Consider the following 70,985-nt stretch of genomic DNA (forward strand, 5'->3'; position numbering starts at 1 on the left):
CTGTTTTAATTGGACAATATTTCAAAGTTACAGAAGACTTTTTAACACCATATTGTTCATAGAAAGAAAATAACACATTCTGAACTGAATTAAGTTTTTACTCAAGAGTAGCACAACATATTTTTACTCGAGTAAAAGTGAAAAGTGTCCGTGGCTCTTATGAACCATAAAATGGTCCATAGGAGTAAATCAAGAAATTATGCTAAAAAATGTTTTGGCCAGCAGGTGGCAGCAGCAACCCTGCAGAGAGAAACTGAAGGAAAACAGCAGTTTTGCTTTGCTTTGCCTCAGCAGTGCATGATGGTCGTTGTACCGGTGCTAGCTTGTTCTGTACGAGTGTTTGTCATTTTCCTCGCAGTTCCTCCTGTGTTCCTGTGATGCTGAAGTGGACAGATACCTGCTACTGCGCTTTACTAGACAGGTACGGACATGGCTGAACTTCAGTCATTGAACGTTTTGTTTCGTTTTGTGTGTGTATGTGGTCTGGCTGGTTGCTCTTTTTAAGCCTGTTAGCATTAGCCAGTCTACGTGTAACCGCAGCTGATAGCCTTAGCATTAGCTAGAGGCACAGACAACAGATACTCTGCGCCGTTTCACATTGTGATATTAAAAGTAAAAGTGCTTGCATATGTCGTGTTTTTGGTATTTTGTTTTAGCTTCAGCTCTGATAATAATAATTTAACAAGCACAGGCGAAAAAGAGAGCTTAGCTAAAGCTATCTGGCTAGCTCCCGTCACTGTTGCTTTTTTTGAAGGGAGCCTCAACCATGATCTGACAGTTCAGCCCAGCAACACAAAGTCTCAATAAAAAGTTAATTTTTACCTGGAAACATGTCACTATTGTCCCCTGCCGATCAGCCTTCCTCTGTCTTTGCTGGCTGTAGGTCTCAATATGTTAATGTCTATTTTGTTTCTATTGCACTTTACAAACAAGTTACACTTAATGCTGCACATTGAGAACAGCATATTTGATAAGGGCAAATAAAGCACACAGATATGATTAATGTAATTTAGCTTAAAATAGATTCTACCCAAGATCAAAATGGAACTTAAAATATAACATTTGATTTAATTAAAAGGGAAAAAACGCGATTTTAGGAGCAGCACTTATATGAATTAGTAGATTAATTCAATTCAGTACAAAATACTTTCTCTATCACAAAGAGAAATTTAAATGTAATAGCTCGTATTAACCAAAATTGTTCAGAGTTGTAGATTCTGAAGGCTTTGGGCAGGAAGGATCTCCCATAGCAATCTGTATTACAGCGGTTCTGAAATAGCCTCTGACTGAAGACACTCTGTTTTTCCTTCACTGTTGCGTCTCCAGTTCAGTCTGTTGTTCAGATGAACACTGAGCTGTTTATTCTCCTAAACCTCCACCATGTTTTCTCCCATGATGAAAATAGTTTGACCTAGTCTTCTTTCTTTTAAAATCTACAGTCCTCTTCCTCATTATGTTTGTTATTTAAAATAAGATGATTGTTCCCACAACATGACACAAAGCGCTCCATCAGCAGTCTGCACTTCTTCATGTCTGAATCACCTGACGATTGCAGAGGCATCTCAGTACTTCTGCAGATGACAGGACTCTGATGTGTGAAGTTCTGGTGTTGCAACAGAGAATGGAAGTTCCTCTACTACTTTATGTTTTTTTAATCTTAATATGTACTTGTTTACAGTCTTAGTATTCACATGAAAAACCATAATATCACATCACACTCTGGATTATACCAGTCCTAGTATTTTGATGTCCATCTGGCCCAGAAGACACAGAGATGAATATTTTTGTATTTATATTTTTTCCTTCTATTTTATTTGACCTCTGATAATAATTCTGCCAATTTCTCTTAAATGTCAACATTTAAGGGAAAATGAACTTCTTTGTAGCAGCAGAATCTCTTCTTTTGCCTCCAGAAATTTTTCGATGATTCTTCATGCACCGTGTTCAGACATTTGCCACAGGGACAGATAAAGTTTGGACATCTGAGATGGAATATTTAAAAGAACTAGAGCTGCACAAAATAGTGACTTGCAATCATTCTTCGATATCTATGCTATTGCAAAGGACTTCTTGGATGCTGCCTTTGGTGTATTATCTTCGCTCCTTGTATGCATTTTGCATGCATCTGCAATCTTCATGATAATAAGCGGCACATGAGGCTTCATGTTGCCTGAATGTTGACTGGTGCAGCAGCGACCGTGATTAGTGCAAGCTGTAGCCTGAAGGCAAACATGAGCAGGTGTCACTTCCTTTTACTAACGTTTTCTGTCAACGTGACAAACAAACAAAAAAAAAACACAAGTGGAACCAAGTAAAGTGTCGAGTAGAAGTGAAAATGCATTCTGTGTTGGTTTTGCTTTGCTACATTATGTGGTAGAAAAAAAATTGTTTTACAGTTTAACATCTTAACATTAGTAATGATCGATTACTTCAGTAATTGTCAACTAATTTAGCAATCTTTAGCTACAGTATACAGACTCAAAAATGTAATTTGATGAAAGAACATCAGAGCAGTAATTAAGCCAAAACTTTACAAAACATTTGTACATTTAGCATGTAAGACAAAAACAAAACATTTGCCCAAAACTGCTTCACCAGGTTCAAATTCTGTTTTTTAATCTCCTATTAAGCACATTTTGCTGTCTCGCTGTTATTCAATTAATCAAAAAACTAATAATTTAAAAAACCGGCCCTACACAGTTTTGATGTCAAGTTGAGCAGAAAGAACGGAGCTTTTCCCATGTTGATGATAAAAGTGCTTTTTGAACTGCAGATGCATCTTTTGTTACAAATAATCACTTTTTTTTTACCCCAGTCTATTCAGTTGATTTATTAGTTTCACCAAAAGATTTATTCATATTGCATATAAGATAAAAAACAACAACTGCTTTGGTCTGTACATGCGTTTTATCCATGTACAGACCAAAACATAATCAAACTAAATGAATGCTGTTGCTGCAATTTAGGCAATTTTTTTTATTTTAAAAAATTCTTTAAATGCTTCTTTTAATTTATAAAAATGTATATATGAAAAATATAGAAAAAATCTGTTGGTTTCACCTGGTGCAAATTTGAATTTAACAATTAGTACATTATTTTAAAAATGATGTACTGATATATATATATATATATATATATATATATATATATATATATATATATATATATATATATATATATATATATATATATATATATATATACATGTCATTGTCTATAACTAAATATAGAATTTAATTATTTTATATGTACAATTACATAGATAATACAGTCATAACATAATTCAATTATAAAATTAATCATTTTATAATTCAAAAATGATTAATTAATAATTGACTGATTAATTAAAATTAATAGTTGCAGCCCATCTAAAAATACTACAACAATGCTTAAATGGGTTCAGTTTTCCTCGTATTCACACTTCAGTTTCTCTGTCATCATGAATTCCTTAAAAAATGCTAAATTATTAGAGCCATAAACCTCCAAGTGTTTTTCTTGTTGGGATTTCCATCCAGCCTCCTGGGAGGCGAGTCCCAATGCCATGGCCTCCAGTAGCAGCTCCTCCCCAGTGCCTCGCCGTGCCGGTGGGGGCCGAGACGGGGTCCACCTGAAGGAGCGCGGCCTCTCCTCGCCTCGCAGCCGGGGCGTCCGCTCCCTGCCCGACGTTTGCCCCACAGAGCCAACCGGTGAGCAGAAAAAAACACAACTGTTCATCGTACTGAGCTACTCTTACTGCTTTTTTGCATCTATTTGCACCTGAAGATCTGGGAAAAAGCAAGAAGTCTTCCTCTGACTTGACTTAAAGTCTGTGACCACTTAAAGTTTTGTTTTATGATTCTTGATACATTTTTTCTTAGCAGGTTATTAATATTCTTCTCTAATAAGCTGATCTAATGTCTTTCTTTAATAATCCTTTATGCCCAAATTAGAAAATCGGTGCAGAGTTTCACTTGCCAGAGTTGACCTAGTTACTCTTGTTTTCAGGTGTTTTTCTCTTTTTAAATTTCTGTTCTTTTTGAACGTTTCCCCACTTATAGACATAAAGTTGAAACCAGAAATTTACATACTCAAAATGACCAAACGACTCTTGTTTTAGATCAGTTAGAATTAAGATAGTTTCTACTTGCTAAATGCCACAATAATGAGAATATTTATGTATTGATGTCTAAAGAATCAGAATGATTACAGTCTTTCCATGCAGTGAGGGAAAGCCCAGAGGATGATGATGTCATTGCTTTGGAAACTTCTGGCAGGTTAATTAATACGTTAGTGAATTGGAGGCACACCTGAAACACACTGCTTTCTTTTTTGACACGATGGGAAAGTCGAAACAAATCAGGTGGTACAAAATGTGCAGATTGAGGATCAACAACCTGAAGCTGGTTCTGGTGGAACCTCTGCAGATGTTTTCTCATAAAATCAAGAAAATTGTCGGCAACCCTGGCCACCCTCTTCATAAGACTGTCTTCAGTCAGAGGCTTCTTCAAATTCGCTGGAATACAGACTGCTACAAGAGATCTTTCCTGCTAACAGCGTCACGATCTACAGTAACGCTTTGAAGAGTTTGAGTTAATGAGTTACAATGACATTTAATTCTCAGTAAAGACTGAAAGGCCGCTCAGCGAGGAGGAAGCCATCACACCAAAAGAACCGTGAACACAGAGCTTCATTTATGGTGTCATGTCCTAAAATGACCTGGTGAGCCTAAAGTGGAAATGTTTGGGCATAATCATTACATCAGGGGGGAAAAACAGGAATGCTTTCACCATCCTAACTGTCAAGTGTGGAGGTGGCAGCATCATGCTGTGGGGCTGTTTTTTGCTGCAGGAGGAACTGGTGCTCTTCATAAACTGGATTGAATCTTGAGGAAATAATTTAATGTGGACGACATGTAAAAACTTCAGCCAGGAAATGAAATCTCTGTCCAAATGGACAATGACCCAAAGTTTACAGCCAAACCGGCGACCCACCGGCTTAATAACAAGTTTTATTTTTAATTTTTAAAAAAGGTACATAAAGTGTACAAGGAACAGTACACCATATAAAATGGTAACAGCTGCTGCCTGGAGTTATTGCAACATCAAATACATAAATTGAACTTGAATAGAACATGGAATAGGTCCATTTTTAAAAGTCACAAAACAAGGAATTTTTCTATTGAATTTTAATGAATTAAAAAAATTATTTTCTTCTTGAATAATTGTGGAAACCAATATTATCCCAAATTAAAACTAAATCTTTGTATATGTTACTTAAAAACAACAGAGTTGATGTTTTGGCGCAGCCGTCACAAAGTCCTGAGAGAAAAGGCAAGGCGGCCTGCAAACCCGACCCAGTTACTCCGGTTCTGTCAGGAGGATCACAGGTGTATCTAAACTTCTGGTTTCAACTGTAAATGTGTCAAAAATAAACCTGTCGTTTGTTTTAATATTGATATTTTGCAGTAATCTTTAGTTTTTCTATGGGAAAATTGCTCTTTCCATTTATGGTAGTAAGGATCTTTGAGTTTTAATCCAGCATAAAATCCGGACTGGATTCCCTTTTGTGTGTCCGTTCTGCAGGTGAGGGGAGGGGTCTGCACAATGGCCCATCCGTGGTGGCGGAGCATGACCGGTGGACGGTGTACAGTTCAAAGGTCAACCTCCCCGCCGCGCTGAACGACCCGAGGCTGGCGAAACGAGAGTCGGACTTTTTTACCAAAACATGGGGGCTGGACTTCACAGAGATGGAGGTGATGCCGTCTTTCCACCTGCCCAACATCTCCAGGGAACACTTTGGACCGTACTCGCAGGAAATGACTCAGGTAAACTCAGCTTTGTTCTTCAGAGCTTCATCTGATTGGACACCTGGCTGCCTTTACATCTGATAACAGCAAATTAATCTTTGTGGCCACCAGTAAATTTAAAGAAATTAAGGCTCTCCCATATTTGTAGTCTGTTTGGCTTCAAGTTAATAACAATAATGAGAATGGTAATAATAATAAAGAAAATAACAGTAATACAGAAAATAAAGTTAAAAAAAACAAACAATTATTATCATAATGATAATAACACAGACATATTCAGAGTAGTAATTCAGTCAAAGCTACACAAAAAATACGTTTTTCATTTAAGATGAAAAATAAAAAGACTCTGTCCTTATTTTCTACCTTTAACTCAAGTGGTATAGTTTTAGCTTTACTTGGTTCAGATTTAGTAATAAAAAAAATCTACTATTAAACAAATTGTTTTGTTAAATTATTAATTGGTCAATCCAAAAAATAATCAACAGATCAGCTCTGCACCGCATCAATAAGGCAGGCAGAAAGGCTGAGCTTCTCACATGTTGCTAGAAGTATTTATTGTACTTTTTGCTGTAGATGCATTCTTTGCTACAAGCATACACTAATTTGCCGCACACGTGTCAAACTCGAGGCCCGGGTGCCAAATCTGGCCCGCCATAGCTTTTTATGTGGCCCTCTAGACGCCCAGTTTGTTTTTCACAAATTCTAAAAATTCACACAAAATTAACAGATCTCCGCTTTTTTATGTGTAATTTTACTGCAAATTGTTCTCAAAATTGGTGAAAAACATTGGGCTTAAGTGACTGCTGCCTTCCTTGATGTCAAGTTAGAGTCCGTGATTGATGAGACAAGTATTAAAAAGTCACAGTTAACATCATACATTAACGCAAATATAAAGATTCCTTACAAATATTTTTAAATTAGTGTCACAAAATATGTGATTTTGATTACAAAAAGCCACAAAAATAGTGACAAAATCCTGGAGCTGCAAATATTTACAAATTTTAACGGTTAAATGGGTTTTATCAATATATTCTGGCCCTTTAAGAACATTCAGATTTTTGATTTGACCTAAAATGAGTTTGACATTAAAGGTTGCTCTGTTATTGCGTTTTAGGCAATAAAATCTTTTATTTTGAAAAATAAATATTTTTATTTCTAATATTGTATAAAATAAACTCAGGTAATTAAATGAGAATCTGCAGAGTGTAACTTTTTTCTTTTTAAATCAGGTTAATTTTCTGATTAATTGCTAAAATAATTAATAATAATTTTTAAAGCCCTAAATTTAAACAGCAATTTAAACTTAGTAAATTTTGCTTTTCAGATGCATTTTCTTAAATGACATAAAAATAATAAACTGCTCTTTACCAGTAGCACAAACCTTTCAGACTATTTTAGGAGTGAAAGGAATTTTTTTTTTTGCTCCTCATTCTAGTGGTTTAATTATTTGCAGTCAGCTTCATGTAGCTGTAAAAGGAAATAATTTTGACCTTTTTTGCTTTTAATAGAAATTCTTTTTTAACTTCAACATTTTCTTTCCATTAGTCTCCTAATTTAGAGGGAGTCATGTGACCGACCACCAGCTTGTTCATTAGTTCCTCCCTCTGGTTTCAGAATGATAAACTTTACATCTGCTGACGTTTCTGTTTCCTTCCTCCTGCTGCATGAAGTTTTATTACTCTTAATATGACTGACGGCCTTCGCTCGTTTTTGTTTAGACTGGATCTGAAACGTCTAATCTATTTTCTTTGTATGCGGCTATTTTTAGAGAGAACGAATCCATGAACGCTGCAAGACGATCTGTCCCAATAAAGATGATGTGGATGCAGTTTCCAGTATCACCACCAACCACGGTATGAATTATTCACTCGCTGTTGCAGAAACTCTCCCTGCCTTTGCTTCCTCTATAAACCAATCAATGAAAAATGATGCTGCCTTCATCACAGTGTTGCACAACACAGCGTGAAGAATATAGAGACTAAAGAAGACAAAATAGCTGAGGGTATTTCAGACAAGCAGTATGTAATGTGGGTCTAAATTATCTGCAGGAAAAACTTATTCTTCAGGTTTTAGCAAAATCTGTCACAATAAATCAACTGCTTTCTAATTTCCATTCTGATTGTTTTTTTTGTTTTGATTTTTGAAGGACTGCTTTGTCTACAGTACATTTGTTAACCACCATAGCTTTTTATGAGGCCCACTAGACTCTAAAGTGAGGCATAAATAGAACCGTCAAGATAACAGTGTCCTTAAATATTATTTTATCAATTGATTTTATTCTTTTACTGCCAAATTGCATTAATTGGTCACTGCAGTTTCTTGTGAATTATTGTGGAAATTCTTGCAAAATCAACAAATCCCTGCACTTTTTTTGTGCTAATGCATAATTGTGAATTTATTCCAGATTTTTTGTAAAAATGGTGAAAAACATTGGATCTAAATGATGGTTTACTCCCTCCTGCAGGAGGCAGTATTTATTACTTCTACTAAACGCCTTGCTCATCTTATTAAATGTCAAATTATAATCCATGATTATCAAAATCTTAGAAAAGTGCAAGTGTTTCTAAATTACTACCTGAAGCGCATTTTATTGCAAACAAATCGCAAAAACGAACGTAAAATCATAAAGAGACTGAAAAGATGTTTAATATAATTCAATTTTAACAATTTAAGAAGTTTTATCAATGCATTCTGGCAGAACTGTGCCTTTAAAAACATTTATGATCTTGATTTGACCCAAAAGGAAAATGAGTTTGACATCCCTGGTCAACAGAGACGCTGTTGTCCATTTAATGATTGATATGATTGATAAGATCGATTGAGACCACTCTCTGTAATCTGATTTGCTGGAAATGTTATCCTGTTGCAGTTTTTCCCCGTTATCTGCCATTACAAGCATCTTTGAGTGGTTACAACGATCACTGAGCTTAACAATTTAGTTTTCTTTTTCATGTACAAAAAGTGATTTTATTAGTTTTTCTGCTTCTGTTTAAACACTGTAAATGTTGGAATAAATGAGATTTCTTTTAACTATTTTATATTAAGCTGTTCTTAATTGGAATGTGCAACAGTTTAGTATTTTTGAATTTAAAAAAATTTTTTTTTTAAAGAAAAGTTAATTAAATTTCTTAATTGAAGGCGCTGCGATGGCTTCATCAAAGGTCCAAACCTAAAACTGGTTGGATGAGGTTTTAAGGAGGGCGGCGCATAACAAATATGGTGACAAAATTTACAGAAAAAATGTCAGTTTTGTTTTTTCCTTCTAAAGGTGTTTGATATTTATTAGAAGCTCCTTCACTTTGAGTTATCTGTAAACTCAGTGAACTGTTTCTGCACGTGGTGGAAAAGTAGCGTTGTTCAGATTAATGTAGGATGAGATGTTGTTTATTTTTTTCCCTGATTTATTCTTGGTTATTAAATAACTGAATAACAGACTTTTTTCTTGTTTTGTTTTTGAATTTGTTTTCCTGCAGACAAATCCAGAGCCGAGCTGGAACAGGTTCCAAAGGTAAAACCTCATCTTTATTTTCTGCTGCTTGCACTTTATGCAAGTTTATGACTGATTATAAAAAGTAATGTCTAAAATAAAACATTTAACCAGGTGCCATTTAAGCAGTGGCATAGTTTTAGGAGAATTTTTTAAAATCTTATATTTTTTGCTCAAGTTTTGCTTAGTTACTGGTCTGAATATGTTTTTTTTTTTTACTTGTTTATATATTAATGATGTTTTGTTGTTGCCTAAAACTGTATATATTTACCTTTACTGCCTACAGAAATATATTTTGGAGGATGTTATCATATAAATAATGGTTTAATTTAAGCAAATCAGTGGAAAAAGCTGGATACAATAGGCTTTGTGCAATAACCTGATCTGTTTTTCAGATTTTTTTGAGGCCAGATTTTGCTTTGGAGGATCCAGCTACCTTCAACATGGTCCTGCCTTGGTCACACTTCCACAGCGCGGGAGGGAAAAGCAGAGACGTCGCTTCCTCCAAGCTGCTGCAGGAAAAGGTGAAACACGCAGGCCGTTCAGAAGAGGAAACACGTTCAACATTTCCCGATGCAGTATGGGGCCAGACTTAAGATTATTATTCTTTTTTTTCTTCTTCTATAATTCCGAGAATAAAGTCATGATAATCTGACGATGACATCATATTAGCAGAATAAAGAGACAATATTACCAGAACAAAGTTGCATAAACACTGGAAAATAGTTGCATTAATGAGAGAAAATTTTCAATATCAGCATCTGACATGATCAACTCTGATTCTTTCTTCAACATAAACCACAAATTCCTGCTGCTGGTTTGATGCTGATGTGTTAAAAGATGGATTAATTCATTATTTGTTAAACTGATGCCTTGACATAAGACACTCAACATCTCTTATTTTAATACTTTTTTTTCAGTGTGTGGAAGTTGGCGTAAAATTACTACTTCATTTTACTATTTTGACTTAATTCAACAATTATTTCAACTTTATAAAAATCTTTTTATCGTATTATGATTATTTTTGTCTGATAATACGGTATTTTTCTTTTATAATTATAACTTTACTCATAACACTTTGACTTTTTCTCACCACATTCTTGTAGTATTTTTACTTTTTATTCTTGGAATTTTACACCGTTTTCTCATTACTGTAACTTTACCCTGATAAATTTGTGATTTTAAGAGTTTATTCTTGTATTTTTACGACTTTAATCTTGTTGCCCTGTGACTTTATTCTTGTAATTTTCTTGTTTTTAGTTTTTTTGTTTTGTTTTGTTTTCTTATCCTGGCCCTATTTTTCTATCGTAGGTAACAAATATGAATCTTCCTTAACTTTGGAGTTTTAGACCTTTACAAAAAGTCTCATTTTATGGCACCACAATGTTCAGCTTAAAGGAAGAATACACATTTTCATTGTTTTTTTCCCCCTTTCAGAAAAATTAAAACACATTTTCAGTTTAGCAAAATTTCCATTTGTGCCCTTTTTTCTGGAACTAATCAGCAAGAGAAATCCCTTCAGGTCGAATTTCCTCCAGTATTGATGTTGATTTAACTTCCTCCTCCAGCTGAGCCACTACCTGGACGTAGTGGAGGTCAGCATCGCTCGGCAGATCTCTCTGCGCTCCGAGGCGTTTTTCCACGCCATGTCCTCTCAGCACGAGCTGCAGGACCAGCTGCAGGAGACGCAGCAGGCGGTGGCCGTCCTGCGGGGCCGCACCGACGCCATGGACCGCGTCATGTGCCAGGGGCCGCTCCGGGCCCTCCGCATCGCGCTGACTCGCAACAACTGCGTGAAGCTGCACAACAAGCTGAAGCTGATGGCGGCAGTGCATCAGACGCAGCCCACCGTGCAGCTGCTGCTCTCTACCTCAGAGTTTGTTGGAGCCCTGGAGCTGATCGCCACCACCAAGGAGGTGCTGCAGCAGGAGCTGCAGGGAATCCACAGCTTCAGGTAGGAAGGAGCTTCCTGTGTCCTTCATAGTGCAGCAGCTATAAATAACAGAAGCTTTTTCTTTTTCTAGATCAGTTATTGATGGTTAATTTTGTTGATCAATGGATAAGCGGCCATTTCCTCAAAATGGCAGCTGAGTTTTCTCTTGTATAAAGTGGGCAAAATCTTTCATATGCTAAAAAGAAGTCATTACATTTTAACTCTTTTGTGTTTTTCTGTATTAAATACTGTCTGACTAAACAGACAATTATTATTTTCTCACATTAATAAACTCAAGCATTTATAACAGGAACCTCTTAGGTTACTGAATAAATAAATTAAAAAAATAAAATATATGAAACACCAAGAACTGAGAGATTTTCATACAGACATGGACTGTAGTTGCTCTTGAAGGAAAGTTTAATCTTCGCTCTGTAAAGTGAGTTAACTCATGACCGCTTTCAAGTGTTTATATTTCTAAATTAAACCAAATGAAGTGCATTTTTGTGCATCCCACACCAGACTCTGTTTTTCTTTTCCTTTCCCGGATATCGCCACTATCTTTTTTTCTGTATCAACTGGCTCTGCTTAATGACGACCAGCGACGCCCTCTGCTGGTTGGCGGCCAAACTACAAAACTAAAAGAAGATCCAAGTGGACATTAGAACTAATTTAATCTAATAAACCATTAAATGAGAATTAGTTGTAAATCAATTAATTTTTTTCATCCCTAGTGCAAACTGAACCCACTTCCACTCACTGATGTCATGATTTTTCTGTGTGTGTGTGTGTGTGTGTGTGTGTTCTTCAGACATCTGGGCTCCCAGCTGTGTGAGCTGGAGAAGCTGATCGATAAGATGATGGTGGAGGATTTTAGCATGTACGCCCGCAGCGACCTGAACCGCAACCTAAAGGAGGAACCGCTGGTGTTGGAGAAGGTTTGTTTTCAAAGCCTCTCTTCTTCCTGTCTTTTCCATAAAAAAATGTAAATAAAAAAAAAACTTTCAGAGTCATAGGAGCTTCTGCATACAAGAACTTTTTAGTTTCCACACGTTTCTGTCTAGACTAGTGCTCATATTTTTCTCAAATTTTGTAGCACTTTCTATTTTTACTTCTGTCTGTTTTGTGGTAAAGAGAATAGATTTCAGGTTGATTGAACCGGACCGATTCTCCAGAATCTGCTTTGCAAGAAAAAACTAGTTCAGTTTGTTGTTTTGTGGGGGTTTTTTTTTCCACTATTCAGTTTTTTTTTTAATTTACAAAAGCAGTTTATGCTGTAAACTTTTGGATTTTGTTTAATAGGCCAACTTTTATATCTTTGGAGTTGATTCTGTGTTTAATGGATGCTGTGCTCATCACAGGTTCATAAACCAAATGCTGACTCTCAAAAGGTGGGACACACACACACAGACACACACACAGATTCAGCCAATGCATAAAATCCCATCTACTGCTGAAATCGGGCTCAGATACCAGATTGTGAATCAGGGCTCAAACCTGCATGAAGATAATTTTTGTTTCCTTTTTAGACGAAGATCTAGATTTCCTGATTGTTGCTGTTTAAACACGTTCAGTCTGTTTGACATGATTGCTTCCTGTTTTAATTACTTCTGATCTTTTTCCTCAGCATGTAAAACAAATCTGACGTATAATCAATGTGAAATGGAAACGTTTCTTCAGCTCGGGTTGTGTGGACTCAGCTTCTGCTGCTGTTTCTGTGTTTAAAGGAGCGTCTGGAGTCGCTGGTGTACGGTCTGCTGCGGCAGAGGAAGCTGGACTTCCTGGATATTTACAGCGACGAGATGATCACAGCTGCCAAGGCCATCGTCTCTCAGGTACAGAGTGTCACAGTTTGTTGCAGTCTGTGCATCACGGAGCGATGTGTTGAGATTTCTCTTTTGTTTTTGCAGTGTGTGGCAGAACGTGTTGTTCACATAGAAGAAATCGACACCGAAGTTATCTTTAAGTAAGTTCCTTGATCTATCTGTGAAACCTCAGCTTGTGTTACGCCCCCAAGGTCCAGGGGTTCAGATAAAAATGTCCAGAGAAAAAGGGATTATATATAAAGGTGATTTATTACAAAAAAAGGCAGTTTTGTAGAACCAAGACCCACTAAAATTCAACCCAAATAATACAGGTGAGAAGAAAAAAAAAACAAGGAGAACTAACAAACTAAAGAATGTTAAGTTTAAATGAAATTACAAAGTGTCCAAACAAGTCAAGCCAAAGTAAACTCAAATAACCCAAAAGAAAAGACACAAAAGGAGCACCAAACCTCCCTAGCATAAGCTTCTAGCTTAAAAAAGCAAATAAGGCCAAACTGCTTTAGCAGACCAAACAACAAGAGTTTCAAAATTAGCCAAAGCAGTAGCAAAACACAAAAGGAGGGGAACAAAACCTCTTTCTACTAGCTATCATTATGAATTACATAAATCCCCACTCCTGTAAGTGACATTTAAACAACGAAGATTGACTTTTATAGAGCTGCTGTCTAAGCTATTTGTGGATGTTTTAAAAAATAACTACAGCTACAGAGTAACATAATAACCAGTAAAACTCATATGTTACAGATTTTAAAAAAATACTCTGTCTTTGACCTGCATGCAAAATGCTTTGAGTGGCAGAAAACTGTCACTGTAGAGCACTTTGGCAGTGAAGCTGGTCAGAATCAAGATTCACAAGTTTAAAGTTAACATATCATACTTTTAAACTCTTTCTTTTCACATTTGGATCCTTCAGTTGTGGTTTTGTAAAATAGGACTGTAACACTTAGTCTGGATTCGTGGTTTTTGTAGCCACAGGCCCCAAAAATAATAGATATCAGTGCTGCATCAAGAGAGACTAACTTTAAATTTTCTGCAGTAATAGACTCCAAATGTACAACAAAATGTGTTAGTCCTTTCCACTTCCAAATAGAGCTATTTTTTCTGTGGCATAAAACCCCCCAATTGTTTGTGAATTTAATGATGAAATATGAAAAGGATCACTTGAATATTTTATGAATTTTCAAACTTCCTGTTTGTTTAAGGCTAGCTGACCAGATGCGTCTGATGACGTTTCCTCAGTGGTTTGAGCTTCTGGAAAACATCTTTGAGAGTTTCCTTCTCTTCCTGCAGAGAATCAAGGTGAGGCTTATTACCCTACCCGTCTCAGATAAATAATGAGATGTTTGGGTCAATACACTGATGTGCAAAGTCTTATTTTCTTCCTCTTTCTCTTTCCTAGGATACCTTAAACGTGATCAGGAATGTAGTTCTTCAGGTTCTGTCTTCAAACCATAAGAATCGACTCCTGGCAGAAACCAGTTCAGCGCCGGCGGGGCAGGACGTCTCCCAGGAGCCACTGGGTCTGCAGGGGGAAGCAGAGCTGGCTTATCTCACCCATGAGGGTCTGTTCATCAGTGATGCGTTGAATGAAGCCCAGCAGCAGCGGCAGCAGGAGTCGGGGGTAGTGGGTCAGGATCAGCGCTCCACAGCGGGCTCAAGGTTCCAGCAGAACCGGACTGAAACTGCTGCAGAAGGCGACTCTTCCTCTGGGATCTCTGAGATTTCTGCAGGCAGGGAACACAGCTTCATGTAAGTTTCCCAGTGTCAGCATTTTATTCTTTGTAATTAAGTTTCTTATAAAAAGTCTTAAAACAGTTTAATATATATATATATATATATATATATATATATATATATATATATATATATATAAAGGGGGTGCTTTATTATTATTATTATTTGTATTTTTTGACACTTTTTTTTACCTAAAATGACTTTGGGCATTATTTTATGAAGCATTTAGTTTTCAGTCTGTCGTATGCACACATCTTCACTGCGTTCCGACTCAAGGCGGCTGCGGCTACCGCTAACTAGCTGCTAATTCATCATTGCTAGCTAGCTGGCTTTTTTTGAGTTGGCTAGTAAGAAGTTGCATTTACTTAAGTAAGTTTGGTAACAAGCACAGGCCACTTACCATTTATTTACTTGAGTAAAACTCCTGCCTACTGAGTATCTTCACCAAATAAAGAATACGTTTGTTTTAATCAAAAATTCAACAGACACTGACACACACCTGCAGTTTTTATTTTCATAGGTTTTATTTTGAAAAACTGATTGGAAAATGGTTTCTTCCTGAATTGTTTTTCTTTATGAATTTTCATTTTGGTCTTTAAATTACCAACATTTACACTTACTTTTATATTTTGGTAATTTTTAAAAATAAATGATTGTTTTGATAAGTTACTCTGGGATAAGTACAAATACGTTTTTACTATTGAGTAATTTCTTGGACGGCTGCTTTTTCTTGAGTAAAATTATGTTGAAGTTGTTCTACTTACTAGATTAGGATTTTTTTTTTACTGCTCTGGCCAACTTTTGTCCACGAGTAAACGCAGATTTATTACCAGTTGGCTAGACAATATTAATTTTTGACACTTTCTCACTTCTGTTGCCAACCTTTATGAAGCTACTTGCATTTGTTTAGAAAAGAAACCTTTAAGCTTGGTGCAACAAGGTTTGAGTGGAGAAAGTTATTATGGAGTGAGAGAAGCAATTATCTACAAACAGACGCCAGAAAATTCACAATAACTGCTGTACTTGATTGTAGCAATACACCAGAATCTTCCAACCGCCCCTTATGGTTTTACGTATTTTTTTACGATCTTTAAATTAAGTTCGTTATAAGTTCAGATTGAAATGGCCGCCTAAGGCTCCTCGGCGAAGCTATAAACTGTGAATCTGCTTGTGTTCAGCTCTGGTGAGAACCCGATGCCCACTGAAATGGAGCTGAACCGCGTCATCAACAACCTGCAGGAGCTGCTGTACGTAGCTTCTGACGTTAGCCACGACCGCTGCGTCAAAGTACTGACGGCCAGAGCCAAGGTAGCGTGAGATCGGTGTTTTCAGAGGAAAAAGATCCGGTTTTTAGGGTTTCTGTTCGGTTTCGTGAAACTTTCCTCCCGACAGGACGGGTCCCTGGAGCGGCTGAGCTCGGCGGAGTTCGTGTCGCTGTCTCAGGCGGTGGAGGCCTTCGTCAGGGATACGGAGAATTTGTGCGGCAGGCGCAGTGTCTCCCTGAGGGGGGCGCTGCAGAGCCAGGCCAACCGCTTTGTCAACCGATTCCACGAAGAACGGAAGACAAAACTCAGGTAAATCTGCAACTACTTATTAAATTGATTTTATTATTTTACTGCTGTATATTTTAATTGATTTTATGCACTTTGTATGGCGTCCTTGAAAGGTGTCTATAATTACATTATATTGTTAATAATGGCACACAAGATTAGCCATTGTTTGCATAAGAAATGAAAGTAATAATGACAAAAAGGCAATTCTACTACAGAAAACAAAATTGGACATATTGTGACATACGTGCCAAGAAGCCTCATTTAGAAATAAATCAAAACAATGGATTGTTCCCAAATTGAGTTTGGGAACAATCTCGTTAAGTTGTTTTTGTTTTTTGATTAGACGCAAGCAAATATTAAAACTTAATATTTAAAAAACACAGTGAAATCTGGTTTCTTCTTTAAATCAGCTGCTTGGATGGATAGTTGTGCGCTGATGTGTAATTCTAAATTCAACAATCAATTAGTAAATCGGTTAGAAAAAATCAGTTTTTCCCTCTTCCCGCCCCCCCTTTCAGCTTCACTTTTTTATACAGTATTTTTAAGATGTAAAAGTTTTCAAGTGAGTTTATCCAAAGGAAATATTTTCTTTGGTTTAACCAGTCTGATCAGTTTGTTTTTATTGACAGCACTGGTTGTTATCTTTACTTTGTACCCTGCATGAATAATAATAAAAACAAATCCAGTTTTTCCTCACTGTTACTGTCCAAAAAACTACTTTCCAAGTTTGGATAAATATGAAAAAAGGGAAAAGTGTGAAAAATACTTGTATTTCTATTTATTCATTTTCTCATATGTATCTAAAAGTTCAATCCATTTGTCCATTTATCAATTTATCTGCTTTTCCATCTGTTTATCCAATCTATCCAACGCTTTTTAGTTTTATTCTTTCCTTTTTAATATCTAACAAATTGGAAACACCTGACACGTATTCATATTAAAATTTGGCTATTTTAAAAAATTGGCAAAAAAAGTGTCTTCAGTCAGAGGATTCTTCAAATTCATTGTAATGCAGACTGCTACAGGAGATCTTTCTTGCCCACAGCCATAACCATCCACAATAACTCTTCAATGAAGGGAGTTACATTTAATTCCCATTTGGGACCAATAAAATGTTTTAAATTTGAAAAAAAGGACTAGGAACTGTAGAGGTATTTTACATGTAACGCTGTTCTTTCACAGTGATGAATTTGACTGAATGTTTCCAGCACTAGGCAGGTTTTCTGAGGGTTTGTTTTTATTGTTTCTGTGCAGCCTCCTCCTGGATAACGAGCGCTGGAAGCAAGCAGACGTTCCAGCAGAGTTTCAGAATCTGGTCAACTCCATCGCTGACGGCAAAATATCTCTACCGGAGCGCAAAGTGTCAGGTCGGCCCAGACACCAGTTTATTCTTTACCGTCTTGTCACAGTTGTTGCATTCATCAGTCACAATGACATGCTTTCTGTAACATTCCCCGTTCAGTGAGACACTAACAGTATATAAATGTTAAAAACAAACTACTGGAAAAACAATTTATCCAACAGGCACAGAGGACAGGAAACCTGTAGACTTTCTGCTCATTAACGGACAGAAATACGCCGTTGTCGGGTAAGTTTCCTCACCATGGAAACCTTTAATGTGGTTTAGTGATGTTGGAGACCAACTTCAACTCAATTCTTGGATATAAATGAATTTAATCTATGGCTGTCAACGTTGACACATAATTAATCTAAAAAGTTTAACGTGTTAGTGTAATATAACGAAATTAATCGCTTTATCCTTGCGCTGAAGCACAACCAGTTCATAGTTAACATTTCTAAATTACCTTTGAAATAAAATTACTTCTTTTAATGAAAATGAAAACCTGGAAAACTGAGATTTTTGGTTTGAGACACTAAAATATTTTCTTTAATATTTTTTTCTTAGTTTGCCTAATGAAGTAGTGGCTCTAGTGGGATTAAACCGATTACACTTGTTTATCCATCGACAGCCGTAACACAAGAACTGAATGCAGCAACCAGAGCAGGTTTGTTTTGAAAATCTTCTTTCTGTTTGATCAGAACCGTTTTGCTGCTGATCCGGATCTTTCTGGAATACTGTCAGTGTGTGAACGACATCCCATCCATCACCACAGACATGCTAACGCGCCTGTCAGACCTGCTCAAGGTGAGGAGCTTCCCAACCCAGTCCATCAGAACAGAGTCACCATGACGACTGTGTTCAGTGGGAAGCTAACGGATAAAGTCAGAGATGTCTCAAAAGCAAAGAAGTATCAGGACTGTTGATGCAAATGTGTGGTATAGGTTTTTTCGCTTCTGTTTTTGTGAAATTGACACTTTGAAAGTCAAGATTAACCAAAAATCTTGAGGTTCACTTCCTGTTTTCTTCCTGTTGCAGCACTTTAACTCCCGCAGCTGCCAGCTGGTTCTAGGAGCAGGAGCTCTGCAGGTCGTCGGCCTCAAGACCATCACTACAAAAAACCTGGGTACGCACCAACACGAACCCGTCATTTTTACTTGGTTTTCTTTGATTCTGAATGGCATTGTTGTGTGTGTGTGTGTGTGCGTGTGTGTGTGTGTGTATGTGTATGTGTGTAGCATTAGCATCCCGCTGCCTGCAGCTGGTGGTTCACTACATTCCCATCATCAGAGCACATTTTGAGACCAAGCTACAGCCCAAACAGTTCAGTGTTCTCAGACACTTTGACCACATTATGAAGGTATATAAATTCAAATCATTTTGAATTTACATCCAGATCTCTGGTGTGATCTCTGGAGGTTGTTTTTTGTTTTGCAGGACTACAACGATCACATCGCAGAAATCTCTGCTAAGCTGGTGGCCATCATGGACAGTCTGTTTGAGAAGTTTTTATCAAAGGTAACATGAGAAACTCTTTTTGTATAAATCTCACCTTACCAAATGATTAGCTGGTCATCTCACACCTTCTCTGTTTCATTCTTTGGCCATCTTGGTCTTTCCTCTGGTTCTGAAAGCGACCGGGCTGCCAGTGGTACTTTTACACTAATCACGTTGGTTTGTTCCAGCCTTGGGAACATTTTGTTCTGGTTTTGCTGACTGATTATTTCAAGCTGAGATATATTAGAAAAAATAATTTAGGTTACGTTCACACAGCAAGCAAATGTGACTTTTCCATCGCAGTCTGAACAACTCGATTCTGAACTTTTCACCCCCCAAAAATCTGATTTCTGCCTCTTCCATGTGTGGCACTAAATCAGATACGAATCTGATTGTTTTCAGTGTCTACAGTCTCGACGATAATGCCAAATTTCATCCAACTTTTACGTCATTGTTGAAGCGTGTGTAAACAATGGCTGAAGCGCATCACAGTCACAATCACACCATTGTTGGCTCCGACTAAACATCCAAACAAACTTCTGTGCTTCCTTTCTCTTGGTATGATTGTTCGACGACAGCTTCCTATTGCTGAATAAACTTTAAAATCGGTCCAGAAACGGCTCCGTTCGTTATTACTTCTGTAAACGCTCCGCTGTTGTGTGGCGTCATCATTCCTCGTTTGAGTCGCTTTGGAGTTGGAAACCATTTACACAGAAGTCTGATTGCGTCATTCAGTAGTTGGAATGACTGTCGAAAAAGAAAATCCAATTTCTGTAAAAAAACAAACAAAACATAGAATCTGAATTGAGCATCAAGACCTGCTGTGAGCTCTGCCTTGGTGATTCAGACGGCGTTATTCTAAAAATCCGATGTTTTTTGCTCAGTAAATGCACCATGCTCAAATGCTGCCAGGTCAGAGGAGAGATGACGCTCCTCTGTGACTCTGTGGTGTTTGGGGTAGGAACGTTCTAGAAAGGAAACTTTGTTTTTTTACAGAGAGATGTCGGCTGTTCCTCCGGGCAGCTAAGCGGGGATATACACAACAGGAAACTGAATGTATTAGTAAAGGTTCTCTGAGTTCCCCTTTTCTTCTGTCCATAAAGTTATGTTGTTTTTTTTAAATCTGGAAACTAGACGGATGTCAAAATTAAATTATTATAAGTAGTGGTGTTTTGTTTTTGTTACCTCCTTAGCGATATTTGCACTGCAGCACCTTGAAACAAAATCCCAAATCAATCAAGAGATCATACGTGGAGTATTTTATCAGATGTAGTAGGTGGCCCTGTTGCTGGTTCTGCTGGGTGTGAAGTCCAGGTGGATCTGCAGCAGCTGACTGAGTTAAATGCTCTGATGTTTTTGTTTTTCCCTCAGTATGAAGTGAAAGCCCCGATGCCGTCGGCCTGCTTCAGAAACATCTGTAAACAGATGGCCAAGATGCATGAAGCCATCTTTGATCTGCTGCCTGAAGAACAGACTCAGGTGAGGTTCTGGGTTAAAGGTCACCTTCCAGTAATCTAAAAAGTTTTATTAAATAAAAAAAAATTAAAAAAAGTTGAGCTGGAATGGAAACGTGTTTTTCTGCACAGATGCTGTTTCTGAGGATCAACGCTTGTTTTAAAATGCACCTTAAGAGGCAGTTGGCTCGACTCGGGGTCAGTAATGATGGAGGACCGCAGCATGGGTAACACACACACACACACACACACACACACACACACACGTCACTTATTACCTCTTTCTAATAATAATAATCTTAGTCTTAGTTGTGATTTCATACATTCTTTTAAACTCAAATTTGAAACATAAGCAGCATTGAACAGTTTGTAGAGCTCAACAAGGTCGTCTTCAGAGATTTACATCAATGTTAATGGAATAAAACTTTTTGCAACAAGAACCACAATCCCAAACTTGAAAGTTCTCTGTTGGGCTAAATTGGTTTTCCAACTTAAAATACAAAATCATTTTTTGTTTTAATTTGCACAACGATAAATTAAACATAGAATATTTTAAAGAAACAAAGAGGCAATTTCACGTCTTAATAAAAGGCAATTTCTTAACTTTTGCCGTAATTTTTTAAATTTTATTTTATTTCAATCTACAAAATCTTTGAGTCGATTCCCAGCAACAAAAATAAGATCTTTCTTCAAAAAACCTTCTATTAACACATTTAGTAGAATTAATGTGCTCTAGTTTTCCTGTTTGTTTTTTTTTTATTAAATTTTTTTGTAAAAAGTCGTCAGATAATTACAGCCATATTTACTTTGTGCCCAACGCTGCTGCACCATAAGGACAAAATTACAACATAGAATTCTGTTCTGTTATCAAAAATGGCACATTTCAGTCCAAGGTACGCTGAACTGAGTAGAAATATTTTTATAAAATGTACAAAATGCGGTTGTGTATTTCTGCATTGGAAGACATCAGACTTTTTACAACATGTGAAAAATGAAACTATGCGAACAGGGACAGTTAGATGCTGGGGGAAAATGTTATTTAAAATGAGTAAAACTGGCCAAATACCAGGAGAAATGTTTTTAAGTGAGCAAACTCCTGCTTGGATAAGTTTTTTTGTTTATTTATTTTTTTAAATTAGGAGAATAAAGTCATCGTATTACAAGGATGGCTGAACTTTGGCATGAATTTGACAGGTAATACTTAATAGAATATTTAATTTTTAAACACACAATCAAATTATCAGTAGCAGGACTTTCAAACGATTGTGTAAACAACAGAGTCTATTCCGGAGAAGGAACAACACAAACTGATCTGGTTGCATCAGATCCTGATGACTGTATCAAAGTTTTCTTTTCACATTAAACCAACTTTTTGTCTGTAATTTTAAGATGCTTTTTCTGGCAAAGCTGCATATTTATTCTGCTTATATCACTTCATTCTCATGATTAAACAAAAATGATGATCCTGTATACGCCATCGTACAGGTCACAAGTTAATAAAAGCCACTTTTTGAAAATATTTTCTGTCGTTTGTAATTATTAAAATAATGAAACACTTGCAATAAGTTTCCTGATATCAGTTATTTAGTATAAACTGTGTCTGCAGGCTGGTGGTGGTGGATGTGGCCTTCTACACGGAGAACATCCTGGCTCTGAAGAGCCTGGAGCGACTCGACCTGAACATGGCCGAGATCTGGGAGCAGAAGAGGTGATGGAGTCTGGACGTCCAGATCAGACGATGCCCTAACGCCCAGAAACGACGGGCGATCCTGTGAGCCATGTGAGCCGAGGGGTGGAGGAGGCCCTGCAGGGACCAAAAAACACTAATCTAGGAGAAGAGGAGCAGCGACGGCGAGCTGGAACGTTGACAGCTGCAGAGACTAAAAAAACCACACGGTCTCCTTTAAGCTATGGCCACCTAATCCCACTGTGTGCAATTCAACACAAACGCTAGTAAATTATTGGAGTTGCTTAGTGGGATGAAGGAAAACAAATGGTGGGGTAATTTATTTTTCTGACTTCTTGCAAACATTCGTAATTAGGACGAACTTTTTTCCTTCAGCTGGCTGCAATGTTTAAAGGGTTTTTCTTACTTTTATACTATTAACAAAACAGCTTTTTGGGACTTGCTGTGGGGAAATCGTGATCCTGAAGAATCTAAAGCATCCACGACTGTGAAAGCATCTCAAACCTCAGCTTCATCCTGTTGTTACCAAAGTCAAATTGTTACTAACGTGGGGATTCTGCCGTTTAACCAATCATGCATCACATCTTCTTTAGCTGGTTGCTACTCAGGCTTTTCTGTTTTCTTTTTTACCCACCGTCGATCATCAGAGAATCCCATACACACTGGCTGTTTTGTAATTATCAGAGCATGATGATGATGATGAAGAGGAGAGCGGAGACCAGCTTGTAGCTTTTCACTGGCAGATTATGAAACGGTTGGATTGAGTTCAAATCCCTACAGGTTACGGTTCGGTGCGTTTCGTTCTGTTCAGCTGCCTCTGTTCAATCATAATTTAGGGGGAATCGGGGTGCTACGTTCTCCTACGAAGGAAAACCGATAAAATCCTAATTAACATCGGATGTGAATCAGTTTTAGTTTGAAGTCGGTGAAGTGAACGCTCATCACTGTTTGCATCAGAAGTGCCTCCTTTTGATCTGCTGTTAGACGACACATCTGAGCTCTTCGATACGGTGTGCCTACCATACCACTGTGTCTGTGCAAAGGAGAGAGAGAGAGAGTCTGGAAGCATGTATGAGTCCAAAAGATGTTGATTTCTTCAATCCTGCTGTGAATAAAATGGGATGATGGACTGCATTGTGTTCTGTTTTCTGCTGTCGGTCGGATTTCATTTCAAATAGGGAGTTTATTCAACACTTCATTAGCCTGGCCGTTGCCTTCCTATGCTGTCCAACTGATTCAGTCTCAATTCGCAGCTCAATCCGGGCTAAATTTGTGACATAGTTTATTTTGAAACAGGAAAAAATTTGTACTTTTCAGATTAAAGATTTATTTATGTTTTTTTCAGTTTCAGACTTAAAACACTATGGCCCCAATTTAGCTCCATATTTCTCCCATTGACCTGGATTTCTCTGGTATAATTTCAACCGGGCCAATCAGCAAGCAGAAGTTAACGACGATGTTGATTTTCTTCGCCCTTTTAGATTTGCAGTCTGCTTGTAGTTTTGGCGGCGGTGGAAGTGAACTCAAACCGTTCAGTCCAAAGTGGCCACACTTCCTAATATAAAACAGAAGTTGATTTAATCAGAGCACACATTTTTCTATCGCAATTATTTAGACGAAACATAAATAGTGCTTCCCCTCTGCCCCAAAACGTTGCAACTTTGTGCAACATTTTGGGCAAAATGCATTTGGCACAAATGGCTCTTTGGATGGCAACGGCTGCTGACCGCTGGGTCAGACAAATATTTTACATATGTTTTCACTTACTGTTTCAAATAAAATTCAGAAGATAGAATTTTTAAAACATCACTGTCCCACTTTCATTAAATCAGCCAAATTTAATAAAAGATAAAGCTAATTTCAGTTTAACAGACAACTGAATACTCCAATCATATCATACAGTTTTATTGAGGAAAAATGTTCCACGTCTTGCAGCAACAGCAAGTTCCCTGACGATCCGGTGTCTTCGGAGAACATCAGGAGAACAAATCGGACCTGAACATTCACCTTTTCTGTCTGGGAAACAGCAGAAATCTCTCTAAAGTGCACATGGCGTTGTGTGGCCTCCCTTTCCTCCCAGAAGGCCTCAGTGATCGAGGATCCTCAGGTTTCCTGAGACGATCTTGTTCTCCAGCATCGCTCCAGCCGGAATGTCGATCCTGTCGCCGTGGTTGGCGATGATGATGACGGTTCCCTGGTGAGAATGACGCATTTCATGATTTCACTTTAAACACGAAGCTTTAAAGTGAAATCAAATTTACTGTTGGCTGGACATTAAATCAAAGTTATTTATTTACACCAGGGGTGTCCAAAGTGTGGCCCCCAAATAGAATTGAAGCTGGGCACTTATCCAGATTTTTACTGAAAATGAGTAACAATAGACAGTACTTGTACTTGAATAATCTTCTATTTTTTTACAGTTTTTTCTTGCATATTTATTAGATATTTTGATTATTTATACAGAAAAAGGTAAAAATGACAACCACAGCAGGACAAAAGTTGTACAGCACCGACACAAATCAAATCAGGAGGAATTTACATTAATTGCAGCAATTACTTAATGAAATGTTCCTTTTTGATTTTAATGGTAGACACAGATATCCAGAAAAAAGTTAATGTGAACTGCATGCGTTTCTTTTGATTAGACCAGCCCAGGCGAACCAGAAACATGGCAATACACAGGTTCCACTTAGAACCTTATTACAAAAAAGTGATTAATTGCATTAATTTCTATGTAATTAATTAATTAAAATCAACACCTCGTAAGTAGAAATGTAAATATTAATTCTTCTGAGTTGTGAAAAACCGGGCATATTTTAGTTTTACCTTCAGAGAGACGTTCTTTCCGAAGGTCACGTCTCCGGACACAGTGAGGTGATCCAACTCCAACATATCTGGGATATTTTCAAACCTGGTCAGAAAGTCCTGAACCTGCAGAAACAAACAAACAAACGGCATCCAGCTGCAGAAACTTGAAGCATATTTCGCCCATCATCAGTCTGGTTTCTGTTTGGTATTTGTTTACAGATGAAACGGTAGAAACAGGTTGCGATGGCTGCGGACCTTGGTGAAGGAGCTGCCCAGTTTAACATGCGGCGTTGTGGGAAACTCCCTCTTCTTGCTCATGGTGAGCGAGCCGGCGTCCAGGCTGTACAGGTTGGACATCACCAGCAGGAGGTCGGACGAGGTCTTCACCGGCAGGAAGCGGCTACGGGGGACGTTCACTCCCATGGCGTTCTTAAAGCTCTTAATGGCGGCGCCCACTGCGGTCTCCAGCTGGATGACGTTCAGACCACCGTCTAACGTCTGCAGAGGAGATAAAAGTTCAGGTCAATCCAAAATGTCTTACATTTGATTCAGAGTCAAAGAATACGATTCGTGAATGTTGTTTTCATAACTGATGGTTCAGTAAACGGTGCGGTTGGGGACTGAAGTTGTAACATTTGTTAAATCTTCAGCTGGTGCAGTTCGCTTTCTCACTGCATTGTCTCAAATGACATAGGACCAATAGAGAAACCCGTTCACCAATGTCATTTGTGGTGGCGCTGCATCATTCGCTTTTGTTTTTGGTAAAAGACTATGAGCCATTTCTCCAGGCAGCGTTAAGAGTCATGCTTTTGTTTTGGTTGTATTTACCCAGAATGCTCTATGCGATAGTCTGCCTCTTGCTTTTGAAGCGGTCTGCAGTCCAGTTGGCGTTCATATGTGGATTCATGCTGCACAAGAGTTCACTTCAACCAAACCAAAACCGAGGGTTGTAGGCAAACCAGAGTTCAAATGAACCTCCCCAAATGAACCGGACTATCTAGGCAAACAAGCTGCAGTGTGCGGACTGAACAGGGCTCACACTGCACCCTAAAAAGGTTAGAGTGCATTCATACCAGCCCTGTTTAGTCCGCGTTGGAGATGCAAATTGTAATGCGACCCCCCTAAAAGCCTCGGTCTCTGTTCAAATGCATAAGTGGTCCAAGTGGACTGGAGACCGCTCCAAAAGCAGGAAACGGATTATAGTGCAGGGCATTCTGGGTAAATATAACCAAAACAATTCTGCAAATCTAGCTGTAGAGGGAGAAATTGTTTGTGGTCTTTTACCAAAGACAAAAGAGAAATCCTACAACTATTACAATCTCCATTTTTGTTTACATCTAGTGAAGGAGAAAGTTGAACTTGGTGTCTTCTTCAGAGGTTTTTGTGTCGTTTCCTTTAGTGGTTCTTGGGGCAGTGCAGCCAAAGGTGAGGAGATGAACAGGTTTTCAAAGGGTTTTGGTTCGTTTGACACAGTGTGAAAGCGAACTGCACCAGCAACATTTTAAAATGTTGCAATTTTAATCAAACTGAGTCTACCCTAAAACTGAGATTTTCTGTTCGTCAGAGGACCTCTCAACTTACCTTTGGGTTTACGATGATCTCCAGGTCCATGCTGTTTTTCTCCTGCAGCCTCTTGATGGCCGGCAGGGAGATCCACAGGTTGTTGGTGTTGAAGATCTTGAACTTGGTGACCGACTTGAACTCGTCCACGTGGGCTTTTGGGACCTGAGCGATCTCCAGCAGCCTCAGATGATCCTCATACTGGATCAGAGTCCCACCCTGCAGACACACGGACGAAGGTGGGACTGAGCAGATTCCTCGGATCGGTACAGAAACCGGAAAGCAGGATAAACCGCGCTCACCTTGACGTCAGCTCTGGTTTTGTCCGTGACCTCCATGACGAACTCGTAGCGTTTGTCGGCCGGCTGGCTCATCAGGTGGTGCAGGATGAAGAGGTCCACAGTGGCTCCCAGGTTGTCGATGTTGGACACAAAGATGTACTCTCTTCCCTCAGCCAGGAGTTTGTCCAGCAGTCCAGAGTTGCAGAAGCTAGCGTAGATGTCTCCGTGTCCCGGCGGGTACCAGGCCTCAGTGTTGTCTCCGCTCACGCCCATGCTCTTAGCGATCGGCAGCAGAGACTCCTTGTTGATTCTCGGATACCTGATTGAATGAAAAGTAGCTTATTGAGACTTTTTTACAGTTCAGTTTTCACACAACTGAAATATTTTGTCTGTGATGTGATACAAGAATGAAAAAGAAAATCTGTTTGAGCAGCAATTTTAACACAACATAGTTTTTTGATTCAGTAAGTTTGAAATGTAGCAAATCTTTCTGACTGCCAACATCCTGCACTGCAAAAAACTGAACCTTGGTCTAGTTTCTAGTCCAAATATCTTAGTACACTTAAAATAAAACAAAACTAACTTAAAGGTAACTTATTAATTCCCCAATATTAACTTAAAAAAGTACTATTTCCACTGGAAGATCATTTAATTTACAAGACATTTCTCCTATAAGTGAAATAATCTGCCAGTGGAAATACAGTAGTACATTTTCATCAATATCAAGATTTATTTACGTAAAACAAGCTGCTATATCTTGCTGAAAAGTTACTTTTAAGTTGGTTTCGCCTTATTTCAAGTGTACTAAGATATTTGCTCTAGAAATACTTGGTAGTATTTGTGTTTTTGCAGTGTAAGGGCTAAGACATTTACAACTCGTACGATCCACACTGGAGATCATCTTGAGGAACCTGGAGCTGAAATAATAAACATTACTTGATAAAATTTTAGGAACTAATTTACTCCAAGACTGACATTTACAGTAAAAAAACCAAGCAATCCAAGAAATACTAGCCTTTGCTCAATAGTTTGCTGATCCACATTTGGCAGCTTTTGAAGCCTCAAATCTTTTTGAATACAATACCACCATCTTTACAAAAACAATTTGGAATAAGCCATAAAATAAAATGTGCATATGTTTTCCTTGATACACTGTATGGACAGGATTTGTTTAAAAACTTTCCTGAGGACTCATTTAGCTTCTTAAGCAACGGATTACGGGACAGCAAATGGATGTCAGTGCGCTGTGCACCTGCTCTGGTTGAATGTGTGGATTTTGACCCGGTGGTGTGTGTATTTCTGCAGGATCTTCTTGGTGTCCTCGTCAGTGTTGAAAGAGTTCATGAGAACCAGCGGCACGTCGGCAGTAAAGGTTTTGTTAAGATGCTGCAAACAAAACAAGCAAAGAGAGATTTGAAAACATGAGCAGCTGATCTAAATGCTTCTTCTCACTGCAGAGCTGCTGCTGCACCTCGATCTGCTGCACAGTCAGGTCCAGGAAGGTGTTCTCGTTGCGGACGCTGATCAGACTTTTGGGGCCCTTGCAGCCCATGCTGGTTCCCAGACCTCCGTTCAGCTTGACCACGACCAGCTTGTCGAGGCAGGAAGTGATGTCGTCAGGGAGTCCCTTCGCCTTGATCCTGTCGTAGGGCTGGACCTGAGCAAACAGAAGAGAGATGATAACATTTACACTCAGACAACTTCATTTTTTACAGCTAGAAACCTGGGAGTAGTGATGGACAAAATCATGAACTTTCAGAGTCACAGAAAGACAGTTACAAAGTCGGCCTTCTATCACCTGAAGAACATTTCCAGGATCAGAGGACTAATATCTCAGTGAGATCTAGAGAAACTCATCCATGATTTTGTAGTTGCATTGATTATTGCAACAGTGTCTTCTCAGATATGTCTAAAACAAACCAAAACCGAATCCTCCAGCTGCAGCTGATCAGAACGCTGCTGCTGGAGTTCTAACTAAAACCAGGAAGTTAGAGCACATCACCCAGTTCTAAAATCCTTACACTGGCTTCATGTAGCTCAGAGAAAAGGCTTTAAAATTCTGCTGTTAGTTTATGAATCACTGATCAATTTGACACCACAATACATTAAAGATCTGCTGTTGTCATGGCAACCTTCCAGACCTGTCAGGTCTTCTGGTTCTGCTCTGCATTCCCAGAATCAGAACCATTATTACTGGAGCTCACTGTATCTATATGAAGATGCTGCATTTTTTTCAAATCAAAGGACGTTTCTGTACCCAAATAGAACCTTTTACACATTTATAACCCTAACCCCTAACCCTTCCCTAACACGCCATCTCAGGGTCAGAGACCCATAAATAGCATAACAGGTTGAGCCAGATGCTTTTATTTTCCACGGTCGTGGCCGATTATTTAAAAAACAGCTCTTAAAATAAACATGTAAAGGTTTGCTTTCTTTTGGCTCCTGACAGTCGTAACTGAGCGGAGGCTTACAGTTTCACTTTGAACACACCGCGAGTCTCAGTACCAGCTGTAACTTAATCGGGCAGCAGCAGAGAGGCCTTCATTTGACATACAGATAGTTTATGTAGAGGAATCACACAAGTCAGCGCCAATCTGAAACTGATCTGCAGGTTTAGCAACTGACTGAGAAACGCAACCAATCCTAGACCTTTGTTTCTCAAACTTTCCAGTTTCTGAGGAACAAGATAAAAATGTAAGCGGGTCACAACCCGACTCTTCGTTGAGCATGGAGACATTTTTACAAATGGGAGGGAGGGGGGGATCACACAAATTATTCACGTTTTTTAATTCTTTTGTACTGTTTTTTGTACAATCTCCTCTTCAGTTCAACCTTATCAGTGGAGACACATTGTTGATGTTACCATTATAAAATAGCTTACAATTAGGTATTGGCAAAGATCCATGTGATTTTCACAGGAGGCGGAGCGTTGTTGTTAGCAGCTGCTGAAAGTAACTAAAAAGTTACTTTTAATGTAACTTAGTTACTTTCCAAATCAAGTAGTCAGTAATCTAACTAAGTTACTTTTTCAAGGAGTAATCAGTAGTCTGATTAAAGTTACTTTTTCAAAGTAACTATACCATCACTGCCTGTTGCTATAGACTGCTATCCCTCTGTCTTTGACCAGCTGTCTGTAATCTGAGGACCTCGTGTCCTGGTGAAGTTATTGGGGGGAGGGCAGCTTTAAAGCTAGAGAAAAGCTCTTAAACACCTCCCCCCATTACATCAGACATGTTGATGAAACATGACAAACACACTGACTTATTGAAAAATAACTTTCTGCAGGTGCAGAAAAAGAAACCAGGCTGTGTGTTGCCCCTATTTTTGATTTCTATTTCAAGTCCAAATGAATGCTGTGCAACAGGTCAGAGATTAATCTCGGTGTTGCACCAAACCAGCAACAGCTGCATACCAAAATATAGTTTCATATAAATTAAACTCATTTTCTCGTGCGACCCGGTGATTATCAGCAGTAGTAAGGAGTCAGGAGGGTGGATGTCTTGGGGGTCTAATGTCTTCCAAAGCGAACTTTGTGAATGCTGTGGCGGTCAGTCTAATCTTAGCTGTAACCTTCACTGTCCTGGGTATTCTGGGAGTGTGTGGGTGTGAGAAAAGTCACCATGCTGGTCAGAACCTGGATGTTCTCAACGTCTAGGTCTGGTTACACTTGGTTGTTTCAGGGGGATGACGCGTATTCCCATTCTACTGCTAATAAACCATTTAAAGGAACAGTTCCACATTTTAGTCAATGAACTGGAGTCAAACCAGCAGATTAATTCAAATCAATCTACACTCCAAAACCACAAAATCCTACTAAGTATTTGTTTAGTTTCAGGTGCAAATATCTTAGTACACTGAAAATAAGACAAAACTAACTTACAAATAACTTTTTAGCATGAAACAACAACTTGTTTAAGTGAATAATTATTCGATACTGATAAAAACAAGAGTAAGCTTCATGCAAGTAGATTTTTTCAAAATGTCTTTTTATAAGTGAAATAATCTGCGAGTGGTACTAATACTTTTTATTAATATTAAAAATTTCTTGACTTTAAACAAGGTCCTATTTCTTACTAAAAGGTTCTGTTAATTTTTTGTTTTTTTTCCGAGTTAACTAATAAAATATGTTCTCTGTAGAAACAAAACAACTCGGAAATGTTTTGTGATTCTGCAGCACAGTAACTGGTTTTAAGGTTTACGTAAAAACAAAGATTTAAAATTTAAAGTAAAATAAGATAAGATAGTTTTTTGTTATTTACGTATCAGCCGATTGATGATCTTTCAAAAATAAGAAAATTGGTGTCGATTTATCAGTGAACCACTAACTGCCACATGAAATTCAAACAAAATTCATCAAAGTAAATAAAAAGACAAGTTGTAAAAAGTCTGGAAGACATTTGGAAGGTTCTGTAAAGTTAAACTCTTAATGTTCAGATGTCTCCATTTATTGAAAGATTACAAAAAAAAGTTTAGTTTCACTAAAGTTTTTGTAAGCTAACCAGGATTGTGGCTGCATGCAGACCGACCCTGCAGGGTCAGTGAGTCCCGAGGGAGTCTGAGTTTCAGGAAGTAAACCAAGAGGTGACTAATCATGTGACTGCTGCTCACAGCTCCATGTGAACTCGCCCTTGAGCCTCTGAATGACTTTCACTGTCAACACAGACGTCAAATCAGGCGACTGCAAATTCACTAGGAGCCACATTTAAAAACCCAGAAATACCAGCAACTATTAAAAGCAGCTAAATACAGCTAACATATTCATTTATACTGCAACGTAGGCAACATTTACTTTTCTTCCCAAATGGAACGATGCAGACTGACCAGATCATAGCTGAAAAACAAGCTTTCATTAGGCTGAATCGGTCTGCAGAAAACCTGCTTTTATGGGTAATAAGTGGACATTTCAAGACGCAAACATGCAGTTAAACTGAGATTTAATTGAAGGGATTTGTTTAAAAATAACATGTAGCAAAAGCTTTCAAAAAGTAGAAAACTGCTGATGTTGATATCTGTATGACTGTGTGTGTGCGTGTGTGTGCGTGTGTGTGTGTGTGATAGTTTTATATTTTTTGACTTATTTTATTGTACATTCATTTTTGTGACTTGTCAAAGGACTGCAGATCGGAATAAGCTCTTGCTATAATCTGGTTAATCTCATCAGATTTATGTTTGAGTTGTGTCACTACAAATAAAATCCATTATCCATGCTGCAGTCAAATTTCTGTTGGAAATTATTTTGCAAATTAAATAAAGTTACTAGAAAATTATGGGAACCATTATTTGGATTCAAATGCTAAAGTGAGACTTTTAAATTAAATTTATGTCGCATTTAGTTTAGATATACTTTAAATATATTTGATTTAAGGTAGAACTGTGTGAGAATGTGTTATAAAATAGACACAGTGCAATCCTGCAGCCTGACGTCCGAGTCGAGGTTTGTTGTGAGCACCAGAGCTGGACTGCAGAACCAGAGGGATTGCCACATGGAGCCGAATAAACAGCGTGACTTCAGGTGACGGGTGGCTTACCGATTCCTCTGGTGGCCGCTTGATTTTGGCCCAGTCCACTGAGGGACCTTTGACCTGCAGGAATCTGTGGAAGAGGTTCTTGAAGCCATTGAAGTCTTTTCTGGAGACCTGAAAGAAAACCATCCAAAGATTAGTTGTCTCTGATGGAAAACAGGTTTTTCCTCATGTTTTGTTTAACCTGAGTGAACGGTTAAAGTACCAACGCTGGAGGATGAGCTGCTTTTTGTGGTACCTGGTGTTTAAATTAAACTAATAAATTATCTTTGTTGCAAAGAAAAACTTCTCAAATGAGAAGTTTGGAGCCTGGATGTGGGAATGAAATAAAAAATAACTAGCTGCATTTTGGAGAGCCGGTGAGAATTGCTGATTGATTTGTTCGTTTCTCAATCTAACGGTCATTATTGACACAAGCCAATAAAATCTTTCTCTGCATTTTTAAACACTGTAGCAACGTGGTAACCAAACAAAGCTGCACAGTATTCCGTCTGTAAATAATGTTTAAACTAGAGATGAACCGATACAATATTAGTATCTGTATCGGTACAAAAATTGAAAAACAATCTAGACTGGATATTGTGACAATGTGCTAGATTGTTAAGGGCAACTTCATGTTTTATTTGTTATTTTACATTGTATTTAGAATTCCTAATTGCACTTTCTGAACCATTTGAAAGATTTGTTGCAGTTTATTTGGTAGTCAATCTATTATTTTGATCAGTTTCAGTTTCTTTCATTTACTTTAATTGGCTGTTATTTTCCTAATTGCACTGACTGAACACATTAAAATGTGTGGAGTGATTGGTGTATTTATCTGCTCTAATGGTGCAGTTATAAAATCAATTTGTCTGTGTAAAAAAAAAAAGAAACATTTTAAGTTAATTCAGCACCGTCTTTCTGTATCGGTATTGGCCGATACCAAAACTCACATCTGTATCGGTATCAGAAGTGACAAAAGTGGATTGTTCAGACAATTAGTGCAAAATGTTGATTAAACTGTTTATAGATATCTATCAATAACGTTTAGATGGATGGCAGATTTTTACTGGATCTTGACCTGTGAGGGTTTTTAGAAAATGTTGGACATCCTGACTTTAGCAGAGCTTTCTGTAACTTTTTACAGATTTAGATTTGGATTTGAACTCTCTTTCTGGGTAAAAAGGGAGCTCAAAGTTCAAGTCCTCTTGTAAAATGTCTGTCATATTTCCCATTTTAGTAATTAATGAGGCAGGAGCTGCTATAAAAAGTTTGAGAACTACTTTAAAAAGAAACATTACGCCATTACCAAGAACTGAAAAGAACAAAAGCTTAATACATAAAAATTGTGGAAGAAATATTTTGATGGAAAAATTGACAAAGGTGCAAAAAATGGAAAAACTGACATTTTTACAAGACTTTAAATGAAGAATGAGAACTGGAATAGTAATTGATGAAAATACTAATCTGATAAATTGTCAGAATATTAAGATTTCCATTGTTTAGTTTCTTTGTTTAACTTGTTTGTTGAAAAAAGACAATAATAAATATTTAAGTGACATAAAAATAGCTTTGAGTTGATAATTTCTCATAGATAATGTACAAATATTTGCATTAATAGGATTGTTGCCTCTTCCATCATCAACCTTTAAAATCAATACTGGTATCCCTTTGTGTTGTCTACGGTTTCCTATAAAGATATAACTATTAACATAGAGAACATAATTAAGAAAAAGAATACCTTTTTTTTTTTTTTTTTTACCAAAGAACAGACCCATATTCAGTGTACCAGTGTTGAGGCTGGCCTGGAAAACAGCTAAGACACAACTAATGTGTTAGAAAGTTTCAGAAATATCAAAAAAAATATTTATAATCTGTGAAAAACTTGTCTTTAAAACGGGCAGAAGATGCCACTGCACTGTTTCGTTTTTCTTAAACAGGCCATATCTACATCCTGTGTGTGTTTGGGTCAGAACTTAAAGGTTGTTTGTCTTGATTCCTGCAGAGCCGTGTTTTCAGACAGAAGCTCTGATGGACTTTCGGTTTGCTGGAACACTTGTTCTGCAAACAATTGCTCAATACATGTAAATACAGATAAACCAGTCCGTGACTCTTGTTCCACTCTGCGTGGGCCACAGAGTGGAACAAGAGTCATGGACTATGAAAAATTTGTCATGTTTGAAATATGTAACAATAAAAGACAAGAGTGCACAGAATAAACATGATTAAAGTGCATAAACCTGCAAACAAACAACAAGAGCTTAATATTTCTGCATGGTTTCACCTGCAATCAGAGTTTTAAGGACGTTTCTGCAGAGGTCTACCCACCTCGGCTTCAGCTTTGTTGGCCGTGGCCAGCAGCGCCTCCAGCTCCTGATGCATGGAGGCTTCATGCTGCTGACGGAGCTTCTCCTCAAACTCCGTCATCGGTCCTCTGATGAGAGCTGGAAACACACACAAAGATCTTCCTTTTTACTCCCCTGGAAACAAATGAGCTATTCAGGTTTTGCGATTGTTATTTATTCTAATTAAAAACAATATTAGTAAAAATATGTCACTATCAAACTTTTTTTTTTTTACATGTCTGGTAAGAAAAACCTTCTGAAAAGTCCTGATGACTTTTCTACCAGGCAGTAAACTTACCGTCTACCGTAAGCGACATTTTTACCAGAGTCTGTTTAAAGAACAAAGATTACAGTAACAAGCTGTGGAGACTGTCAGCAGCTCGCAGGTTTTCCTGGCAGGTCAAGCAGCTCACTAAGAGTCCTTAGCATGCATTAAAAAGTCAAAAATGGTCTCTAGTTAAAACCGCAGCGCCAGTCTCTGTCCCACAACAATACTCAGCCTCCTCATCCTCAGCTCAGAGGAAGCTCACACATTCTGGACTGTGATTCTAATCTGAGCGCAGGGCCGGCCCACAGACACACACACACCAATCACACACAACCAGAGAGAGTCTCAAAGTGTGTGTTTGGGTGGGAGTGTCCCTGTCAGACACCCTCCAGGCCGCACTCCAAATCCAGAACACTTTAAAGTTTTGGCTGAAACTTCTGGCGCTTACAGCTGATGTGACATTTGCAACTAAATCATCTGGATAAAATTTAAGCAGCATTACTCTGAAAACATTGTTATGATTATTATTATTATGAACTTGGCTTTTCTTCTTCTTTGCTTAGCATGCCCTGTGGTAATCTCAAATACACTCAAACATTTGGGCAAAATAAAAACAAAATAAGTATCAGAAATAAAAAGGCTCCCATTTTAATAAATGAGCAAAAATTAAAAGTGGATTAGTCTGATTGAAGGTTCTGGTTTGAAAATTTTTAGGTTTTAAGCTATAAAGAAAAGCAGGTTTTAGAGAGTTAAATAAAAATACTCCCAGCAGCCAAATATAATTTTTTTAATTCTTTCAATGTTTGCAACCCCAGTCAGGTTTTTTAAAAAAACATCTATTTTCCGTTAAAGGAGTAAAAATTTATGTTTAAGTCACTGACAAAGGCTTTCACTAAAGTAGACCTTGAACAGGTACAATGTAATATTCAGTATTTTGGCATCAAAAACAAGTAGATTGGAGAGGCTTAAACAGCGACTTTGTTTATGAGGTCAAAAGGTCAAGCTACTATGACTTCAAAATAAAGCAACTACTTGGGTAAAGCCTGCTTGAAATACTCATATTCATCACATTATATGTGTTTTTAACATGGCTATAGCTTCAGTTGGGCTTTTAAATATCATATAAAACACAATTAAATAGGTTGATTTGCAAGACAATACACCTTTCTGGTCTTAAAATGGCCCTAATGATGTTTCAGACTTTAATAATGTGTGCGTGCAAGTTCTGTGACACATAAAACCACAAACACAAATGCACATTGATTTGACAGATTCAGGACAGAAGCGCACGACTCAGTGCATTTAAATCAAACATGTATGTCAGCCCACAGCCGTGAAAAAGGACACCAAACTTGCACTAAGAGCTACATTTCTCTCTAACGAAGCTCTTACCCACCTGCTCAAAAAGTCAAAGCCTAAAAAAAGAAACCCTCTGCGGTTCGGACACACAGTTTCACACGGGGTACCATGGACCACCCGAGGACTTAAAGCTGGGACAGAAAAAAGGCGAGTAACAAGGTGGAAACAGGCAGCAAGCGTCATCACGCCGCCCGAGAAGCTTAGCCTGTTGCTTCTGCAGCGAGAGCCAATCCCTCCCTCTAACGGTAGTGACGTAATGGCAGGAGCTGGAAATCACGGCCACTATTGGTCGAAGGCGTTCGTCAATGTTTGCCCCGCCCCCTGAGGAACCTATAATAGACAAGAATACGACTCGACCACCTGTCAAGTCAAAACAAGTTTCTTCTACTTTTATGTTTTCGTCCGGTCAACAACTAATAAAAGCAAAATATATTTAAGTTATATATATTATTTATTGATTTTATTATTTTCCTGATCGATACTGACAGGTAACTTGATGTTACTATAAAATTAGTACAGTATATGTTAGTAACTTACATTTACTCAGAGGTGGGTAGAATACCCAAAAATTGTACTAGAGTAAGAGTAGCACTACTTCATCACACTTTACTCAAGTAGAAGTAAAAAGTAGCCATTTATGAATTACTCAAGAGCAAAAAAGTATTTGGTAAAGTCTGTTCAAGTACTTAGTAACTGATCATTATTATTGATCATTTAATATTTAAAAATAACTTAAACAGACGGATGAAATTTTTATTTTTGGTATTTTAAGGAAGAAAATAATCCATATAAGCAACTGTAACACAGTAGAGAAGGGTATTGTATATATTTTAGATAAATGGGCCAATAGGTTCGGCTATCGGAGCACAGTGGAGTGTTTAAATGACACACAAAGGCAGTTGGGTGTATTTAAAGAACTGGATTTAGTGACATAGAAAACATACAATTGACAGTTGCACAAAACACACAATTATGAAAATAAAATTACACACAATAAAATGCATAAAATAATAACAATAATACTTGGTCAAGTGCTAATTCTTAGTTTCAAATATTTTGGGTGCACCCTGGTAATCTGCACTCCAAATTGTATTCGTCAACAGATTAATCAAATTAATTCCAATTTGGTTTAGCTCAACATCATTCACATGAGGAGAATTTCCACCACAGCTGTTTGTTATAATGTCTGAAATAAAATAGTCCAAAAGGTATTGTCCAAAAATAAAAAAAAAAACAAAAAAACAATAAGAATGGAGAATGTCACTTGGTGGTCTCACACATAACCGTGTGTGAAGATGTGTGTTACACGCCTACCACACCGCAGGGTGCAGCAGGACTCCAAATGGGACAGACGAAATCTGGTTCTTTCTTTAGGTCCAGGTGGGAAGGCTCGCCATCAAGATCAAAGGAGGGATCCACTTCAGGGACAATCCAGCATAAAATAAAAAACCTGACCTGTCAACAGACAGGACCAGCAGAAATATAGGATTTTACTAAGCTGTTCTAGCTTTAATCCTTTTTTTCCAACACAATAACAAAACATCACCCAATCACTAAAACAAAGGATATTTTTTAACAACAATGTGATAAACAACAAAAACACAAATAAAAGGCTCAGAATATGCTCACCGATCTAATGCGACACGCCTCAGACAACCGTATACTATAGTGGCTCTCAGTCCGGATGCGTGGGGCACTAGATGGTGTAACAAGGCATATTTGACCTAAATAATATAAACTTAATAAAGTAAAAATATGCTATACCCTAAATTTTACCTTTTACTGAACGAAGAACAAGATGAAACAACTACTAGAAAGAGCTAACGGTTCCTAACGGCTCTAACGGCAGAAAACTGAAATTCAGTTTATATTCACTTAATAAATCATTTCCAGCCCAAAAGCTGGACGATCATCATAAAATCTATTTACAAAAGAGTTTGTTTACAGTACAGTTTGTAAATAATACAGTTCGTACGAAATACTTTAACTGTCAGGATACATACTCTGGCGCCGCCCCGCTCAGCAGTGTCACCACGGATCTCCAGGGCAAAACCAACAGTACTGCAGACCCGAGGGAGAAGGGCGGGACCCGCAACGGCAGCCTGCACCCTGATTGGTCCAGACGCTCTGGAAACCAAACTTCCCATTGGCCAGGCAGACCACCCAGCCTCCTTAACCTCTTCTCTTAAAGAGGCATATACACTTTATGTGGGTTCACACAACCAAAAATAAAATCAGGAAAGATTTTTTTCCCCCCAAATCAGTTTCTTTTAATAAACTTTAACAGAAACTGCAGGTATGTGTCTGTGTCTGGTGAATTTTGGCTTAAAACATGTTTGTTCTTCAAGTAAGAGTAGCAATACTTCACAATAAAATTGCTCAAGTAAAAGTTAAAAGTTGCAGTGTGGTAAAAAATACTTTTCCCAAGTTACTCAAGTAAATGTAATTGCGTAAATGTAACTAGTTACTACTCAACTCTGCATTTACTAGAGTACCTTATGGAAATAAAAATGTTACTTGGTGTACTTTTACTTCTACTTGAGTAATATTATTATTGTACCACCTTTACTTGAGTAAACTTTCTAGATACTCCACCCACTAAATAAAGAGCATGTTTTAACCAAAATCAAACACAGTATCTCATGTTTGCACACAAATGCTATTGGTCTTTAGTTATAAAGATAAACAATATTATATTTACTGCCTATTAGTTTCATATTGAAAAACTAATTTAAGATTTTTTTACTGCATACACATACACTTACATGTAATTGAATTTGAAATTATGCCGCCCCCATGTGGTTGCTGTTGTCTACTGTAAGCAAATGATGGACAAAAGGATGTTACAAGTATGTAAAATTGAGTGTGTAAAATGTATACAAAGTATATTATTTGTTTGACATCAAATGCTAAACCTTTGAGCTCTTGCTTCAGCTCAGTTTAAAACAAGCAGAGACGTTTAGGAGCCGGCTGAGGTGTGTAGTAGTGAGAGTGATGAGAATCGATGAGGCTGGAGAGGGTTGGTCAGATTTCTTAGTTTTATTGAAGAGAATATGGTTCGTTACAGTTTCTGCACAGCTAATGTGTGTGTTTTTATCTACCAACAGAGACGTCTTGGTGTCTTGCACAGACACAGGTCAGGCCAGGTTGTGGAGGTTATAACAGGTTTTCTGGAAACCTGAAGAAGGGGCCAAGTTACACACACACACGCACACATCCACACGTACTCTCAGAGGTGACACACAGACTCCAGCTCAGATGGTTTAGCAGTGGAGGACATCTTCAGAGGCGAGAACAGCAAGGATGTAAGAGCTGCTGCTGGTCAGCAGGAGGGGACAGTCACTTGGACAGGAAGTCCAGGGCCGTGTCTCGCTCCTCCACCAGCTCAGCTGCTGTGGCGTCCATCTTGGCTCTAGAGAAGTCATTGATGTCGAGACCATCCACTATTTTCCAGGACTTGTTCTGGGGATTGTAACAGAGAAAACACTTTCAGGGTTTGTACACTTAACCCACAGTAGAGTTCAAGTATTTACAAGGCAAGTTTCCAAACTTTTCCAGCACCACCCCTTGGAGATAAAAATACAAACGAACTAAAGAGAACAGCTTCAGTTTACCATTTTCTAATATGTTTTGTTACTGTTGATAATATCTTGTGATAGTATAGTACATTCTACAGAGAGGACAAGGTAAATTAAAATATAACAAACTTATGTTTTGAATAAAATGCCTCTCTTACTCACACACCATATAGACCTGACTGGTCTAATAAAACTGAAAAATATGGTTATCCAAGTAAAACAAAAATCTCTTAAAAATGTTCTTGGCAAGTTTTCCGGCATTTAGTAAATAGAAATATTTTTGGTAATTCCAACTGCCCTAAAACAACAGAAATGTGGCCTGATGCAACTTCAGACAGTGAGAAAAAAAAATTGTGTTTTATTATAGTTACATATCTGATTTCAATTGTACATAATGCCTTTCAAATTTGAGATTTAAAGAAACATTAGATTGCAATTTATTACAAAATTCAAACATTTTCAAGGATTTCACAAACCCTGTACTTTGTGTGTGATACTTAAAAGTTTTGAAACAAGTGGCTTTCATTTCACTTAGAAGCCTCAGTTTGACAAAAAGAAACATCTCTCATTCAAAGGGTCAGAAAAAAAACCTGAAATGTGTTTAAAATTCAACAGGAAGAGAAATAAACTGAGTGAACCCTTTCAAACTAAGAAACAGCTCACCTTGATCTGGACGGGGAAGGAGTAAATGAGGTCCTCTGGGATGCCATAGGAGTTTCCAGCAGCATAAACACCCATGGAGATGAACTCACCCTGCAGAAAACCAAACAGAGAAACTATTTATAGTAGTTTAAACAACAGAGAGTGATACCAACTATGTTGTATCAAAAACTACTTTAAAAAAGTTTGGCTTCTCATCACAGCCATATTTGACATCTTGAAATTGATCCCTGTCTCTTTAAGAAGCTCCTACTCTACAAAACTCCCCCGCCAGCATTTTAGATTCACAACAACGCTCTTCATTGTCTTTTCTAGCATAATGAGAAGTAGTTTGTATAAGCTCAGCAGATTTGCAGTTCCACCAGGTGTTTGCTAATTGCTATTAGCAAGCTATGGGAGATTCACAGATTCCTCAAACACGCATGAAAGAATCAAAACAACAAACTTAGTGTGTTTTTGATTAGAGACTAACATTGTAACATGACGTAAATCTAAAAAAAGTTGATTTTACATCATACTGCCTCCTTAATGAAACAGTTGGAGCTAAAGTGATTTAAATCAAACATTTTCAAGTGATAGAATGGCCTAGTCGAAGTCCACAGCTAAATGCAATTGAAAATTTGTGTGAAAACTTCAAAACTAATGTTCAGGGAAACTGATTGAGCTTTAAATAATTAGCAAAGATCAGACAAAAATGTCTGATAGACATACTTGTATATGTTAATATTTTTGTACCACAATAATCTTAACATGTTCAAAAAGGAGTGGGAGTAAAAAAAACAAATGAAGTCCAACCCCATAAACTCATCCCATGTTTTCAGATGAATTCCTCGTTATTAAATCTTTACATAGGTTAATTTTCAATTGTATCTGTTTTTATTTGTCTTCTGGAAGTAACGATTTTTGTCAAAGTAACCACTTCCTGTCCTTTCTGCTCATACTGACCTCCTTGGTGCCAAACCAGATATCCCTCATGTGGTCACAGATGGCCTTGGCCGCCGACATGGCGCTGGACAGTTTCCTCGCCTTGATGACGGCCGCACCTCTCTGCTGCACCGTCTTATTCCAAAAACAAAGGTAGTTTTAGATCATTTTACATTTTTATATACCCATCTTTGACAGGAGGCTGAGTACTCACAGAGATGAAGTCTCCTCTGAGCCAGGCATCGTTCTTCACAGCTTCGTATGCGGGCTTTTCACCGCCGGGAACGTTCACCTTGGCATGGTGGACGTCAGGGTACTGAGTGGAGGAGTGGTTCCCCCAGATGATGACGTTCTTGACATGGCCGGAGGACACACCACAACGCATCGCCACCTGCAGGACAGAGTGATGTACTGCAACTAAAATGATCATCTTAAATATTGCAGGACTATAATTAGTCCTAAAAGTTCTTACCATAAAATTGTTGCAGAACACATTCTCAGAGATAAATAAGCTTCAAATTCTAATGAACATTCAATACTGGAACTGGAAGACATTATAAATGTCCAAAATAGATAAAACAACAAATAAAATGAATTATGAAGTCTGTAAACAAAATTGTCCTTCAAATAAAAGAGTTAGTTGAGACCAAAGTATCAGACTGAAGACTTTTGTCATCCAGAAAAAGAAAGAAAAAACAAATCATGCAAATGGAAATTACTGAGCTTGTTTTAATTTATTACGCAATCATACCTTTCCAAATCTTCTTTCAAATTAGAATCAACACTCATCTTCTCTGTTATTTGACACATAACGTTTCTGAATTGATTGTTTCTCAAGAAATTTTATTTTGCTAATTGGATCTCTGTCTCTTTAAGAAGCTTCTACTTTTGGTTTCAACTGTATATTCAAAAAGATGTTCTTACAGAGATAAAGGAAGTCATTTTGTCCTTGTTTTTTCCAGCGTGCTCATAACCGAGGGTCATCTTCATTAAGACCTGGACGTACCTGGGAGCACGCTCTGTTGTGGTCCAGTCGGGTCAGGCAGGAGAAGTTCTCTTTTGGGATAGATGGAGCAGACTTGGAGGCAACCAGACAGTTTGTGTTTGCCGGGTTTCCAACCACCAAAACCTGATGGGAAGAATCAAGAATCTCTCTGTGAGTCGGGCAACACTTGTTACACACAGCTCAGAAACAGAGGAGGATTTACAATCATAATATCAGGATGTTTCTGTCAAAATCACCAGATAGTCATTCTTTTAAAACAAAATCTTATGAAGTATTTTTGGTTTAGTTTCTAGTGCAAATGTCATATTACACTTGAAATAAGACAAGGTAACTTACAAATAACTTTTCAGCAAGAAATATGAGCTTGCTTTAAGTCAGTAATACCTTAATATTGATGAAAAAGTACTTGTTCCATTGGCAGTTTATTTCACTTATAACAAGACATTTTCCCATGTTTTAATGAAACAATCTGCTAGGTGAACTTGAACCTTTTCATCAATAAAAGTTAGGAAGTTAGAACAAACTGTTAAACTTGTACATTTTTATAGATACGGGGCTGTAAAAAGTATTTGCACCATTACAAATTTCTTTTGTTTTTGTCTTTTAAATGTTTTAACCAATATCCGACAGATAACTAGAGTAAGTATAGAGCAATATTCATATTCTAAATTATTGAAATCAACCTGTTTGTGGGTGAGTCTAAATAATTACATGTTTTCCTTTCTGCACAGATTTGCCATTTATCACACCTTGATTTCTGGAGATATTTAACCTGTCTGATGCCACTCAAGAGGTTTGATGACACAAGGCGCTGACTTATTTGTTGCAGACTTACAGATCATAGTCAAGTGTGATTTTGTATCAAGATGAAGATGTGGTTGAACACAGATTTAAAGGACAGCAGAAAAAACTGCTGGCTTTGTGAAAAAAGCCAGCAGTTTTTCTGGTGAAAAGAGTTCACTTCAGCACTTTCATGTCCTGTGTTTTGTTAGTAGCAGCATAAGCATAAGAATAGAAAGGAAAAAAACAAACATTTCTGGGAAATTATTTCCTCAAATTTGGAGTGCAGCACAATGAGGTTAGACACCATTATGTAGCTCAATAACGCCTAATCAAGTCCAAAGGAAGCCGAAGGCGTCACCTTTACGCTCTTCTTGGCATACTTGTCCAAAGCAGATCCCTGAGTCTTAAAGATTGCCACGTTTGCTTTCAGGAGGTCCTTTCTCTCCATTCCCTCCTTCCTGGGCATGGAGCCCACCAAGATGGCGGCATCGATGTCCTTGAAGCCCACCTCCACCTTGTCAGTGGGGATGACCTCTGTAGACAGCAGAGACAAAAGTTTACTTGAGGATTTATGTCATGTATGACATTTTATCTTGCCATGTTGTTTTAATGTTTTTCAATTGTTTTATGTTATTAAAGGCTCATCTAGTTTATAGCCAAACTTCCTAAGGCTATAAATATCATAGAGTTCAGTATTTGTTTATACTTTACACTTATCCATATTCAACGAAACTGTGGGACATGTTAAGTTGCCAGAACATTTTGAAAGAAAAGTAAAGACCTTAATGCATTCTTCTTAATATTCTGATGACTTCCTATGCATACTATGCTACTTTTTCCTTCAGTCTCAAAGCTAAATGATCTGAAGACTTCAGAGAAATATCAGTAGGTCTTGGAGATAAATTCCTGCTGCTTCGACTGATCCTAATGATGACATAGTTTGCCGTTTGCTGGGTTCCATCTGTTATCAGACTGAACTTCAATCTGTGCTCACTGCTGCTCTGTTCATTGTTGTACCACCACAGCTCTGATTAGCTGCTGTGGTGGCTGAACCAGCATCCAATCAGAAGCTTTGTTTTTGACACTCCTTCCTCATGTGTGTAGGAGAAACAGAACTCAAGGACACCACAGAGACTCATTATAACCCACTTGAAAGTAACCTGTGTTTTGTTGTCTGTTTTTCTTTGGGAAAACATCCTGAAACAAAAGGGATCATATGCATCGATTGTGATGAAGCATTTTAGTGCAAAACTCAAGAACAGGTTTAAAAACTTTCATTAAATAAGAAGCTAAAGGAAGTGTTAGTTTCCTTTTGATTAGAAAGAGGAAAACACTCACCCCTCAGCAGCGGGAGGGCGCAGTCCTGCAGCTCCATGACGACTCCGTCCAGCACAGGCAGCATAGGGGGGATGTCCAGCAGGATCAGGATGATTGGCTGATGATAGGATGGAAAACTGATTTTAAGAGGATTTTTCAGACGACAAAGTCAAGAACTAACAGTTCAGGTGTGGGTTAGGGTGATCTTAATGTTGGTTTAAATATGCACGCTATGACATTCCATCTGGTTCAGAAAAATTAAAACCTTTCCTAAAATTTATGCCATCAAATGTCCTTCATGTTTCTCAATGTTTCCTGAAAGACATTTTTACAAAATTCTCCATCTTTAAACACCAAAAGTTTTTTTGTTTTTTTTTATTTAAGAGGAAAAAACTAATACTTTAAATTGCACACATTTTCTCAATATTTTTGCAGCTATGAATTGTTCTTTCAGGTTAAACTCAATATGTTGCAGAATATTTAGTGCAGCCAATAATTAAAGTTTATAGCTGCTCACACAGGATTTTAAATATAGACCAAGATGTTCATTTTTAGTCTCACCTGACCAAAGCATGTACTTCTTGTGTACCCTGTCCTTTACCTATTGTTGCAAACAGGACTATATTTGTTAAGTGCATGACTGACAATTCCTACCAATTAGCTGATTTTTGAAGGGAAAAGGTTGCACTGGGTTTTATTTATCACTATCAGGGTAAAGGTGGTGCCCCAAAAAACAGATAGAAAGGAAAAAAAGCATGCTACACCTTTCAGTTTTGGTAAAAATTTGAAAACCCATTTTCTTTCTACTTCACAACTGTGTACATTTCTATGTTAGTTTATCACCTACAGTTTTATTAAATAGCTCAAGATGTGCTTTTGCAAGTCACTGTAAACATGTTTTTGTGCACGGCTGTATCTTAAAAACTTGTAAAAAAAAAGTTGGTTTTTGTTTTTGCTCAGCTGCAAGGTTACCAACATGATTACATTTTGAACAAACAGTGCATAAATTACATTCTGAGACAATTTTACAAAGTTGAATTCAAATCCTAAAGCTGATACATATTAGACATTTTCACTGGGTCCTGAGTAGATCAGTAAACTCTCTATCTCCAGCTTATACATATATTTCTTGGGATTGTTTCTTAAAGTCTTATTTTTCTTTTCCTCCTCTACATCATCAAGCCATGCTGCAAGTAAATCAAGGGTAGTCTTTCAGTGAACGTACATTATTCATTGTAATTCCATTACATAACAGTAAAGCACTTTGTCCCAGCTGTGCAGTGATCGTGTTCATGCCAAAAGGGGGCCTTCCGCTGCTGCTGAAGGTTATATAATAAAACCTGAATGAATCTTACCTGGTCCTTGCCAAACACATCTCCCTTTGCGATGCTGTACAGCAGGGAGTAGGCAATCTGGCCTGCAGCACCAGTCACCACAACACGAATTGGTTCAGCCTGGAGGAGAAAAAACAAGAGTGGCTCCTTTGAGTAACCAACCTACTCACTTAAGAGACATGTTATGGCACCAGCCTGCATTTCTGTTGTGCGAGTTAGATCATTCGTTGTGTGTGTACATTGTTTTATGAAAAGAGGATATGTCTGTAACCGGTTAAACTCTGCTGTGAGGCAGTTTGTTCACAAGGTCATTAACAGCAACTAGCCCTGCACCAGAGCTCTGTCCTTCACATGAAGGAGACTCGTCAACAAACTCCATTAAGATCACTGAAAACAGCAGAATTACCTTGCATAAACGTTAAGTTGAATCTTAAGTCATTCAGCTTTGTTTTTAATTTGATTTGTTTGCTGGCATCTAAGATTTTTCTTCACATTCTGCTTCAAAAATACTAAACAGCCAACATGTAACCGTTTTTCAACCGTTACGATTTGTTAAGATTCACCCTGATGAAGATCGCCCAGATTGGTTAATCGGGCAAAATAGAAAATCAAAACTCTTTGACGTCATCGTGACGCTTACGCCACGCCACCCGCCCTGTCCGTGTCAAAGCGGATGAAAATGTATGAAAGCACCGCCGAGCAGAAGCAGCAGCTCCTCTCGGTGTTGAACTAACAAGCACCGTTGTGTCTTGATGCTAACGTGTGTTTACATTCAACCGCTGGCCCTCATTACCGTGATGCTAACTGCGCAACATCCCGGCTAAAGCAGCTCACCAAACAGTAAATCATACGAATAATATTAGCATTTTAGCATAATGTGAACAATAAGGTGCGATGTTTCCACCGTCTACAAAACTACATTTGGATTATTTCGAAAGACGTACGTTGGCAAAGTCTTTATAGTATCATAAAGTGATATTCCTAATCATTAATTTGCTCCTCTTACCATTTCTGCTAAAGGATGAAATTGCGTTGGCTCAGCTGCTGCTCTCCCTGCTCAGAGTCGGACTGGTAGACGGAAGGGTCACCTCTATCCGTGTATTCTACAGTCAAACGTTGAAGTGACACTTCCTACGTAAGTACGGGATTTGTAGTCTTTTTACGATGCTTTTTCAATTTTCCTGACTGCAACTACCTCAAGAAGAACGCAACGCCCCAGAATGCATTGCTCTGATCAAACCGCGCCCACTAGTGCCACATTCAAACAGTGAACGATTTTCTGAAAAGACTCCTTTTTTAGAGGTGATTCTTTAAGCCGCACAGCAGTGACATCTTGTGGCCAACTGAGAAATTACATGATTTTCTTTGAGACATCAGTCTTTAACGCTACAAGATTCGAACAAAATAAGAAAAATGAATAAGTCCGTTTCCCTACCATTAATATTTCATTTTTTAAAGAAATTTTCAAGATACAATCCCATCAGATCCCATTGTGATTTAAGAACCTGTAAGATTTTAAACCTTCGGGACAAAAAAAGACCAACTAAAATTACACTAAATATGATCATTTGAGGAATCACCTAAACTTTAAAAAATAATCTACAAAGCCACTGAATAATGTTCTGTAAAGGTTAACTGTAAAAGTATTAAACTCTTTCCTTTTAAAAAAAATTACATCACAAACCTTCATTTATTGTATTCGGATGCATATTCTTGAGGGGTCTTGTTGAAAAATTTATTAAGCAAGACACCAACGTGTTTACAGAAAGCACTCAAGATTTAAACAGAAACACATGTAAAAACTATAAAAGCATAAAAACCATAAGGACAGCTCAAAAACAGACTCTGAAGTAGAGTCAAAGGCCTGAGTGAAAGTGGACCTTTAAAAATTTCTTTAAATGATCAATTTTCTGAACAGATCTAATGACAAAAGGTAGATTATTCCAGAGAATATGATAAGCTAGTGTAAACACATGATCACTATTATTGCTTTTTACTTTGGATTTAGAAAGGATGAGGAGCATTTGGTACTTTGACCTTAGGTTTATTGATGGGATGTAGATATGTTATTATATAAACATAATAATAAGCTCTTGAAATCAATCCTGCATTAGGCTGTGAGCATATATGCACCCATATTTTACCAAATTATAGTAAAATACAGGCCCAAAAGTAAACAGGTCAATTCAAACTCTAAGATTTTTCAGTTCATTTTGTGCTCTCTCTCTGTCACACACAAAAATGCACTTTTAATCATTTTTATAATATTATTAAATGTTATCAGATGTTTTTCTAAATTGTTTTCAGGAATACCTTTCATTTCAGTCCTCACAATATGTAGCAAATAAAATTACTTAACATTCTACATTAGTGATGCTTTAAATTTCTATTTCAATGATTGTGTTGTTGTTATCCACATTGGGACATTTACAGTACATAAGAACATATCGTCACCTAGTGGATGACAATGGAACAAAGTTTTGAAGGGATTTCAATAATTTACTCCATTTAGTTTAAAATGTTTATAAAAGACTCGAAGGAAAAAACAAGTAATTTGTGTAAGCCAAAGATACATAAAACTAAGACTTAAAAAAGACCCAAGGAGGGTTTCAAAAAAACATTTCAAAGATAAGGCACTAATTTTCTATTCTTGTTATTTTCTGATAAATCCTGATCGTTTATTATAACAAAATAAGTACTCATTTGTGCTAAAAATAAATAAAAGTAACTGATTAATCCCAGGTGAATTCACTGGGTTGAATTAGATGATTACTTTCATTTCAAAGTAAAAGTCTCTCCCTCTCTTGCAGGAAGTCTCTTGGGTTAACTGTAAACTTGCCAAGTTGTCAACCTGTTATCTGTAGCTTGGCAGGAGGTAAATCCTTGTAATGAATCCTGTCTGACCTTCTAGAGAATAGGACAACTCTGCTTTTACAAGCAACATTAAAGAGGTTGTAGTCTTAAATTTATTTTGTAGATGTTAAAATCAGAAATATGCTTTTTAGACTTTGAACTTTGAAACTCTTAAATAAATGCTCTAGTGAGCATTTTTAATGGTGCAAAAAGGACCTTAATACAAGGTTCAAGTTAAAAAAGGTTACAAGTTTTCATGTCTTGTACTTATTCACTACTGTGCAAAATCCTCCTCTGAAACCAGACACATTGCATGAAAAACAATAAATGTGGCTGATAAATACTGTTGAATCTTAGAGTACAGCAGGATGCAAGATTTAAATCAATGACCAACTAACAGAAAAACCTGATGACAAGCTGCTGACTTAACTCATTCTTTAAAATCAGGTGTGCTGAGGCTGGCAAACGTCTAAAAAACATGCAGGATCAGGGCTGTGAGGCACTGTGCAGGAGAGATCAGACAGGGAATCAGGTGGTGTTTCCAGGTAAACTGATGCCAGGGTATAAGCAGGTCAAGGGCACAGCAGCCATGTTGGATTTTCAAGTTCTGTTTTTATCAAGCTGCTCAGAGTTGCAGCGAGCTCAGCAGTGTGAGGAACTGACCGTGGTGCTGATAAACTGCAGTTTGTTCAGCTGCAGCAAAGCGCCGGCAAACACAGAGAACACAAGCGGAAGTCTGAAATGTGACTTTCAAAGTAAAATTAGATCAGCTCCTGCTGACGTTAATCCTAGTGGGGTCACTCGAGTCAATTTTCTTTTATTATTAACATTTATTCGTAAATAAAAACAAAAATAAATAAACAATGAGGTGTTTAGTTTAAACCTTCTACCAATTAAAGAATTATATACATAAATTATGTACTTAAATTCAAATGTTCTCACTGGAGGTGTCTGCATAATACACAGCAAATAAAGTGTTAATGGTTAATATTTACATACAATCATAACTTCAAGTGTTATTAATTAACACATTCAGCCTGTTCTAAGAAATCTTACTGTCACTTGATATAAATGACTGTGCCCTGATGCTCTTGGCTGCAAAATAGCAGGAGAAAAAAAAGTGGACTCAACAAGTCATATTATCAGTTTTAACAATATCTCCATTGCATGACTTTATAAAATCGTGTAGCTCATGTTTTCAGTTGAATAAAGATTAGGTTTGACATACAGTACAGACCAAAAGTTTGGACACACCTTCTACTGTACATTCATGTGTCTGTACTGGTCTGTACTGTACATTCATGTATCCTAAAACGTTTTAATGAAACTATATCTCTGAATGCGTAATTTTAAACAATAAATACATACCAATAATTACAATTATTGTTATTACATTTTACAGAAAAATTAACACTTCACGGCTAATTAAGTCAGTTTTGTTTGCAGACTTTTATTCTGAAATCAGTAAGCGGAAGTTGCTTGATATACATTCTCTGACCTACTGGAGTAAATACTTTAACAAAACCGCAGAGTTTGGATTATATTATTGAATAAATCAGAGAGAATTCCCACAAAAGTGTTGGTATGTATAGAGAGACTTTTTAAATAGGCTACTTTCATTTTAATGGCCTACCTAACAAAATATAGGGCTTTATGCTGCATTCCTATATTTACCAATGTAGCAAAAGAAAAAGGGGAAAACAAAGATAAGAGGTAGACACATTTGAGACAGAAACGGTTTTACGTATGAATTCATCTGCCGTGGTGCGTTCAAAGTCAACTCCGCCCCCGGTCTTTCGAGGCAGCTGTGCTGCTTTTAGCTCACCTGCTGGGAAACAGCCCGCACCACCAGATACATGGACGTCAGCAGCGTCAGCATGGTCCCGCCGTGTTTTGTTGCCTTCAAACGATAACAACGGTCCTCTGAAGGAAAAAAAATGGCGGCTTGACCCAACAGAAAGATGGCAGAGTAAAGAGGAAGGTGCGACAGGATACCTCCAAGGCGTCCTTAACCGCGCTGCAGTCCGACTTTCACGCCTTTTTGCGTATCTTACGAGCGGCTCCAACTCACACCTCCGCCCAACCTTTCCTGCAGCCCACAAATACACAAACCCAAAGCGCCGAGCCCAGTCTAGTCGCTTAATAAGATTTTGAGTCCGCAAATAGCCTCTGACCAAGACGCCATGGAGTGTTTCATGCGTGGCACAGGTGTAAATAAAAAGTGTTAATGGTTGTACAGTAAAACTGGTGTATGAAGGAGATGTGTGTGGGAGTCAGTGACGTCAATGCAGGGGAAAAGGGATATGAAGGCTGCTGCAACCCAAAATGTATATTATAGCGTTACGTAAGGCCAGCAGGCTACCGCAGAATTAGCTCATTGATGAACAGCAGCAAGAGACAGTAAAGAAAAGAAGGATCAGTACACAGGGGCGTGCACAGAAAGTTCTGCATGGGAAGACCAGGTCGGCGCAACTGTATCTCGGGCAGGACCAAGCTAAATGATCAGATTATCCAACCAAAGCTCGATTTTCAAACGCCTTCTTTTTTTTCATTATTCTTCCAGTAAATGCCAATAACTGGCCAAACCTGAACTGGGAAATGTTTGGGAATAAGGTGAAAATAGGAAGGTGCTTCTTCCAGTTAGTGGATGATAACATCAACGCTGTCATTACATTTACTGCCTGAGGCTTTTGAGGAGACAAATAGATCAGCATTTTCCACAAAAATCGCCCACTTTCCCACCTTTAAAAAACACTAAACATAAAAACATAAGTAGCTAAATGGGTTTTTAAAGTATTTTCCATGTGATTCAGGAATTTACTATATATATAATATTTAATAAATTAAAATTTGCATTCAAATGAGGCCTTTTTGAAAAATAACCTTATGCAAGTTTTAAATAAACCCACATTTATGTATTAAATATATTTTTAATGGTGCAATATTCTGATTTGGTCATGTTTTTATTTGTCAAAGGAAATCTTTATAATTAACAAAATAAAGGCTTTTTAACATCTACCTATGTGTAATTAGTCTATATAATATAATATAACTTACTGATAAAGTTCCAGTAGTAAATGGGCTTTTGGTAATATTCTAATTGATTGAGTGGATCTGTATTTATCTTATAAAACTAAAACCACAGTTAGTGAAACTACAGCTTGACTTCCTCATCAACATAGTCGACAAGGTCTCTGGTGCAACAGACAAGAAGTTGAAAGAAAATATAAGATTAGACTTTTGCACAAAAACCCAGCTTGCAATATTTCTTTCTTCTGTTTTTTAACAAATAGAAAATAACATGCCAAACTTGAAACACCTAAAAAAAAAAAAAAAGAATAAAAGGACCACAGGAAGTTTAACTCCCCACCCAGGAGTTTAAAAGGAATTATGAAGCTGATTAAAACATAACTTTAATGACCAACCTTGGCAAAATCCTACCTCTTAAATAAAATATTCTGGCGTAAAATTTGAAACACTATTCTCTCGTATATCTATTAACATGTGGATGTTATCAGATATACATATCTGATATGTATATCTGTCATTTATATTTATTTTAATGTCTATGAATGACTGCTATCTGTTTCAAAATGTTTGATTAATAAAATTGTGACTGAAGTTGCCACATAACCAGGTTATTAATTTTGTGTCTGTACTGTTAACAGACTGCAGAAAAAGAGTTAAAAGTTCAATAAGTAGTTTTTTTTAAAAACTTGATAACATGAGTACAATAAAAGAGAAATGTGGCTCTTTAACCAGGTGAGAGCAGTTTTTTTCTTTCATATTGTGAAATAATTATTTGGTTTAAATTGAGGCATTAAGTTAAAACTCAATTCAAGATTAATTATGTTAAAAAACAATGTTTAGACCAGGGGTCTTAAACTCCAGTCCTTGAGGGCTGCAGTCCTGCAGTTTTTAGATGTGCCACAGGTACAAACCACTGGAATGAAATGGCTTAATTATCTCCACCTTGTGTAGACCAGTTCTCCAGAGCCTTAATTATTCTATTCAGGTGCTGCAGCAGAGGCACATCTAAACGTTGCAGGACTGCGGCCCTCGAGGACTGGAGTTTGAGACCCCTGGTTTAGACGACTTGTCTCTTGTTGTTAAATCAACTTTATGAACTTTAATTTTTGAGTTAAAACCAAAACAATTTTCTTGTTGAGTTAAATTGCATTTTCAAGGCAGCAGGTGGACTTTCATTTTCAAGTTAAACCTACTTCAAATGTTTTACAATGTAAATAACAGGACAAAAAAAAAATCTGAACTTGCAGAACCCCCTTATGGAAGATAAGAAAATCCAACCAGAACTTCATAAACGTCATCTAATTGATTGTTTCCAAACCCAAAATCCATCTACTGATTTATCTAATGTGATTAAGCTATTCACAAGGATCAACAAAAACAATTTTAATAAAATATTTTTAACAATATTTTTATCTGTGATTATCCCATCAGTGACACAGTGGATAGGAGCGTTGTGAGTTAGAAACCTTGATCTCCAGTTATGTTATTAAAAGGAAAAAATGACTCAATCATGGTCTAAAATCTAGTCACATTTCCACAACGAATAAGTAGAAACCAAATAAAAACCCAAGAGTCAGTTTGTCGTCAACTGCCAAATCACGACGGTAAACATTTCACCGCCTGGCCCAGTCTTTTACCTTGATATCCGCTTTATCATTCTACAATAAAACACAGTTCAGGCCACACATTGCTCTGCTGCCACACCTCACTTACACACCTTTGTTTTCTCGTTCTGCCTTTGTGAGACTCTCTGCCCTGGATAAGACTAAACCTGGACTTTTGGCTGGAAGACAGGCATCAGTCTGTGAACAATGAGGATCCATTTTCACGTGGAATTTTCCTGCAGCTACACGATAAAGAGCAAACTGGGACACAGCAGCTGGTGCCAAATTAAACCCTGACACCCTGAATAAGACAGAAATATTAATGACAGGGGCAGCAGAAGATTGGGTGGGGAAAAATGAGCATAAGCTGATATGAGGCCAGGTTGGTTCTAAAAAAAAAAAAAAAAAAAAAAAAAAAGCCAAATTATATAATATTTTTTGCATTTAAATATGAAATCATTTTCTAAAAATTCCATTTGACGTGAAGAAAATAAAATATTTTCTGTGACATATAAAATAATGTGATAAGATTTATACAAATATATTTACTACAGTAAAAATGGGGAACTTTAATGGTGTTTTATGGTCAAATATGAGGTTTTATATTTGTAAAGATTTCTATTTGTTTAAGTATGTATAATTTGTTTTATATTTTATTGTTGCCATTGTGCTATTTAGGAATTTTCAGTTGTGGTTTTGTCTTGTCTTTTGTGGGAAAATGAAAAATGAACAATAAAATTGTTCAAAGCAACAAAAAAAGTTTGCAATGAGCTGCATGTGTTTTTGCAGCTAATGAATAAAGATGAAGATTTTTCATAATACAAACATCTTTTCATCATAACCAAAACCTGCAGGTACATTTAAAAAGGCAAAATTTCAACACAAAAACAGTAATTTTACTCAATTAATTTAAAAAGTACATCAGTAAATTAAAGGGAAATTTAAAATATTTCCTCAGATATTTGTTCTACATGCTGCTGGCTGTGACAGCAGGAATGGTTTCCTGTAGCAGTCAGTGTTACAGTGACTCTTGAGAAGCCTCTGACTGAAGAGATTCTGTCAGACAGTTTTATGAAGATGATATCAGGGTTGTGTGTAATTTTCTTGATTTTATGAACAATCCTTGCATGCATCGTCATCTTCAAGGGGTCCAGAACAGAACCAGACAAAACAACCAAAATGGCCGACGTCTGAGCTCTGTCTTTGCTGCTCTTCTGATTATTTGGCATTTTAAAGGAAAATCTCCTCATTTGTGGGACATTTATGAAGACACACAGGCCTGGCTTGCACGCTGTTGTTTCCAGTGTGATTTAATCTGCTCATGGAGAGCTTTTATTTTATTTTCCAGTGTTTTTTTCTTTTCTTTTGTTGTGCAAGCCCGATTTTCTTTTGACTCTGATTCTTCAGTCTCAACAGATTATGGCAGAAGATATTGGATTCTCCAGAACAAACTAATAGAAGATACATAACCATTGTTACTAATCGAATTAAAACACTTAAATGGCAAAAACATTTGTTTTAAATTGCCAAACAACAATAACAATAATAAAAATAATAAGTATTTACTTATTGTTTTGAAGATTTATAAGCTATTTGTAAGATAGTTTATTGTTTTTTTATTTTAAAAAAATTTACAAACAAGTGCAGAATTACTTAACGTGCATGACAGAATCTATCAACTTATTGATAAAGCAGCAGAAAGAGAATTGATGAATCTAGAAAGTTGTTTCTAAGTTTGTGGATGTAAAACATGAATCATAATTGTGTTCAATATGGTTAAGATTGCTCAGTCATTTTGATCTAAAACATTAATCATCCATCTGCTTTGAACTATATTTTAAAATTTCTAATAATTCTTCATGGAGTTATTTCTGCTAATCTCTTTTAGACAATAAAATTGTTCAAAGCAACAAAAAAATGCCACTAAACAGTATCACTGCTTCTTGCGTCTATATGAGATTGAACAGAAGATAAGGAATAATAACTCAGATAGTATCTATTATGAACAATGTTTATTTTCTGCCGCACACGGCCACGCCCCAGCTGCTGACAAAAGCTGGCCTGCGGGGTTTTAGGACCAGACGAAACACAAAAAACATCCAGTGGCCTCTGTAGACTAAATTTTCCAGGGGTGTTTTTTCATGGGGACGCAGAAGAAAATGAAACTAAAATATGGAGAAATGTTTAATTTTTTAAAGATCTCAATGTGATTTAACAGATAAAAACTGTGATTTTTTTTGAATGGTTGAGGATAATGTTCTGTTCACACTAAATGTTTCTGAGCTGAATTCATTGAGATGTTTAATAAAATTCATCATCAGATCAGAAATTTTGTTCATGCAATTTGAAACAAGAATTTAAATAATTTTAAAGTAAAATAAGTTGTTATTTTAAATTGATATTGTGAGTAAAATAACAGAGAAATGTGTCTCTTTAACCAGGTGAGGGCAGTTTTTTTCTTACATATTATGAAATATGTAAGAAAAACACTTAATATGTGAAATAATTATTTGCTTTAAATTGCAGCATTAAGTTAAAACTCACAATTCAAGATTAATGAACTTAAAAAACAATGTTTAAACAACTTGTCTCTTATTTTTAAATCAACTTCATGAACTTTAGTTTCTGAGTTGAAACCAAAACTATTTTCTTGTCGACTTAAATTATATTTTCAAGGCAGCAGGTGGACTTTTATTTTCAAGTTAAACCAACTGTGACTGTTTTACAGTGCAGCTGTAGCTTCTCATATCCTGTTCATTATATTTATTCAAAAATACTATAATTCTAACATATAATTATCATTTTTATACTTATTATATATTAGTGGGATGCACAGTTGGTAACAGAGTTGCCAGGTTCAAATCCAGGTCTGGGACACACAAGAGGATATAGATGGAAAAATATATAAATTATAAGATATATTAACTGAAATATCAGCTTTTCAAATAAAAAAGCTGATAGAATCAATATCATAGCTTTTCAACAAACTCTCAAAGTTCTTTACAGACAATAAATAAAGTTAGTAGGGCTTAAAATATGATACAGATATGAGATAATGATAATTATAATAATAAAACTGTAAAATAGTTGTAATCTGGTGATTCCTCTCTGCTGATTGACTTGCTGATGGTTGTCACTGGGTGATGGTGTGCAACCCAGACTGCTGGTTCACGGGCTTCGTCACGTCTTCCTGAAACAGATCAATAATCAATCATGTGATCAGCTTAATCAGCTTTTCAAATTTTTGATTTCAACTCCGTTTGGACATACATTTCCACTTAAGCTATCAAACTTAATTTAACTCAAAGTATCACACTGCAAGATCATTAAATCTTAGCAAGTATTTTTCGTTTAGTTTCTAATGCAAATATCTTATTGCACATGAAATAAGAGAAAACTAATAACATCTGCTAACTTCTTACTGCAAGAACTATATAAGCAGATTATTTCACTCACAACAAGATATTTTCACATGTTTTTAGTGAAAGTTGATATATCTTGTGAAAAGTTACAAGTATACAAAGATGTCTGAACTAGAAACTAAACCAAAAATACATGGTAATATTTAGTGTTTATACAGTGCAGACTTTATAAAATGTGTTGATCTCCAGGTAGAAATATAATGAAATCATTTACAGTAGATTACAAAACTCCAGCATGTTCGGAGTGTGTGGCTAAACGTCAACACACACCCCGACAGCTTTTATTTGTTCTTTCTTTTGCCTCAGGAGCATTCATCACAGTTAAGCGTTTCAGGTGTCCCTCTGTAATCTCTTGTTAAACTTTGACTCATAAAAACGCACATTAGCAACCTTCAAACTGACCTTGTCCTGACACACCCAGACTAAACACACTGTCTTCAGGAGGCTTGAGATATTCTAAATCCAACTTAAATCTACTGAATCCTGTTCCTGTTCCTGTTCTCTTAGATTTACAATTGAGATATTTTTTTCTCAAATAAATTCATAATAATAATAATAAATATGTTTAGTATTTGTGCCAATCTAGAAAATGTGGCAGATAGTTTTATTTGCTTAGACCATCCTGGAGGGTGAATCCATTGAAACCATTTCATGTGATGATACATTAGAGTTTTGTTCCTTGAGTTTAGGAGTGTTTTCCTGCCTTAAAGGAGACCTTTTATTCAAAAGTCATATTTTGTATGTTTTTATACTTCTATTTGGATCTCAGCTGGTTATTAAAATCCCTCCTAATGTTTTATGACAATAAGTTAATGTTTTTTGGTGTCTGGGAAATTAGACATTTCATAAAACCTCCCAATTGTTAAATCACATTCAACAGGCACTGCAGTTTAAACAACTTGTCTCTTATTTTTAAATCAACTCCAGCACATTTGGTCTTGGTTTTACTGCTGTGTGTTCTGTACAATGGCTGCTGGAAAAGACAAATGTTTTGTTGTTGACTTATCATGCAGAAACTACTTCATGTATTCTTGTTGATTGTGCAGGAGGATCCACTTCTGCTTTTCAAAAATGTAAATTTGTGTATTTGCCCTTCTGTTTGCAGCCATTTTCATGTGCAAGTGTAAATGCTGAGTTGGAGGGCGTGGCATTTAAAGGGACAAGAGACCCTGAAACAGCTCATTATAGGCAGAACTGAGCAGACTAAAACCTCAATATCTAATAATTATTTTTGCAAAAACATGTAGTTGACATGTTTTATATAGCCCATAGATCTACCCTAACCTGTTCAAGGAAGTATAGTTGGTCACCAAAGCTCAGTTACATAATGAATCAAAAGTTCATCTTAAGACCATGAAGCACTCAGATCCAGCAGCAAACTGGATCAGTAGCGATGGCGAATGTTTCACTCACGTGATCTCTGCCGTTGGTGGCATAGAAGCGGCTGTGGGTGGTGTACATTGGGATGTTGTTTGTTTCGATCAGGTTTGAGTAGGGACTGAAGCTTTTTCTGCGCCTGGAGCAGCAGAACCACACCAGCTGCAAACACAATAAACACATTTACAGAGAAGACGTCAATGGAAGGATCAAAGAAATTGAACAAAATGCAGCGTTTGAGGGTGTAGCCAAACTGTGACCTTTGATGGTTTTACTCCGATTGCAAACGTAACTTAGAACAGGGTGGAGACTTTAACGGAGAAGAGAGTTTAAAAGTCTAGATAAAACTTTAATGACATCAAACACTGCCTTTACACATATTAATACCTTTTTAAAAGTGCATTACAATACCTGCGTGCAATAACTGCCCAAGACACATTTACTGCTAAACTGACCTTCCTAAATAAAAAGCCTTTTTGGACTGGAATTGATGAACTGCTGCTTCCCTGCTGACTGTCTTCTGTGTGCACAAAAACAAAATCTTACCAAGAATGTTTATCTAGTTTCTAGTGCAAATACCTTAATACACTTGAGATAAGGCAAAATTAACATACAAGTAACTTTTCAGCAAGACATAGCAGCTTGGTTTAAGTCAGCATTACTCGAATTTTGATAAAAAGTACCAGTTCCATTGGCAGATTTTTTTCACTTTTAACTTGGAAAAACATTTTGATTTCTATATTTTCTAGTTGTTTTGAGAGAAGTGTTTTTTTTGCTGGCGCTGCTGCCTCTTGATTTTTTTGGGTATTATATACTGTGAGGGTTCTAGCCTTCTCCTGGAGAACCAAAATTTAACTTTACACTTTACAAACAGAACAAACTTAGAAAATACTATCTACTTAGAAGCCCAGAACAACTGGAACCAACATCTAGTTTTATACTTACTTATTCAGAACAAACTTAAGATTCAGAGAAACCTTTAGAAGGTCATAAATTGTGGAGTACTTATTGGTAATAAGTAATTATTCTTATTACCAATTGAGAACAAACTCTAAATCTAGAGAAACTCCTTAGTTTTAATTGTGTATAACTTCTGTCCTTTTGTTGTTTCCTTTATCTTTTTGTCTTTCTTTTGGTTTCGTTGTTTTGTTTGTATTTCTTTCTAATGCATCTCAAGCATTTTGAACTGCCTTGTTGCTGAAAATGTGTGCTATGAATAAAATTATCTTACTTTACCTCACCATTCTAATAATTACACATCTCCATGTGACAAATTGGCACACACACCTTCTCCACATGTACACACCTAGTGTACACACAATCCATTCATAAGGTTGAAGGTCATACAAACACAGGTTCATATTTTATTGTGCAGCCTTTCTGCACTGATGTCAGTCACCCTGATTTCATGAAGTCAGTCACGCAATAAAAATATCACATCTATAAATATTATACAGGCAATTGGCTTCTTAAAATGATATTCCTGAAACTTCAGGACAGGTGAAAAATAAAGATATGAATCCCAGTTCACATTGAAATCAACGTGCAGAATGCAACAGAAACTGTTCAGTGTTTTTCCTAATTTAGTGTTTAGAGATTAGGCTCACATGCTGACCCATTATTTCAGAAATAGAATAAGAGTTTATTTACACCACACCACACCTCCTGTTTGTTTGTTAAGAAAATCTGGTGTGAATATGCAATCGAACATCTGCTGCTGACCAAAAAAGCGAAATCTGGCCTACCTACAAACCTCGGGCTGAGGTGAATGATAAGCAGACCAAAAACAGAAAGTAGACTATAGCATAGGGCATTCTGGGTAAATACAAGTACAAAAAGTGCAAGTCTGGTGCTAGCGGATGAAATGAGTTGTGGTCCTTTGCCAAAGACCAAAAGAGAAATCCTGCAACTGCCAAAATCTGACACCACTCGTTTTAATGGACCTTACCAAGCTCCGCCCACAACTGGCCCACGTGACCGCAAGTCTCACAAGCAAAGCCTCGTAGCGCATTGTTTCTATGTAAACATGACTCCATTAGTGCATAATTTCTACCTGATTTTCACAATATATCAGCTACTACAATGGACAGAGGAAATAACAAGTTCATGTCATCATCTGGGAGGAGGTTACTGGTTTTTCAGTCACAAGCTGGTTGCAAACCTGAGGCCAGCAGGTGTCAGTCGGTCAGTTATGGTAGATCTGAAATTTGGTTTGATGACCTCAATATGAGAAGCTACAGACTGATAAGAGGAACCAAAGAGCTCTGTTACGGTAAAGAAGCCATTTGTTTGTTAAAATTTTATGAAATCTATTTGTTCTTTTTGATGTTTGTTATGAATGACGTATAATCACAAACAAACAGGGTAATTGGTGCAACGTTTAGAAACTACAGCGGCTGTAAGGAGCCACAGCAAATGTAAACAAAGGTAAAATAACCCGAACAGGTGATCAACTCAAAACCATTCGTACCTTTTTAGTCTGTCTCTCTTTGTAGTTTAAGCATACTTGTTACCGTATCAATCGCCTGCGCCCCGCAAGACGAGCAAAGATTACGTTAAAAACATAACATCCAGTCCGTTACGATATCAAGTTTCCAGGCTTGATATTTATTTCTGTATTATTAATCAGCGCTTCCCTGAACACAGCGATGGTTGATTGACCAGCTGTACTTTGTGCTAGAGAGGCTAACACGAGTAACAATTTAGTCCAAAGCCTTTTCTGCTAAAATAAAATCTTTAGTGTGTGTCAGATACAGTACACGTTGCATATTGATCTGTTTAGCTAACGTTAGACTGTGTAGCAGACAGGCTTCAAGGTGTAGAAGTTGTATCAGAACTGCTATTATGCTGTACTTAGCTAACGGGAAGCTAGTGTTTGTGAGACTGCCACCCACGTGACCACGTAGAAAGAGCATCAGCCAATGAAAAGCGGCCCCTCTGGTAAGGTCCATTTACATTTTGTGAAGAAGGAAGTTGCACTCAGGGTTGTCTTCTAATCTTTTCTTGTTGATTTCTTTAGTGGTTCTTGGTGCAGCGCCCCCACAGGGCAGAAGGTGAACAGGTTTGGTGGCATTTTCACGTCTTATATTCTGGAAGACTCGGTTCAACTGGGGATAAAAATTGTATCATGCTGTTTGCTTTTATACTGCACTGTGGAAAAACTGTTCTTTCGCTCACCTGTGGTGGCGCTGTACCAAGAACCACTAAAGAAAACAACAAGAAAACATTAGAATAAGAGCCTGAGTGCAAACTTACTTCTTCACAAAATGTGAACAAAAATGGACTAGTGTAAGATTCTAGTGGTTGTAAGATTTCTCCTTTGTATTTGGTAAAAGACCATCAGCCATTTCTCCTGCCAGCACCAATTTTGAGCTTTGTTTTGGTTGTAATTACCCAGAGTACACTGCGCTATAGTCCACTTCCTGCTTTTGGAACGTTCTCTGATCCACTTGGTATTCACATCAACCAACTGAGACTTGGACTTTAAAGTGGACCAGAGTTCACTTTTTTGGTCCGCATCAGAGTTGGATTGCCCATTCACACCTCCCCAAATGAACTGGATTTTCTAGACAAATGAATTAGAGTTCGATTAAAGCGGAGTAAACAGGACTGGTATGAATGCACTGTAAAAAGTACTCTGCTATGGTAACTCATTGAGATACTTAATTTTTGCAACATAATTTGACAGTGTGCTGCTGCTGTGATTTAATCGGCAGCTTTTCCTGCTCTGCATCAAGAGAAATGAGGTTAAAGATCTAAACTGTACTCACAAGAGCAATCAGCAGCAGAAGAAGCAGCAGGAGAACCAGAGCAGCCAGAACCAACAGAGCAATACCCCATCCAGGAACCCCTCCACTGGTCGCAGCAGGACTAGAGCTGGTTTTAGAGCTCGTTGTTGGGTTTGAGGAGAAGTTGGAGTTCTGGGTCGTCGCTGAGTTTGTGTTTGGAGTGCCAGTTGCGTTCACATTTGGGGTAGCCGTCACATTCTCAGATGTTTGGTTTGTGTTGGGAGTTGCGGTCAGGTTTGGAGCACTTGTTGAGTTTGGATTCAAAGTAACAGTTTCATTGTTTGCTGAGACGGTTGTAGTCTGGTTTGTGACCAGTGGTGAGTCGGTGTTGGTGCTGGTGTTCTGGGTCACGTTGCTTCCATCTGGTCCTGGTGTGATGTTTGGAGAAACTGTAGAACTGTTGCTACTTGGGGAAGTGGTGTTGATCGTTGTTGCGCTGCTGTTCACAGTCGTTATGTTGGAGGATCCAGATGTAACTGCTGTGGTGTTACTGGTGACACTCGGACCAGATGTGGAGTTGGTGGGTTGGGGAGATATTGAGCTATTGCTGGTTGTGGTTTCATTTGTTGTAATCGTCACAGGCTTTGCAGTGGTTTGGCTTCTGATGACTGACACTAAACAAAAAATACACAGAAGTAAAGCAGACAAAAATAAACAAGACCCGTTGTTTAAATCACAAGAACATGAACCTGAAACAGAGTAATAATACTACATTAATTTTTTCCTGGTCTGGATAAGTAGGGAAAAAAATAAAAATTAGTTAAAAAAATATATTTTCTGGACATTTTTCCATGTTGCATTTTTCAAAAGGACAAAAACCTAATAAAGCTTATATATTTCCCCAGTAAAGATAATAATGCAATAACCCTCTCTGGACAGCTTTTATGGCTTCAGTTTGCTTCTTCAATGACAACTTTAGAAAATCAGAGATAAGAACTTTTCCTGTTCCAGAATCTTTTCAAAAATTAGCTGTATTGTTGAACCAGTCTGAAAAAAGATCTGTATAAAGATAACATGAACAGGTTATAAAAGGACAAAGCTTTTATGTCCTGACCCAGATGTTTTTGTGTCACGATGTGGTAACAGAGGTATCTATGTAGTTTCCAAAATTTGTCTGTGTGTTTTAGTATTAGCAGATCTATGGTTCATTTTGTCAATCACAGAGAAAGGCTGCAAATCTGGTTTTTCTTATGTCCAAATTAGGACTGCACTATTTGAAAACAATGGATATTATTGTTGAATATCCCAATAACAATAATATATACATATATATATATATATATATATATATATATATATATATATATATATATATATATATATATATATATATATGCTTAAATATTAAATAAAGATCTCCTAAAATATGATTGACTCAGTATTCATTACAGGTTTTATTTTGACCTTTTCTGCCAAACCTGAAGAACAACAGAAACTACAGTAGGAAGTTCTTTCCTACTTCTACGAGCAGAACTGAATATTTTTTTCCACAACATTTTGAAGACCGAGGTTTTGTTAAATAAAACAAAAGGTGTAGGTTTAGATGAGCTGATTTAGTTAATGAAAATTATTAACTACAGAAATTAATCAACATCCATCAGGTTCTGGTAAATGTTACCAGAAAAAGAACAAACTGATGGTTTGAAACGTTTCTCAAAAAAATTTCAGGTTTTTCTTTTTCCAGCCTGTAAATGCATCTCTTTACCTCTGGAGTCAGATCCCAGAAAACTTTTTACACATCAATTTTTCATTTGAGCTGAAGTCATACAAGCTTTAATTTGTAAGTGCATGAAGATGTGAAACTAAGTTTGTTTTAATTACCTGAGGCAAACATGAGAACGATGCAGAGTGCGAGAGGCGTCTCCATCTTCCTGAGGAAATCCGACAGTTTGTGACAAAGATCTCAGTGTGTGGATCTGTTGGAGTCTGTTTGCGCCAGGAGAAAGACTCCTTTATACACCTGGCTCACATGCACACAGGCGGGGGAGGAGCAGAGGAGGGATAGGGGCTCTTTCCTCAGGATGTTAGACTTCCCAGCAGCAGCACAGCGCCCCTCTGTGGTCAAATGGAGAACTTCTGGTTGGCAGGTTTCCTTCAATGCAGAAGTGTCTGGATCTCGGCTGGCTAAATATTTAATAGTCTAAGCCTAAAGGTAATTTAAAATAAAAATCTTCCCATTCCAGTTAACTTGATCAGGATTAATAGTCAGCTAGCACCAGTGCACTGTAAAACATTTGAAAGTGGTTTAACTTGAAAACAAAAGTCCACCTGCTGTCTTTAAAATGCAATTCAAGCCAACAATAAAATTGTTTTGTTTTAACTAGTTCATGAAGTTAATTTAACAAGAGACAAGTTGTTCAAACATTGTTTTTTTAAGTTAATTAATCTTGAACTGTGAGTTTAACTTAATTATTTCACAATATTCAAGAAAAAAAACTGTCCTCACCTGGTTAAAGAGCCACATTTCTCTTTTATTTTACTCACATTATCAATTTAAAATAAATACTTATTTTACTTTAAAATAATTTAAATTCTTGTTTCCAATTGCATGAACAAAATTTCTGATCTGATAATGAATTTTATTAAACATCTCAATGAATTCAGCTCAGAAACATTTAGTGTGAACAGAACATTATCCTCAAGCTTTAAAATAAACATTTTTCTTAATAAAACACAAGAGTCAGATCAATGTAACGCTCTTCCATCACAGGATACAGAAACCTGCCGCTAAGCATTCTGGGAAATAGTTCCCACTCCTGTCTTTTCTTCTTTCAGCTTTTTAAGTGCTGACCTAAAAACTCTAGTTTATTCAACACTGCAGAAATCTGGAGTGCATATAAGTGCAAATCACTGAAAATCATACATTTTCAGTGATTTATATCATACAGAATTCAGCAGCGTTACTCTAGTCAGAGTAGTTTTAAAAATATTTGGTCTCTCAGTTTTGTGACATGTCAAAAAGATAAAAACTCCAGAATGAAAAACAAAGGGTTAATGCTGCATTATTTCCTCTGCCAGACAAATGAAATAATTCATGTTCTAATATTCAAGATTTTGGATTTCTAAGAAAATGTTGGGCTGAAGTTGTGTGATGATACCTGCATATTAAAATTGATTCTAGCAAATTTGAAAATTAAATAGTCTGCAAAACTAGTGGAAATGTTTTCATACTGTAACTAGTAATATATAACCTGAAGATTTTTGATTTTTGTGATTTTTTTAGTTATTTTACTTGAGTCCTAGATCAGATTTTTTTTTAGATTATTTTGAATTTGAAATAATTGACATGACGCCCCAAACAAACAGTGTTATAATGATACCGGTAGTGAAACTAAGTAATAGGTCAGAAAAAAACACATGTAGTTAGGCTGAGGGAATGCAGCTGAATAAACTCATCCAGATTTATTTTTGAGAAAGATTTATGATTTACTTGGCCAGAGAAAAATAAGAGTTCAAGTCAAATTGAACAATTCTCAAAATTCCTTTTTTTTTTTAAGCCTGCTGAAGTTCTCGGGTTTGTCCTGAAGGGGGAGCCACAGGAAAAGTTTCAGACTGCCACCCTTTAGTGAAGCTGGGCTGGCATTTAAAAGCCTGGAGCCAGTTCTAGAAATTGCAGTAATTATGACATTAGATGGCATCAGTTCTTAAAACTTTGTGATAATTTCTTGTGGTGTGAGAAATTTCCAGAATATTCTAAACCCTTGTTCTTCCTGGGAGAATGCATCTCTACATCACACTTGTTATCAGCTTCAGTAAGCTGTGTAAACTCTTGCAGAGAAGTTTTTCTAATGCTGTGAATTCAAACAAAAGATTTCACGGTCAGACGAAAACCTGGTGGATTTATCCAACATGGGTGGTCCTCTAGGAAATGAGACAGCTTCCATCACAGTAACATCCCACTACTGAAGATGATAAAAATTAACTCAAGATGTGTGCAAGCAAATTAAGAAAATAAGTAAAAATGGCTGATGAGTATTAGATTGGAAAAGGTCGGTTGTGCGGTGTTCCTCATTGACCATGTGGCCTGGTTCCTGTCTGAATCCAGGCGTGGCGACTCCTCTGACCGCGAGGTGAATTCTGGCATTCCTTCATGCAGCCGTCACTGGCAAGGAGAAAGCGTGATCAGGCAGCCTTGAGTGATTTGCACAGCAGGTCCTAACCTGCCAAAGAACAGCCAGCCAGTCACTCGGTCAATTATAGTGACAATCCAACACACACTTACAACCTGACACTGTTGCACAAAGTCAACGTTAAGTTGCATGAGAGCAGAGAGATGGTGAGGTACATCACAACAAACTATAGCATTATTAGTATTTTCTTTACAAATGTACACAAATATTTCATTATATTCTGCTAATGTTGAAAAAACACAATTTCTCATTTGCAGAGTTTCCTTTAAACACAAATTGAAATTAAAATCACATGGGAAGAAGCTTGTTTGTTGCCAAAAGTCATTCTGTGAGAGCTTTGGTGGAACCAGGTGCACATTGTCTGAAAACAAAGAACAAATGATTATCCCTCTACTACTTCCTGTTGTCTTCTTTGTGGTTTTTTTCAGTAGTAACAACCGGCTGTTGATCCCATGACTCCTGTGACGTGAAAAAAGTGTTTCCATTGCAGTTTTGCGAAATACATTTATTTTGATGTGGCTGAAAACCAACTCATCCTAATGCAGCAACATTTTATAAAAATTGGCTTGTTTCCATTATCTTTTATTCATTCATTTTTGTAATTTCAATTTGCGGAACTATATGATTAGTGGAAATGCACATATTACACTACAAACAAACAGTGTTATAATGGCAATGTTGGTGGAACTCAATGTGTTATTTTTTGCACTATTTTTGCCTTATCAGCCGACACTGAGGCAAAGATGACAGGCAAGAAAAGTGTCCAACGAGTCGTTCATCACGTTTATAATATTATTTGTGGGGAACAACAGAGAAATCAGCTAAAGCACAAGTTTTTCATAGCCAGAGGAAGAATAAGGGGCACAAAGTCTCATCGGATGTGAGTGTGAACGCTGTGGGGCACATCTTGGGCAAAAGCACGTGATTAATCACTGCCTTCAGGAAAATGTTTAAAAATAAATATTAGCATAAAATGCTGCTGAAAGTAAATACCGCAGTTACTGCAGCACATGTTCTCATGCTGCTGTAGAGCTACCATTGGAATTTACATGCATAAGATCAAGCATAACTGCCTTCACTTATTGATCTTTGATTTGACTTTAAATAAGTGTCGTTATGACAAAAAAGGGAAGCTTACTATCAGTTACCTTGGTGCAGATGAACAAGTGGCAGTTGTTGTTGATCACAGTTTCATTCAACTGGACATAAGGTCGGCTGCTCGCCATAATGTAAGAAATGTAATTTCTTACACCATTCCAGGCTCCATTTGGATTTTGGAAATGTAATAAATTATATTCGACCCTCTAAATGCTCTGGTAACACTTGTTGGGATTGCATGTTCCACACTGACAGCGTTGGACCACAATATTCTATTATTTCCCTGAAAATCTTTATGCTGTGATCATTATGGCAGCGTGTTAGCAATAATGAACCCTCACAACGTTCTGTTCCTCCAGATAAGGGGGATGCACTTCTGGACAAATTGCGACCAGCTATTGGTCTGTAGCTGACCAACCCACTAAAATGATTGATAGGTGGCGTCATATCAGTTCTGAGAAGAACCAAAAAACCTGGCACAGTGTTGATTTAAGTCTTCAAAATTGGCTGTGTAGGTAGAGGTAGATGTGCCCCCACCAGTTGCTGTGCTGCAGTTTGGAATGTGAATAAAGAAAATAGATGAGAATAACTTGCTTTGACATGCTCTACCATGTTAAATGCTGAACCGGTCTAGCAAATCCAAAGGTTCAAATAATTCAAAAAAAGAAAATTTTCTCCATCAAAGCACTTTTTCCTCTGAATAAATTATGTGGAAACAAAAAGTTTAATGAAAGATGATCGCTGGAAGCCAACGAACGAAGGCTCCTCCCAGTAATCACTCAGCTGCATATTGGAAACAGAAATCATCGGTTGGTATTAATGAGTTCCTCTTCTCCACTTCAGGCCCCTCTTCAGGTCTGACAGGTGACGTGTAAACAAAGCGCTGCGGCGTGGGGCTGACGTGTCACCTTAGCCGCGCTGCAGCAACGGAGGCATGGCCGAGCCTGTTCACCGCATCTCTCATTACCCTGCATTGTCTGTCCTCCCTGCCCTCCGTTTTAGCTGTCAGTCACTGACAGCTGCCAATAAGGGTGAGGGCTCCTGCACACAGGCACACCTGACACTTCTACGTAAAAACACACATGATTCAAAACACATAGCTTCTCATTCTGACTTCTTCTACAGGATAGATAGACAGACTGACTGACTGCAAAAATAACAAATCTTACAGAGAATTCTTGTCTAGTTTCTAGTGAAAATATCTTAGTACACTTGAAAAAAGACCAAACTTAAAAATAAGTTTCAGTAAGATATATATTAGCTTGTTTTAAGTCAGTAATTCTTGAATATTGATGAAAAAAAGATATAGTTTCCTGTTTTAAGTTAAATAATCTGGCACTTTATAGAAAACTTACATTAAGACAAAAATGACTTAAACGTAAGTGTGCAAAAAATGTTTGCAATAGAAACTAGACAATTTCTTGGTAGGATTTTGTGATTTTCCGCTGTAGGTAGGCATCATTCTTGATAAAAATATTATCAAGAATTTGTCTAGATTCTAGTGTAAATATCATATATTAATATTTGTGATAGAAACTAGACACATAGATAGATAGATAGATAGATAGATAGATAGATAGATAGATAGATAGATAGATAGATAGATAGATAGATAGATAGATAGATAGATAGATAGATAGATAGATAGATAGATAGATAGATAGATAGATAGATAGATAGATAGATAGATAGATAGATTTGGCCTCTTTAGTTGCCATTTTTTTCTTTGCATGGATGATGGAAGAGAAGTGAAAACTTACAGACCAAATAAGACAATTTCAGTGTTACCATGAGCTACATGCTGTTGATTTTGAGATGGATCTGATCTCACACAAAAAAACAATGGATTTATGTAAATAATAAAAAAAATAATACGGGAAAAGCACAAGGAAATTTTGTCAAAATCACAGTACTCTACTACTTTCAAGGCAGATAGCAGCAGCATGTTAAAGGGAATCGCTAAAGAAATTCTTTGGAAAAACCAAAACAAAGGCAATCATATTAGAGTGTCTAAAAACTAGAAAATGTGTCAAAAAGCCACACATGAAAGCTACACTTAAGGGAAATCCCATGTGTTGCAAGTGTAGCCTGGAGGAACTAAACTTTTACACTCAGCACAAATATTTCTAGATTCTCCTCAACAAATTTGAAGTACAAGTATTTTTTCACTCCAGTAAATCTGCTGAAGCTTATTGTTGATGACATTTCCCATGACTGGAACTGTGAGCAGTAATTAAAGCTGCCAGTGGAGCAGCTTTAATGCTGTGCAGCTCAGGTCGTCAGCACAGAGCAGGAATGTTGGGAATGTTCAATTCTGAATGTCGAGCTGGATGCAAGCTGAGATTTTCATCGCTCTCCTGATGAAGTTATGAGAAAAGAACAAGTTCATTTCTACATCTGGCGTCACCTCTATGTCTGGGGATTTGTTTGTTGTGTCTTGTGAACCAACTTATGTAGGGATTATGAATATATGTGGACATGGAATATTCCAGCGCCACGATAGCAGAACAGATAGCCTGATTGCATCGCCAAGCCAGTTCTTTTTGTTGTTGTTGATCATGCTTGTTGCGTGTGAAAATAAGGAATATTGTGTCAGATTAGTCCGACCTTTGGTTGAACTTCTGATTTCACCTGGAATGACCAATTATCTGCTGATCCTGCAAGACGGCGAGGGTCTGGCCTTCCCCGTTGCCCGTATGAATACAATACCCATCGGCCATTTTGACCCCTCTTTGGGCGGTCACGCTGCACCTGCTGTACCCCAGTTTGCTTTGTTTATCAGCTCCTCGAGGCCACGTCAGCCGATCCATATCTTCGTAAAGTCGGTGTGTTCACGGTCACATTCCAATGGGGATTTGCAAACCGGATCGGAGAAACTCATCTAAACCAAGGATTAAAACTCTTGAGTTGGTTCAGATGCTCCGATAGCAGTTGCTGGTTGCTTCCTTTATTGTTCTTTTTCATATCGTGGGAAAAACTAAAAGCTGGGCTGAAGGCAACGAACAGGGTTGTTTTTAGAAATTACATACGACATGAATTTTGGTTTGAAAATTCCCCATCCAGCTCCTAAACCTTGTCAGATAAGAAACACTTGGCAACCTCCATCTATCCATTTTCTTACACCCTTGTCCCTAATGGGGTCAGGAGGGTTGCTGGTTCCTATCTCCAGCTACGTTCCGGGCGAGAGGCGGGGTTCACCCTGGACAGGTCGCCAGTTTGTCGCAGCACTTGGCAACCTTTTGGGATAATTACGACTGGTCAGGCCCTGTGCCTCATTCACCACACCCTCACGTTCCCCGTCCTAATACTGTCTGGCAACAATATCCGCTCTGTTTCCACCGGTTTCTGTGCCAGTCACACTTACTCCACCATCTGTCTGGAATGGGACTGATAGAAAACGCCTAAAGTGCTGGTGCTGAACCAGAGCCAGGTCTCTTATGCTGATTAATGGCCAATTGTGTTGACAAATGGTGAAAGTGTTGAGTTATCCCCTCTGAGTGTTCACTCTCTGCATCTCCTTCTTCTTGTCCCGCAAATTGGGTAAAACCAAGTGTCTTGCCAGTGACATCTAGATTAGTCCAGATGCAAAAAAACGTCCAAACTTGATAACATCGATACCATTTTCAACAAATCAATTCCAGGATAAATATGTTGTCAATCA

At 37.4% G+C, this 70,985-nt stretch overlaps 4 protein-coding genes across 9 annotated transcripts; 1 reads left to right on the forward strand and 3 right to left on the reverse strand.

Annotated features, from left to right (window-relative positions):
* Positions 1–244: 244 nt before the first annotated feature.
* vps54 (VPS54 subunit of GARP complex) lies at positions 245–23,429 on the forward strand. 2 transcript variants are annotated; one of them, XM_044115487.1, is made up of 24 exons: positions 245–421; positions 3,516–3,686; positions 5,562–5,803; positions 7,554–7,638; positions 9,259–9,293; positions 9,668–9,796; positions 10,841–11,226; positions 12,017–12,143; positions 12,567–12,596; positions 12,933–13,040; positions 13,116–13,171; positions 14,234–14,330; positions 14,431–14,780; positions 15,944–16,073; positions 16,158–16,339; positions 17,573–17,685; positions 17,843–17,906; positions 18,359–18,464; positions 18,696–18,783; positions 18,896–19,017; positions 19,095–19,175; positions 20,526–20,633; positions 20,741–20,835; positions 22,215–23,429. In XM_044115487.1, the coding sequence occupies exons 2-24, from the start codon at positions 3,542–3,544 to the stop codon at positions 22,318–22,320; spliced, it is 2,985 nt and encodes a 994-aa protein (XP_043971422.1). In that variant the 5' UTR covers positions 245–421; positions 3,516–3,541; the 3' UTR covers positions 22,321–23,429. The 2 variants fall into 2 exon arrangements, with proteins under 2 accessions (XP_043971422.1, XP_043971423.1); XM_044115488.1 differs by lacking the exon at positions 12,567–12,596 and having other exon boundaries at positions 246–421.
* Positions 23,430–24,184: 755 nt separating this feature from the next.
* Positions 24,185–38,443, reverse strand: LOC122830263 (UTP--glucose-1-phosphate uridylyltransferase-like). Of its 3 annotated transcripts, none has more exons than XM_044115491.1 (10): positions 38,424–38,443; positions 34,777–34,892; positions 32,476–32,583; positions 28,416–28,601; positions 28,197–28,330; positions 26,966–27,263; positions 26,685–26,882; positions 25,359–25,601; positions 25,122–25,226; positions 24,185–24,489 (listed from the first exon to the last, which is right to left on the reverse strand). In XM_044115491.1, the coding sequence occupies exons 2-10, from the start codon at positions 34,873–34,875 to the stop codon at positions 24,382–24,384; spliced, it is 1,479 nt and encodes a 492-aa protein (XP_043971426.1). In that variant the 5' UTR covers positions 34,876–34,892; positions 38,424–38,443; the 3' UTR covers positions 24,185–24,381. The 3 variants fall into 3 exon arrangements, with proteins under 3 accessions (XP_043971426.1, XP_043971425.1, XP_043971424.1); XM_044115490.1 differs by lacking the exon at positions 38,424–38,443 and adding an exon at positions 36,458–36,613; XM_044115489.1 differs by lacking the exon at positions 38,424–38,443 and adding an exon at positions 35,092–35,344.
* A 1,001-nt stretch (positions 38,444–39,444) lies between these two features.
* On the reverse strand, positions 39,445–51,173 carry LOC122830265 (malate dehydrogenase, cytoplasmic-like). Of its 3 annotated transcripts, XM_044115493.1 has the most exons (10): positions 50,871–51,173; positions 50,701–50,798; positions 46,044–46,142; positions 44,710–44,806; positions 43,730–43,905; positions 42,589–42,711; positions 41,797–41,973; positions 41,604–41,717; positions 40,662–40,751; positions 39,445–39,882 (listed from the first exon to the last, which is right to left on the reverse strand). In XM_044115493.1, exons 2-10 carry the CDS (start codon positions 50,752–50,754, stop codon positions 39,760–39,762), a joined length of 1,053 nt encoding a protein of 350 aa, XP_043971428.1. In that variant the 5' UTR covers positions 50,755–50,798; positions 50,871–51,173; the 3' UTR covers positions 39,445–39,759. The 3 variants fall into 3 exon arrangements, with proteins under 3 accessions (XP_043971428.1, XP_043971427.1, XP_043971429.1); XM_044115492.1 differs by having other exon boundaries at positions 50,701–51,157; XM_044115494.1 differs by lacking the exons at positions 50,701–50,798; positions 50,871–51,173 and adding an exon at positions 47,029–47,173.
* A 4,333-nt stretch (positions 51,174–55,506) lies between these two features.
* Positions 55,507–64,024, reverse strand: LOC122830266 (uncharacterized protein YBL113C-like). Its single transcript, XM_044115496.1, has 4 exons — positions 63,918–64,024; positions 62,079–62,710; positions 58,345–58,470; positions 55,507–56,699 (listed from the first exon to the last, which is right to left on the reverse strand). Exons 1-4 carry the CDS (start codon positions 63,961–63,963, stop codon positions 56,643–56,645), a joined length of 861 nt encoding a protein of 286 aa, XP_043971431.1. The 5' UTR covers positions 63,964–64,024; the 3' UTR covers positions 55,507–56,642.
* Between the last annotated feature and the right edge of the window lie 6,961 nt (positions 64,025–70,985).

The sequence above is a fragment of the Gambusia affinis genome, linkage group LG04 (assembly GCF_019740435.1).
Source record: "Gambusia affinis linkage group LG04, SWU_Gaff_1.0, whole genome shotgun sequence".
Lineage (NCBI taxonomy): Eukaryota > Metazoa > Chordata > Actinopteri > Cyprinodontiformes > Poeciliidae > Gambusia > Gambusia affinis.

Excerpts from the sequence above, each read along its gene's own strand:
- LOC122830263 (XM_044115489.1), bottom strand. Across the intron at positions 28,602-32,475 it reads AGCGGCCACCAGAGGAATCG|GTCCAGCCCTACGACAGGAT; the intron begins GTAAGCCACCCG and ends CTGTTTGCTCAG. Across the intron at positions 28,331-28,415 it reads TGACTGTGCAGCAGATCGAG|CATCTTAACAAAACCTTTAC; the intron begins GTGCAGCAGCAG and ends TTTTGTTTGCAG.
- LOC122830265 (XM_044115493.1), bottom strand. The coding sequence starts at position 50,754 with ATGCTGACGCTGCTGACGTCCATGTATCTGGTGGTGCGGGCTGTTTCC. Across the intron at positions 46,143-50,700 it reads TGCGGGCTGTTTCCCAGCAG|GCTGAACCAATTCGTGTTGT; the intron begins GTGAGCTAAAAG and ends TTTCTCCTCCAG. Across the intron at positions 41,718-41,796 it reads TCAGAGGAGACTTCATCTCT|ACGGTGCAGCAGAGAGGTGC; the intron begins GTGAGTACTCAG and ends TTTTGGAATAAG.
- vps54 (XM_044115487.1), top strand. The coding sequence starts at position 3,542 with ATGGCCTCCAGTAGCAGCTCCTCCCCAGTGCCTCGCCGTGCCGGTGGG. Across the intron at positions 18,784-18,895 it reads CATCACTACAAAAAACCTGG|CATTAGCATCCCGCTGCCTG; the intron begins GTACGCACCAAC and ends GTATGTGTGTAG. Across the intron at positions 19,018-19,094 it reads ACTTTGACCACATTATGAAG|GACTACAACGATCACATCGC; the intron begins GTATATAAATTC and ends TTTGTTTTGCAG.
- LOC122830266 (XM_044115496.1), bottom strand. The coding sequence starts at position 63,963 with ATGGAGACGCCTCTCGCACTCTGCATCGTTCTCATGTTTGCCTCAG. Across the intron at positions 58,471-62,078 it reads TTCTGCTGCTGATTGCTCTT|CTGGTGTGGTTCTGCTGCTC; the intron begins GTGAGTACAGTT and ends TTGTGTTTGCAG. Across the intron at positions 56,700-58,344 it reads CCACCAACGGCAGAGATCAC|GAAGACGTGACGAAGCCCGT; the intron begins GTGAGTGAAACA and ends GATCTGTTTCAG.